Below are 72,089 nucleotides of genomic sequence, written 5' to 3'. Positions count from 1 at the left end.
ATGTTTCCCAATGAGCGCGAATCACTTGCATTTCACCTGACTCTCCAGTTATCATTATGGGTGACTTCAATCATAACAATCTGAGTGCTGAACTGCCAAAATACAAAAAATCGATCAATTGCTTTACAAGAGAAGTCAAAACCTTGGACCACTGTTATAGCACCATTAAGGATGCATACCAGATGATCGCCCGTGCCCCCTTGGAAACTCTGCCCATTCCCTCATTCACCTTATCCCCTTATACAGGCAAAAGCTTAAAACTGTTAAGGCTGAGATAAAATCAGTGAGAATATGGTCAACCGAGGCCATTGAGGAGTTGAGGGACTGCTTGGATTCCACCAATTGGAACATTTTCAAAACCACCAATGAAAATTTGGATGACTATGTTGTTGCAGTTACTTCCTACATCAGTTTTTGTGAGGAAACCTGCATACCAACAAAGACTGTTTGCAGGTACATAACAAACCTTGGTTTACCACTGCACTAGGAAAACTACATTCTGCCAAGGAAGGTTAGGTCCCCTTTTCTGACCATAAAGGCCCATGGGGTAATAATCCTATTACCCCCAAACAGATTAACCCCCAGTACTCATTTGGAAAGCAGGCTGTGGACCTGGGAGCCATTTGGAAGGAATTAGACCAAGCTACATCACTTGCCCCTCCCTGGGAGTGAACCTGGGAACTTCCAGTTAGGAGTTAGACACCCTTGCCCCCTGAGCTACCACAGCCCCACTGCCAAGCAAGAGGCCTGTAAAAGTGATGACTGGGATGTATATAAAGAGGCCAGGTATGCACTCGATAAGGCAGTCAGGGCTGCCAAATGCCAACACAGGGAAAAACTGGAACAGCAGTTCTCCTTAAACAACTGTTCATCCACATGGAAGGGTCACCATACCATTACAAACTATAAATCAAAACCTTATAATACTGAAGCAAACCCCTCACTTGCAAACCAGCTTAACATTTTTTATTCAAGATTTGAGAGTCAAAGGATTTCCACTTCACGCCCCTCCCTCCAGCCTAGCCAAAGTCAGTCTGTGACATCCTTTACACCTCCTCTCTCCTTTCACCCCCGCCAATTCACACCTTTTCATCCTGCCATTTTCTTTCAATAAAAGTTTTTAATTCTGCTTCTGATGCTAATTGAATCATTATTTTGTCCATTTATTATTCAGGTTATTTTTTAAAGGTATTAATGGATTAGCAGAACATTTGCCAGATGCTAAGTATCTACAGTATTTTCTGTCAGATTTGGCTGGTTGTCTGAGTTTAATATCAATGACTTTTTAAATCTTTAAAACCACCGTTTATCTTCTCTAAATCCAGAGGTTTAGAGCATGCCACTCAGGCTTAACTTTGCAGCCTGACTTCACACAGAGATTGTAAAACATGCATCATAATAAAACCACAAGCCAAGTGTTAGTATTCTGCTAAATTATATAAAACCTGTGTGGAATGTAGATGTTATTGTTTACAAGACTATATGCTTATTTCTCAGTGAAACAGAAGGGAGGTGAGTCCTTATTTTAAGTCTTGAAACTAAATTAAATTAAATGTGTAGGAACACACTTAATGCCAGTGTTGTTAATCAGTTTCCATTCCTTGATCTATCAAAATATGAGTGATACATACATTGCAACAGTTGCCCAATTTGGGAGCTTAAAAATTACACATTTGATCTATTCACCTTTGCATAATTAATCAAATGCTCTACTGCATTTGTTCAGGATTCCAGACTTCACCAATTGTCCTGTGGATTAGACAGGGATTAAGAGAAATTGTTTCCTTGACTCTGGTGGCATCAGCAATCAAGCACACCTCCAAACCCCATGATCCTCTTGCAGGTCAAAAGAGAAGTGACTTTTTAAAGAAAAGTTTGTTTGTTTTACATACAGTATACAATGCTGTAGCCCTAAAGTTAAAGTATTGTCATTTCAATTACTCAAAAGCAGATGATTGAGATTCACCAGTGAATTTAATCACTTTCAAGGAAGTAGAAATGTTTCCAAACATACTTGATTTCACTATACTTGTTCTACATTTTGTAAACTGCATAAACATGTAGTCAAAAAAATTGGATCTTAAAAATTGACCCAGTTTTGCTAATTCATTATCATTTAGGATTAGATAATAATATCATCATGATGTGTATGACCATGATACATACAGGGCATGACATCCAGATATAAAAACATTAGCATCACCTTCTTGGCTAAGTAACTAGTAGCCTCAAGGAAGCACACATGGATGAACAGATTAAAATTTCTTCAAGAATCTTAGAGAATCAATCCTTTGTAATATGGTTTGGAAGTTTTTTTTTACTTATTGTACATTCACATCTCAGATATAAAGTGCAGTATATGGTGATTCTACTTGGAACCACATTCTCTAGAATGTTGAATGAGTGAAATTATTGCATAGAACTATAGATTCTTATAGTGTGCTGTTCTTAGCTGTATTTAAAAGATGGTTACTTCAGGAATAAATGGAGAAGTGATCCTTTAGTTCATTGGATAGCCCACGACGGAACTGATGGAGGAGGGCTTCCTGGTTCCAGGGCACTAGGGAAGCCAAAGATCGGAACTCAGAGGCATAATCCTGGAATGGACAGGATCCCTGAGACAGCATGGTAAATCGTGAAGAGGTGAAATGATGAGTGTGAAACTGTCCAAAAACAGACTGCATGGCAGTCTGAAAAAGATTGATATCGGTGGTCTCGGGGAGATTTTGGACGAGGAGGGTACTAGCCCACTCCAGAGCTTGTCCAGAAAGGTTTGAAACCATAAAGGCAATTTGTTCCCTGTCACTAGGGAAGCAATCAGGTCGGAGATGAAAAGCCATCCAACACTGGGTCATAAAACACTGGCATTTAGCCGGATCACCCTCAAATGTGCCTATAATTATACTAGATGCACGGGTATAATCTGGAAAAAGCATTTACAAGTTACATTTTCGTAATCCCCCATTTGTAATAATATCTATCTTACATAATTTCAATATATTAATTTACTTTCAAGAGACATTATATTCTCTGTAGAAAAAAATACATTTAGGCCTTCTAGAAAAATGTGTCAAGCCTTATAGTCTATTTCCATAGAGAATTGTAGCATTTATAGGAAAATTGTTACATAGTCTATAAAGTATTTATGTAAGGATCCATTTTCTCTGCTCCTTGTTATGTTCTTGTGAATGTTATCATTTAAATTAATAGCAGATCACAAATTCATATCACAGCAAGAAGCATTTTTTTCCTTCTTCAATAGTTCTTAACCCCTCAAAAAAACATGCTCTAGGTTTTTTTCTAGTAATATGTTCTATGTCCTATTATTGTATGGCCACATTTTAAATTGAACAAATGTCTCCACCTAGTGGGTGAATCCAAAGGTGTAAGTGATGAATCAGTGTGTGACGGAATTTAGACAATTTCGAACTGTTTTTTGAACTGTTTTCTGTTCCAATATTTGAGTCACTGTAAAATTTTAAAATGTATAAATAATCAGCATCTGGGAATTCTGACTTTATTTACTTGAATGTCACAAGAATACATTAGGTTTTTTGCTTCCACAGTAAAAAGCTAAAAGTGTGACCCAGAAGAACAATATTATGGATGCATATGTATAGGACACTTTATACTTATTAAAATATTTATAGTTATGTAAATTAACTTCCCTTGCATTTTTTCACAATTATTATGTTACAAACTTAAATAAAAATACATTTATATAAGAGTTTTTGTAACTGATCTACACACATTATTCTATAATGTTATAAGAGAGGAACAAAAGTTATAGTATGGAAATTAAAAATAAACATTATAACATTATAAGTATTGACTCCTTTTGCAATGAAACTCCAATTGTGATCAGCTCAATTGGTTGACAAGATATCAGTAAAAACATCTAGGGTGTTTAACATTCCCAGGAGAAGTCAGGTCAATTGTGGCAGGCCAGCAGTAATTAGGATAGTGGTTAATTTTATAGTGGTTAATTTTAATGGGGTTAATAAAGACTGCGTTAGGATATCAGGTGACTCACTTGGTACTGGGTTAGTTTAAAGCAGGCAAGCAGGCATTGTGAAAGCAGAATGTTTTTGTTGAATAAAGTCTCTGTGCAGTTCTTAACTGTGAAAGGCTCTGCTTGTCTCTGATACACTGTAAATTAAAGAATGGTGTGAAATGACGTTGTCTTCGGAAGACTCCCATCACAGGCCTTGGTTTGGTTTTCCTGTTTGGACCCATGCAGACCAAAGTTGCAGCTTTGAGAGTACAGTGTGAGAGCTGTGCAAGACCATTTGGAATTCAAAATGTACACTTCTCCTTACCATACATTGGGAAAATGGAACCACAGAGAGGTTTTACCAGCTTTGATGAACATACTGGGGACACTAGAGCCTTATCTAAAACATGGCAGGATAGTCTTATCCTCTAAATACAGCATTATGGACTTAAAGACTAAGTGACCTCCCAGCTATCCAAAGAGGACTGATCATGTATCAGCCCTGAAGTATTACTTATAACTAGTATTAATTTCATGCTCCACAATGTGCTCACTGACCTGAACCTATAGAAGTCCCTAATCCAGCATGAGATGGAGCTGCCACATGAGTTCGTAGCTTCACCCTTGTCTCCACACAGTCTGTGGCCTATTTACTCTATTACATAGAAGGCTCTGATATGAACAAAGAAGAAGGTGGAGTCAGTTTTCATAAGAGTTCCATTACTAATGACAAATCAGACCCATTTACATTTCAGAGTGGAAGGAGATGGCCCACTGAGAAATGCAGGAGGACCTCACGAAGAGCACAAAATCAGGGATTAGAATACTCCATTTTGCTGACTGGGGTGGTCTGCCTTCCTTCAAAAGATTAGAATATATTTTCACACAAGTGGGCATGAGTATCAATGGACAACTCACTGGTCCCACTGTCTTGACATTTTATCAGGCATCAATCATTGGCTAGCTTGTTTCTTTACCAGTCCTAACTGCATCACTTTGCTCTTTAGACCTGTTTAGCACGGTATAGTTCTTGGAAGTTAGAGAAAGACATACAAAGAAACTTATCAGCACTTTTTTAAGCTGTGTGTAAGTCTTGCATCTCCATCTTGTAGTACTATGTGCATAGCTGGTAAACTCTGATGGTGAGACTGGTGAAGAGGATAGAACACAAACATATTTAAAAATTGTATTATACTTTTCATTCCTAAGAATGGATGTGTTGATGCCACTTTTTAGTCTCAGGTGAAGCTCTAATTAGTTTCGTTTTCTAGGTATAGGTGCTTGCCTCTCTGATGGTTTAGTCAAGTGGTTATTTAATAAAACTATTCAGAAGCCACAGAGGTGGAATGGAGATGTCTGCAAAATGTTTTACTACTCATATTCAACTTGTTGTTATATTATGTGGAGGATTAAGAAGATTCATGTTGCTGGAAAGGCAGAAAAATATATCTTACATATATTACCTTGTAAATCCAAATGATACTATCCAGAAAATTCTAATTAACAATTACTTCATTGTTCTCTCTTGGTTATTTACAAGACTCCATACCACTAGGTGATGGTTATTTCTCCAAGACACACACTACCACTGATGGAATTAGCAACAGAATATGTCAATTACAGTATACACCTTTGTGATATGCAGAACACTTACAAACTGCTAATTCAGGGTCTCACCATCCAAGTCCTGGAGTTCCACACGTTTGTTGTGTTTTGTTCCAACTGAATTCTTTACATAATAGCACTAATTATATAAACTAAGTAATCACAAAAGCACACCAGCGACTCTACTTCCTTCTAGGTATGTCTCCACAAGCAAATTTCTGCAGATGTACAAAAAAAATCATTCTTCCCAGATGCATTAATGATCCATACGGCAATTGCTGAGCTCATGAGCAAATAAAACTACATAAGGTGGTGGAGACAGCCCAGGCCATTACTGGTACAGAAGTCCCCACAAGTAAGATCTACATAATTAAAGTCAAAACCAACCTGGACATGCACTTTTCTTTTTTCTTCCATCTGGCAAAAGATTTAGGAGTATAAAAGCCAGAGCCTCTGGGTTCAAAACAAGATTCTTTCTCATAGACATCAGACTTTTGAACACCTCCTAATGCTTTTACCCCAACTTTACAGCCCACTGCTTTTGAACTTTTGCACTGAACTCAACATACTTTCACTACTTGGTTTTTGCTATTTGAATGCTACTGAAGATTACAGTATATTGCTGCTAACCATAAGTCTATGAATACCACTGCTACTTGTATTTTACACTGCTGCTTTCCACTATATTGATGGCACACATGATATAGTGGAAAGCAGTTCTTTTCTCCAACTATTTTTTATTTAATTTGTCATGTCAATTGTTGTGTCATTTTTTACGTGAGGAAACATGCAAATATGAATTTCATTGTACTCAGGAACATATGACAATAAACTTGAAACTTACATTTTTTTCAATTTGAATATTGAATATTTTAAGCTTCTTATTAAACACAATAGTTTAAAAGCAAAATCCAAAATGTAAGAGCTAAGAATGGTTAAAATGTTGAAAACAATTATATTTGGTTTATTAAGGGTTGACTTATGTAACAAAGATTGGTCGTAACATAAAACAAGAGTTATAGGAGTCCCCAGGACCAGGACTGGATCACACTGGACCTCATGTACAGAAATCTGTTTTAAATAAACAGAAAAATTGGGTGTTATAGTCACAGTAAGGTGACCCCTAAAATATTTCTTGGGTTTGTTTATGACTATGCCACCTGGGTGCCAGGACCCTTTTTGTATCTGCAATGGGTTCTTTTCATCTCCCAGGACCATCAATCTAAGGCTAAAGTGCCCATTTATTTTCTAATGATTAACAACATTTCACACTGTTCACTTTACACATAGAAAACATTATAAAAAAATCAATTTTAAAAGACACACATTCTAGACTTGCCACTAGCACCCCATTGGACCCCCATTACTCAACAAATGTCCAATGTTTTAAGCTTATTTGGTCCCACAGATCTGTCCTCAGTGTAGCTCTCCAGTTTTTGGTTGAAGGGGGAGAAAGATGATGCTGGCATCTTCCTCCACTGCTCCCAGTCCTTGACGTCTGAGTCCTCTCCTGATCCAACTGCCGCAGTCTGTCTCCAAAACTTCCTTCTTTCAAAGGTCCTTGTTCTGTCTTGTCTGGGACATTTTAGTCAGCTAAAAAGACATATGGCCAGCAGCCATATCACCCTTTAGCTCACATCTGGCAACCCCTTGAAGCTAAGCAGGTGTGAGCCTGATGAGTACCTGGATGGGAGACCTCCTGGGGAAAAACTAAGGTTGCTGCTGTTGTGTTAGTGGGGCCAGTAGGGGGCACTCACCTTGCAGTCTGTGTGGCTCCTAATGCCCCAGTATAGTGACAGGGACACTATTTTTAAAAAGGCTCCATCCTTCAAATGAGATGCAAAACCGTGGTCTTGACTCTTTCTGGTCATTAAAAATCCTTGGTGGGGGTGGAGGGGAAAAGTGTGAAATTGAAATATGATATTTTATTCAAAACCTGAATTAAACCTAAATTCCAACTGAAGACTTCTAAGGGTAAGATCTGTTACATAACATGTCAGCAAAAACTAAACAGAACCCAATATTTGTTTTGGATCACTGTTGTCACGGAAGCCGGATTGGTCTCCCATGGAGGGTGATAATAATAATAATTGCTTACACTTATATAGCGCTTTTCTGGACACCCACTCAAAGTGCTTTACAGGTAATGGGGACTCCCCTCCACCACCACCAATGTGCAGCATCCACCTGGATGATGCGACGGCAGCCATAGTGTGCCAGAATACTCACCACACATCAGCTATCAGTGGGGAGGAGAGCAGAGTAATGAAGCCAATTCATAGATGGGGATTATTAGGAGGCCATGACTGGTAAGGGCCAATGGGAAATTCTGCCAGGACGCCAGTGTTACAACCCTACTCTTCGAGAAATGCCCTGGGATTTTTAATGACCACAGAGAGTCAGGACCTCTGTTTTACGTCTCATCCAAAGGATGGCACCTGTTTACAGTATAGCAGTGGTTCTCAAACTGTGGTACGCGTAATAACCCTGGAACTGTGTCGTGTGCATTGAAAAATCGGGACGGGTTTTCATATTTTGTATTTTAATACATGTCGAATACGCAGCCTACGTACTACGATAACGTGGACACAAGAGATACTCTGTAATTCTATACCACTCTATAGGAATACGTGCTACGGACGCAAGTGACCAATTGTATTTAAAAAAGCTACTGTATCTCCAGCAAATAGGGAGGAAGGAGAACTTGCGTGATTTTGGAACAACGCCAACGTTGTAAACACAGGAATGCATAGAAATATGTGCTACGAACGCTAGTAATCTTGTGAGCAGAGGAAAACTTGATAAATAACAGAAAAATATTTAAGAACTGTTCTAAGTTAATTTGAGAAAAATACACAGAGCGTCTCTGTGTTTCGCTCCCATGCGCATGAAATAAAAACGGAAATGCGGAAAAATGCAAGCTTGCTGATTGCTAAAGCACGTAAGCCACACTATTTTTGAAGAACCTTATTTACTGTTGGCAAAAGAGCTGACACGTATTATGTGTGGAGAAAAGCTGCTAAACAGCTCGACCTGCTGCCCCCCTGAAAGACACAGTAATTCATAGAATTATTGAAATGAAGGATTATATCAAAAGGACACTGATAGAGTGCGTTAAGATGAGCAGATGTTTTTCACTGCAATTAGATGAGTCTGTAGTCGATTTGGCCAATTTGCTCGTTTACGTTAGATACGAGTTTGAGGGTACATCCCATGAGGACTTTCTGTTCTGTAAACCTCTACCAACAGGAACTACAGGAGAGCACATATTTCAGCTTCTGAATGAATTTATCGAAGAGAATGGCATCGACTGGATAAAATGTGTCGGCGTTTGTACAGACGGTGCTAGAGCAATGACAAGCCGACATAATGGTGTAGTTGCATGAATTAGAGAGGTTGCTCCAGAAATTAATGGATGCATTGCAACATCCACCGCGAGATCTTTGCCGTCAAGAAAATGCCTGACGATTTAAAATCTGTTAGAGTCTGTTGTGAATTTTATCAAGGCTCGAAAAATGAATTCACATCTGCTTTGCTCGACTAAACAGGCTCACCCCTCTCACTGAAATGGTGCTTTTTTATTAGTTGTTGTTACTGTTTTTTTTTTCTGTAAAACACTTTGAGAAGCCACCTTTAAAGGTGCTAGATGAAATAAAGTTTATTATTATAATGTTTATTATATGTATGTGTGAGTGTGTGTGCATTCATGCTCATGTTGGTCATTGAGAATTTCTGGTGTTCCTATGAAATGATGACTTGTAGGTGGTACTTGGAGAACCACTGCAGTATAGTGTCCCCATCACTATACTGGGGCATTAGGACTCACATAGACTGCAGAGTGAGCACACCCTGCTCGCCCCACTAACACCTCTTCCAGCAGCAACCTTAGTTCTTCCCAGGAGGTCTCTCATCCAGGTACTGTTCAGGCTCACACCCGCTTAGCTTCAGTTGGGTGCCAGTTGTGAGTTGCAGAGTGAGATGGCTGCTGGTAAACACTGGTAAATGGTGATGTTTAAGACCCTATGTGAGGTGGAGATTCCAGAAAAAGAACCATAGATAGGGTTCAGGAAAGACACAGGATCACTGTGATCATTATTGGTGGTCACAGTGAAGTAGGGAAGTTTGTGCAGGCGTGCAGAGAAAATCCATAGGCAAACATATCCAAAGAAGCTCAAATGGAAGTCAGCAAGCAGTCCATAAGTCCATTGCAGGGAGACCCATCAGGAGACACAGATGAACAGGAACACAGACAAGACAAGACAAGAATTCAGGAAATACGGGGCTCCCTTCCAAGCCCTGGGCTCAGTGGGTCAGGGAGGGTAAAGAGGCCTATGTCCACAGGCCACGGACTTGGGGGGACCTGATACTAGGCAGACTATCGAGCTACCATGTACCAAAGCTGAGCCCCAAAGGCAGTGCGCTGACACCCGGAGGCTGTGGCAGGGATTACAGTCAATCACAGGCTACAAGGGCTGCAGCCAGGAGATTGACACGAACAACGCATCCCTGCCTGACGAGCTGAACCATTTCTATGCCCGCTTTGATGCTCTGAACACGGGCAATGCTGAGAAGACCCCAAGTGTGCAGGGCGAGTTTATTCTGAAACTCTCAGAGCAGGACGTGCAGAAGACTCTGAGCAGGGTGAAAATCCGTAAGGCTGCAGGGCCTGATGGGATACCACCTCGCGTCCCGAGGACATGTGCAGCCCAGCTGACCACAGTGTTTACGGACATCTTTAACTCCTCCCTGTCACAGTCCATGGTCCCCACCTGCTTTAAAAAAAAACACTATTGTTCCAACCCCCAAAAAGGCAAAAGTGACATGCCTGAATGATTACCGCCCAGTAGCATTAACATCTGTGGTGATGAAATGCCTGGAGAAGCTGGTGTTGTCACACATCAACTCCTCCATCACAGTCCCTGGACCCCTTGCAGTTCGCCTACCAGAACAACAGATCAGTGGATGATGCTGTCTCCCTGGCTCTGCATACAGCCTTGGAACACCTGGACACTAAGAACTCGTATGTGAGAATGCTGTTTGTGGACTACAGTTCAGCATTCAATTCCATCATACCCAGTTAACTGGTGACAAAGCTCAGGGGATTAGGTCTGTGCAACTCTGTCTGCAACTGGCTGCTGGACTTTCTTATCGAGAGACCACAGGTGGTGCGGATAGGCAATAAAACATCAACACCACTCACCCTGAGCACTGGAACCCCACAAGGCTGCTGTCTCAGTCCAAGGTTGTACTCCCTATTTACTCACGACTGCACAGCAAGACACAGCAACAAGCGCATCATTAAGTTTGCAGATGACACCACTATAATAGGACTGATCAGTGATCATGACGAGTCCACTTACAGGGATGAAGTTGTACAGCTGCTTAGGTGGTGTCATAGCAATAACCTGGACTTGAACATAAAGAAAACGAAAGAGCTAATAGTGGACTTTCGGAGACACAGGCCATACACTCACAGCCCACTCGGTATTGATGGAACGGAAGTGGAAACAGTCACCAGCTTTAGGTTTTTTGAATTCACATCTCTAAAGATCTAACCTGGACTGTGAACACTAACTCTATCATGAAGAAGGCTCAGCAGCGCCTTTATTTCTTGAGGTGCCTCAAGCGATGGGGGATGCCAATACATGTGTTGGTGAACTTCTACTGCTGCACTATCGAGAGCGTCCTCACCAACGGGATCACCGTGTGGTATGGCAACACCTCTTCGCGAGAAAGACTGGCACTGCAGAGAATGGTCAATATGGCCCAGAAGATCATCGGCTGCGGTCTCACCAAGATTAAACAGCTCTATGAGGACCGCTGCCGTGGTACAATTCTGGCCATCACAGAGGACAGTCACCACCCCGGGCATGAGCTCTTCACCCCACTGCCCTCAGGCAAGAGATATAAGAGCATACGGACACTTACCACTAGATTCTTCAATAGCTTCTATCCACAAGCAGTGAGACTGGCGAACACATTTAGCCATCCCCCTCGGACCACACCTACACCATCACCATGTCAAGGAACCAATACGTGGAATAGGAGGATCCTTATGCGTGACCGGAATCCCACAGGACACAGAGTAGCAAAGGGACAATCCAAAAGACAAAATCCAAAGGTAGGGTCGATAAGGGAGGCAAAGGGTCCGGTAACGAGAGATAGTCAAAACAATTCAAAGGCAAAATCCAGAAGGCGAGGTCAAGAGGCGGAAGCAGAAGATTCGTAACAGGAGATCAGTCAAAAGGTTAGGAAACACGCACTGGAGAATACTAAGATAGGCTTCTCAATAGTGAGCGTGGGAAGGTGTGCGAAGGGGGTTTAAATACTGAAAGGAAAGGGGTGTGATTGGATGATTGGTTAGGGAGTGAGAATTTGAGGAATCTGATGCATGTGAGAATGTGCTGGGTTCAATCAGGGATGAGATTGGGAAGCAGAGGTTCCGGGAATGTAACGTCGTTTGCGAGGGAGAGTGTGGGGCGTGACAGTACCCCCCCCTTTAGGGTCGGCTCCAAGCCCAGGGCTTGGAAGGGAGCCCCGTATTTCCTGAATTCATCATCCACTGATCTGTTGTTCTGGTAGGCGAACTGCAAGGGGTCCAGGGACTGTGATGGAGGAGTTGATGTGTGACAACACCAGCTTCTCCAGGCATTTCATCACCACAGATGTTAATGCTACTGGGCGGTAATCATTCAGGCATGTCACTTTTGCCTTTTTGGGGGTTGGAACAATAGTGTTTTTTTTAAAGCAGGTGGGGACCATGGACTGTGACAGGGAGGAGTTAAAGATGTCCGTAAACACTGTGGTCAGCTGGGCTGCACATGTCCTCAGGACGCGAGGTGGTATCCCATCAGGCCCTGCAGCCTTACGGATTTTCACCCTGCTCAGAGTCTTCTGCACGTCCTGCTCTGAGAGTTTCAGAATAAACTCGCCCTGCACAGTTGGGGTCTTCTCAGCATTGCCCGTGTTCAGAGCATCAAAGCGGGCATAGAAATGGTTCAGCTCGTCAGGCAGGGATGCGTTGTTCGTGTCAATCTCCTGGCTGCAGCCCTTGTAGCCTGTGATTGACTGTAATCCCTGCCACAGCCTCCGGGTGTCAGCGCACTGCCTTTGGGGCTCAGCTTTGGTACATGGTAGCTCGATAGTCTGCCTAGTATCAGGTCCCCCCAAGTCCGTGGCCTGTGGGCATAGGCCTCTTTACCCTCCCTGACCCACTGAGCCCAGGGCTTGGAAGGGAGCCCCGTATTTCCTGAATTCTTGTCTTGTCTTGTCTGTGTTCCTGTTCATCTGTGTCTCCTGATGGGTCTCCCTGCAATGGACTTATGGACTGCTTGCTGACTTCCCTTTGAGCTTCTTTGGATATGTTTGCCTACGGATTTTCTCTGCACGCCTGCACAAACTTCCCTACTTCACTGTGACCACCAATAATGATCACAGTGATCCTGTGTCTTTCCTGAACCCTATCTATGGTTCTTTTTCTGGAATCTCCACCTCACATAGGGTCTTAAACATCACCATTTACCAGTGTTTACCAGCAGCCATCTCACTCTGCAACTCACAACTGGCACCCAACTGAACAAAGTCATCAATGAGGCTGCGATCCAAAATATCTTTCTCCCAGACCCAGGAACGTTCCTCAGGACCATAGCCCTCCCAGTCGACTAGAAATTGTTGGCGACCTCGGAGCCAGCGGGCATCCAAGATCTTATTGACCGTGTAGGAAGGCAGACCGTCAATGAGTCGTGGTGGGGGTGGAGGTGGCCGAGGCCGGGAGAGGGGGGATCTGTGGTAGGGTTTCAGGAGAGAGACGTGGAAGGAGGGGTGCACCCTGAGAGTTGGAGGAAGAGCAAGACGATAGGTTACAGGGGTGAGCTGGGAGAGGATGCGAAAAGGTCCAATAAAACGGGGTCCCAACTTATGTGAAGGCTGTCTAAGGGGTAAGTTTTTAGTAGACAGCCAGACAAACTGTCCTCGTCGTAGTCTGGGCACAGGTCGTCGATGACGGTCAGCGGTGGTCTTCTGCCGCAAGGAGGTCTTCAGGAGGGCGGATCTGGCTTGTCTCCAAATCCTCTTGAGGAAAGTGAGGCGCGTCTGGAGGCAGGGAATATCCGAATCAGGGATAGAGTCCGGGAGAAGAGAGGGTTGGTATCCCAGAGAGCAATAGAAGGGAGACATCCCAGTGGTGGAGGAAGAGAGAGAGTTATGGGCATACTCAGCCCAGGGGAGGAGAGAGACCCAGTCATCTTGAGAAGCAGAGACGTAAGATCGAAGGTAAGTAAGAAGGTCCTGGTTGGTTCTTTCCGTCAGTCCATTGGATTCAGGATGATAGCCAGACGTGAGAGATGTGGAAGTCCCGAGAGATTTGCAAAAAGTTCTCCAGAATCTTGAAATGAATTGAGGTCCTCGATCTGATACGATATCCTCAGGAATGCCGTGAAGTCTGAAGACATGAAGAATGAAGAGGTCAGCCATGTCTTGAGCAGATGGAAGGGCAGGAAGAGGAATGAAATGAGCCGACTTCGAGAATCTATCTACCACGACCATAATGGTAGTTTTGCCTTGACTCTCAGGAAGATCTGTAAGAAAATCCACTGAGATGTGGGACCAAGGTCTTCTAGGGGTTGGGAGTGGTTGGAGTAAACCGGGCTTCTTGAGACGGGAGGATTTGGACATGGCACAGATGGGACAGGCCTGCACGAACCCAGTAACATCAGTCCTCATAGAAGGCCACCAGAAATGTCTAGAGATGAATTCCAAGGAACGTTTGACACCGGGGTGACCTGCAAAAAGTGAGTCATGACCCCAGCGAAGAACAGTGGAGCGTATGGTATCAGGAACAAAGAGTCTGTCTGGAGGACACTGGGGGGGAACGGTTTGGTTGTGAAGTGCACGTTTGATTTGGTTCTCCAGGTCCCATCTAATAGCAGCCACAATTCTCTCAGGGGGTATAATAGGTTCAGGAGGGTCCAAAAAGCCAGGAGGATCCCGGTGTATAAGTAATAAAAAAATGGAACCTAGAAAAGAAAAGTGACCAGCGGGCCTGGCGTGGATTCAAACGTTTGGCAGTTTGTAGGTAAGAGAGATTCTTATGATCCGTAAGAATAGTAAAAGGGTGTAGGGCCCCCTCCAACCAGTGTCTCCATTCCTCCAGGGCGAGCTTGATAGCCAGTAGTTCTCGGTCTCCAACATCATAATTAGTCTCGGCCCGGGACAATTTTTTGGAGAAAAAGGCGCAGGGGTGGAGGATACCCTTCTCTCCATGACGTTGAGATAATATGGCACCGACTCCGTTGGCTGAGGCATCCACCTCGAGAATGAATGGAAGGTTGGGGTCTGGTGACGGAGGAGGGGGGCTGTGGTGAACAGTCTCTTGAGATGAAGGAAAGCTTGGTCTGCCTCAGGAGTCCATTTCCCTTGATCAGGACCTTTTCGGGTCAGGGCTGTAATGGGGGAGACGACAGAGCTAAAATTCCTAATAAAACGGCGGTAAAAATTGGAAAATCCCAGGAAGCTTTGAATTTGTTTTAAATTCTGGGGGGTTGGCCAGTTTTGTATGGATTCAGTCTTGGCAGGGTCAATTTCAATGCCCAGGGGTGAGAGGATGTAGCCAAGGAAGTGGATTCTGGTAACATGGAAAGTACACTTTTCCAATTTGGCGTAGAGTTTGTTCTGAATCAAACGATGAAGAACCTCACGCACATGAGAGACATGCTCCTGGGGACTTCTGGAAAAGATTAGAATATCATCCAGGTATACCAGGACATATTTGTGCAAGATATCCCTAAAGATGTCATTCATGAACCCCTGAAAGACAGCAGGAGCATTAATCAGTCCAAACGGCATTACTTGGTATTCATAATGACCGTGGGTAGTAATGAATGCCGTCTTCCATTCGTCACCCTCCCGAATGCGGATCAAATTATACGCACCGCGGAGATCCAGTTTAGAAAAAATAGTGGAGTCCCGGAGTGATTCCAAAGCCGATGAAATCAGAGGAAGGGGATAACTGTTCTTGATAGTTATGTTATTCAGACCGCTATAATCAATGCAGGGTCTGAGAGAGCCGTCTTTCTTTTTAACAAAGAAGAAACCGGCGCAGGCAGGTGAGGAAGAGGGGCGGATGAAACCAGATTCCAAGGACTCCTGGATATAATCTTCCATAGCCTGAGTCTCTTCGTTGGAGAGTGAATAGACATGGCCCTTAGGGGGTAGAACCCCTGGAATTAGATCTATAGGACAGTCAGATGGGCGATGAGGCGGGAGGGATAGGGCCTTCTGTTTACTGAAGGCTAGGTGTAGATCCGAGTACTGGGAAGGGATATTGGGGAGGTTATCTTGAGATATGCAGGAGACGGAAACTTTCTGAGGAAGCTGACAATGCGAAAGGCAATGGGAACCCCAGGCTGTGAGTTCCCTTTGTGACCAGGAGATGTGTGGGTTGTGAATCCGTAACCAAGGGAAACCAAGAACCAATGGGTGAGAAGGGGATTGAATGAGAAAGAACCGAATGACTTCCTGGTGGGTGGCGCCGATGCGAAGAGTGAGGGGAGGGGTCTGCCACTTCACCAGACCAGGGGAGAGGGGGGAGCCATCAAGAGTGAGGAGCCGAATGGGCTGGGTGACTGGCAACCGGGGAATATTCCAGGACGAAGCGAGTCCAGAGTCTAGGAAGTTCTCTTCGGAGCCCGAATCAACAAAAGCAGAGAGAGAGGTCTGTCCAGTAGTCCATGACAGGGTGGCTAGGAGAAAGAGTCCAAATCTGGGAGAGGAAGAAGTGACACTGGCCATAACAGCAGGTGGATAGGAGTGGGGCAGGCGGCTCGGAAGTGATCAGGGGAACCGCAGTAAAGGCAACGCCCCTCACGAAGTCGGCAATCTCTTTCCTCAGAGGTCAGTCTATGGAAGGAAGGCAGTTGGGAGGGTGTGGGAGGGGTCCGATTGTCCGACCTTCGCTGTTGCAGCCTGAGCTCTAGTTCAAAAACTCGAGAAATGAAGGAGTCAAGTGATGGGAAGTCCAGGGGCAGGTGCACAACGTGATCCTTGAGTTCATCAGATAATCCAAGGCGGAAGTAGTGAATCAGGGCATTGTGATCCCAAGCGAGTTGAGCAGCCAGAAAACGGAATTCAGAAGAGTAGTCCTGAAAAGAGCGAGATCCTTGAGTAAGGGAAGTGAGGCGTGCAACAATGAGGTGGCGAGAGTGCAACTGCCCAAAGGCAGATTGTAGAGCTGTCTGAAAAAGGTGGAAGTTAGCAGTCTCAGGAGCGTTTCGAGAGAGGAGATGTCCAGCCCATTCCAGAGCTCGTCCAGAGAGGCAAGATACCATAAAAGCAATTCTTTCTCCATCGGTGGGGAAGCAGTCTGGGCGGATGTGGAAAGCCATCTGACATCGAGTCAGAAAGCCCTGACAACTGGAGGAGTCGCCATCAAATTTTTCCGGGAGGGGAGGGGGTAGAAGATTAGTTTGTGTTTGAAGCGGGGGTGCAGGGGCAGGAGCTGCAGGTGGGGGAGACGGTGGAAGTGCAAAGTGGTCAGCTAGTTGCTGGACTGCAGTAGTTAGCAGGTCCAGGTTCCGGGAGTGTTCAAGGAGAATAGAAAGTTGACTCTGGTCCGCTGGATCCATTTTAATAGGGCTCACTATTCTGTCAAGGAACCAATACGTGGAATAGGAGGATCCTTATGCGTGACCGGAATCCCACAGGACACAGAGTAGCAAAGGGACAATCCAAAAGACAAAATCCAAAGGTAGGGTCGATAAGGGAGGCAAAGGGTCCGGTAACGAGAGATAGTCAAAACAATTCAAAGGCAAAATCCAGAAGGCGAGGTCAAGAGGCGGAAGCAGAAGATTCGTAACAGGAGATCAGTCAAAAGGTTAGGAAACACGCACTGGAGAATACTAAGATAGGCTTCTCAATAGTGAGCGTGGGAAGGTGTGCGAAGGGGGTTTAAATACTGAAAGGAAAGGGGTGTGATTGGATGATTGGTTAGGGAGTGAGAATTTGAGGAATCTGATGCATGTGAGAATGTGCTGGGTTCAATCAGGGATGAGATTGGGAAGCAGAGGTTCCGGGAATGTAACATCGTTTGCGAGGGAGAGTGTGGGGCGTGACACACCATCTACCTCTTTATGATTTCTTATCTATTGCACATCTCCAGTCATTGTTTACACGTCTGTATTGTTTACATTCAAACTGTCTACATGTTTACTTGCACATTGTCTATTGTTTGTTTGTATATTGTCTTGATGCACTGTTTGCACTTTGTTTTGTTTTTTCACTTGTTTTACAATTGAGAGACTTTCTGTAAGTAAGAATTCCATTGTACCAGTACCGGCTACATATGGCAATACAGTTCAAGTTCAAGGAATTTAAATAGGAAAACTAAAACAAGGCACACCAGGAAATAATGCAGGTAATAATTAAAACACTAACATGAGGAGGTTGGAGCGCCCCCTGGAGGAGAGGATGGTGACCGTAACAACAATATATTTTTTTTCAGTTTTAGGTCTGTTTTTCTTCTTATACTAGATATTTGGATATCACATGGATGAATATTTTCTTCCATCTCAGCCACTGTATCTCTTTTAAGGCCACCACAGGCCTCACTGTGTCATTCCTCACCAATTTCCTCTTTACCCTATAGCGGCAATGCTTATTAATAAGTCAGAATAAAATGTTGCTGTGTTTTCCTAAATGAGGCCATCTCTCTTTCTCATTTTTGTGGTGCAGCCACAGAAAAGCTATTCATGCAGTTCTGATAAAAAGTTTTCTCTCAGATAAGAAGCCGCTCCCAAATGGGGATGCACCCATCCTTGATTGGCTATCATGATCAATGGCCATTCCTGGCACCTATCTGTCTGTGAGATTCTTGGGAACATCTGCGGTCCTAGATATCAGAGGTCATTGTTACTCATTGTTACTCATCTCTTACCTTGACCCACCAATCAGGAACCTGCAGGGCGTGGTAACCCCACGTGGGTCCGAAATGCCTGATAAACTTTCGACCAATCATCACCCATCACATGACGGCCAGTGTTGTCTGTATAGGGACTGCAACCTTGTTTCAGCAAAGTGTCAGCCCAGGGAATGCCCTACGTAAATCGCTAGCCAGCGCCAACAAGTATGCTTCGCTTGATCACCAGAGTATATGTTTGGACTCTTGTCAGCAACCTGAATAAGTTTTTATTCAATAATAGTGCTACACCAGAAGCAAACCAAGTTTCTTCCTCGTAAAGAGTGACTTACTCAGAACCGCGGTCACCCTCCATTCATAGTGGCTTTCTACTAATCAGCCGGATGACGCCTATTGAATGCCGCAGCGATTGAACAGACCCGCTAGCTGGTCTATATCCATATCTGGGTAAGTAAACCCAATGTTCTACATTGCATCTAAATAATTAAATTATTATTTCAACACAAGTTAATTAAAATTCAATTCATAGGAGTAATGTATTTACTTTTGAGTAGCTAATGTAGAATTTATATTAATGAGCCTGATTAAAGATAGTATAGCCGATTGGTTTACTGAAGCATATTCTTTGTTTGTATCTCTCTGTGTTTTGCGTCTCTTCGTGATTATATACCTTGCACTTTGATAACCTTCACAATAAGATCTGCCATCTGTATCCAGGCAGACTGTTATATGTTTTACATGCGCAATTTATGTATTAAGAAATGCATCTCGTGTATTGAATCAGTGTGTCTCGCTGATTGATTGATTTTTCTAATAGCCATAACGAATCACCCTATGATTACTGCTACAATTAATAAATTATAATAATAATAATAATAATTGCTTACACTTATATAGCGCTTTTCTGGACACTCCACTCAAAGCGCTTTACAGGTAATGGGGACTCCCCTCCACCACCACCAATGTGTAGCATCCACCTGGATGATGCGACGGCAGCCATAGTGCGCCAGAACGCTCACCACACATCAGCTATCAGTGGGGAGGAGAGCAGAGTAATGTAGCCAATTCATAGAGGGGGAGTATTAGGAGGCCATGATTGGTAAGGGCCAATTGGAAATTTGGCCAGGACACCGGGGTTACACCCCTACTCTTTTCGAGAAGCGCCCTGGGATTTTTAATGACCACAGAGAGTCAGGACCTCGGTTTTACGTCTCATCCGAAGGACGGCACCTGTTTACAGTATAGTGTCCCCATCACTATACTGGGGCATTAGGACCCACATGGACCACAGGGTGAGTGCCCCCTGCTGGCCCCACTAACACCTCTTCCAGCAGCAACCTAGTTTTTCCCAGGAGGTCTCCCATCCAGGTACTGATTGTCCCAGTAAATTCACAAAACCCTTACAACCCATATGTTTACTTTAGAGGAACAGTGTGATCCAGGTACTGGCTGGAAGCCTTCTACTTATTGATGATTTATTTCACCATGATCACAGATTTATAAAGTTCTTACACCCATTTCCTGATCTTGGGGTTTACACAATTTTATCCAAGTTATTGTGAAGGCTCCTTTTTTTCCATTCATGGAGTCTATACTTGAAATTCATTACCCCACGAAAGGAACATCACGTAGACTGGCATTTCTATTTTAAACTTATTAAATTAACTATTGTTACACTGACACACCCTGTTGCAAATTGGGTATCTCAGCCAGGCAATTAAGTTGTTTACCTGTCAAAAAATATTCAGTCTCTGCCAAAGACTTGTTATAACTGCAGAACAATACATAAAAACAGGGATATTAGTAATATTCTTCATCAGTCTCATCAAAATAATCAATATTCATGCACTCTAAAGTAACTATGGCTACTAAAGTGAATTAAATGGATATTACAATATTTTACAATTACTAACAAGTGTTTTTCAATATCAAGTTCACTTTTTCAAATCTTTTCACAAATTACACCAACACAAAGCTTGGCATAACTGTTCATTTCATGCCCAAAATGCACTAAAGCTATCAAAATACTGCAAACTTGTCTCAAAATAAAATAATCCTATCGAAACACAAGCACCTTTTTTCTTGCAAAAAGAATACTTTGTCCTTCATAGCACAGTGACCTGTAAAACACTAAAGACAGGTGGCATTACAGTAGATCTGTAGTTCTCAAACTATGGTACAAACTAAGTGGTACGCGGATCGCCCCCAGGCTGTACGCCAGATGAACCTGGGACGTTGTTGTGTGCACTGAAAAATTGGGACAGTTTTTATTTTTTTCTATTTTAATCAAATTAGTATGTGTCAAATACACAGCTTACGTACTACTCTACAGCGTGCACTAATACTTGAGTGAACACAAGAGCTACTATTTAATTCTATACCATTGTATAGGAATGCGTGCTATGAACGAAAGTGGCCAATTGTATTTAAAAAAAGTTATCTCCAGCAAATAGGGAGGTAGGAGAATGTGCATGGTTTTGGAACACTGGAAATCATGTGAGCGCAGGAAAGCTAAATTGATAACAGAAGAATATTTAAGGACTGTTCTAGGATAATTTAAGAAAAATACACCGAGCATCTCTGTTTCACTCCCATGTGCATGAAATAAAAACTTATTTTAACTTCTGAGACAGACTCCTGAAACGGAAACGGGAAAAAATGCAAGCTTGCGGATTACTAAAGCAGATAAGTATGGAAGCCTGTTTCCGCCAGGGAGTAAAAAAAAAAACGTGCAATGGTATCTTGCAATTGTGACTTTGTATCTCGGAATTGCAATTTTAAATCTCAGAATTACGACTTAAAACTCAAAACTGTGACTTTAAAACTCAGAATTAAGCTGGCAAGACCCTGGTTTGAGGCACGAACTAGGGTGGTAGCGGTGAGGGCACAAGCCCTTGAACCCAAATCCGTTACAATAACAAAAGCACAGACAATGAAATCTGGGTTATTTCGAAGTCGCAAATGTGAGATAAAAAGTCGCAAATGTGAGATATAAAGTCGCAATTCTGAGATATAAAGTCGGAATTCTGAGATACAAAGTCTTTGTAAAATGGATAACTTACCTGCTGGTTCGTTTGAAAGTTCTTACTATAGATGTGACAGTTGAATGATTGAGATTTGGCTGACCTCTAAGACCAGCCTCTCTGAATGACAAACCATGCTTTATGACATGGTCTGTTATGGTAGCTCTTATCTCATCAGGCATAACAGCTTATGGTCTTCCTCTGTGCCGAATGCCAACACGCATTCAAACTCCACTCCCTATTCCTCTCCATCGTCCTGCCATTTGTCTTTCACCCCCTCTTGCATTTCTTGCTAGGTCCATGTTAAGCAAAATCATTCCAAAGATTTCCTCTTTTTATAAGATGGTCATGGAATTGAAAATCTCTCCGCACCTGGGTAGGAAATGGGAATTTAGTCTATATACATAACTTCAATCAGCAGTTTGTCTCAGTAACCTTAATCAAAAACTTTGCTGTGGACTTAGAATATGTTCAAATACATTTGCGACCTAGCAAATTGCTATCCTCTTGGATTTTACTGTATATGTTAGGTTCTGAAATTTAGTGTTATCAGTTTGAGACAGAGTATGCGAGCATGTGCAAATTGGACTGTTAAAATTTTGCTGGTAGTGGAGCTTGAGTGAGAAGTGAATTGAAGAATTTTGAAAACTATGTTCACTGAATGCATTTTGTGTCTAAGCAATGAAAAAATCATTCATGGTTTGGTCCACGTAGAGGGCTGTTCTGTTAACCGTGTAAAGAGTTTTGAAAAAGTGAACTCAGTATTGAAAAACTCTTGTTAGCAACTGTGAAAAACTGTAATAGCTTGCTTGAGCGCACACCCCACCAAATACAATAAATTAACTTTTTTTGTTGTATTTTTTTTACCTGGTTGGAGAGTAGTGAACCAGCTGAACCCATTTATATCCATGTAATTAGTGCCTTTGCTATGAAGTCTGAACAAATGGACCACGTGTTTTCACAAACACTCAAAAAAACAATGGGCTCTGACAAACTGGAAGGTAATACAGTACTTTACATAAATATCTTAAACAACTGAGTCCTGTATTCTGTGAACTTTCTCAAAATTGACTGGACACATTTACAGTTTCATGGAATACATCCTCGATTATACTTTCTCCTAAAAAAAACAAAACCAGTTTGATTAAAAGATTTCTGTCTAAGTAGCATTAACTGCAGTCATAATGAAATGGTTTGAATGAATAGTTTTGTTCCATTTTCTTTAAGCAACCTGAGTACTCAAGGACCCCTAAGAGTTTGCATACAGAGTGAACTGAGGAGTTTTTGTGAAATTGTTAAATTAAGTGTGCAAGCACTTAAACTCCATCATTCTATGTGCACATGCTTTTCGCTGACTTTTTGTCAACATTTAACACTGTTCAGACAAACAGATTGGTAGGGAAGCTTAGAATATTGGAGTACATCATACATTTACATTTACTTATCTGACAAAACCATGGTGATTTTCTATTAGCTGTGGGTCTGGATGATCGATTTCAGCTACACCTGGAGAGGCACAAATTTCTGTTTGGTCAGAAGTGTGACTTTTCCCTGTCTAGCATTGTCCAGTCCTAGTCGGGGAACAGGAAGTGTTGTATAAACCCCAGCAACATTGGCAGAGACACTTATCTGTAAAAATAATGTGATTTTCTATTAGCTAGGTCTGTGCAATAGATTCCACCCACTTTTGGAGAGGCATAGATTTAAGTTTGATTGGAAATGGGACCTTTCTCCATCCAGATCTGCACCACAGTTTGGCTAGAGGTGATCTACACAGACTAACAGTATTAGTCAAGACTTAAAACTGAATGAAGAAAAGTGATTTGCTATTGGCTTAGTGTATCAATATCGTATGTTTAACCACTATGATGATGCTTAAAATATGTTTTTGTCCCCAGTTATAGTTAAAAATTTTGATTGTATTAAAATGTAAAAAATTATCTGTTTTTAATTACAATAAACAGATATTTGATACAGCTCCCTTAAAAGCTTGCACCTCAAAAAGGTTTTCATTGAATGGAAAAAAAACATATTTATAAGAAACAAAATATAGGAATGCCAATTTACAGAAATACTGTAGAATAAACGTCCTGCAAAATGAATTTTAAAAATTGTAATAAGATTAGTCAAACTTGAGGACCAGTGGAGGTGATGTACAATTAAAATGCCCTTAAAAATTTAGCAGAATGTTAAAGGAATTACAAGTAACCGGGAAGAAATAACAAAGCAGGTGTTTTTGCGGCTTGTTGCTTCGCTTAATGTTGCTATACTCTTCAAAGCCACCGCAGTGGCCGAAGGACTCAAACTTTGAATTTCGGCCGCTTGCAAACACTTCCGGGTCGTTCTCGTCGTGCCACGTCACTAGTTCACGCTACTACAGATTTGGACTTAATGTATTTTGAAAGTTTCAAACTACTTTTCCCATAACTCTCTTTTAGTGATACTTCCGCTAAGTCAATCGAAAGATACTGGAAGCGATTGACTCGTCTCTGCTGCAGTTTTATGGTAGGTTTTATTAAGATAAATACAGAAAATCACAGGAAGGTTTATTCTATGTTTTTTTGTGGTTTGTATCTGTTCGTAGCGTTCGTTACTGCTGTTATTTTAAATTTCTATCATGTTTACAAAATAAATGAAAGTAGGAAGTTAACTTCTTGTGAGGTGTCGTAGCGTGCGCGGAATTTATGCGAAGATGCTTTTATTGTGAACATACAGAGTTGCCTAAAATGTGATTGCATTTAGTGTACCAATAGTTGCAGTATTAATGTGTTCAACTAATAGAAATTCAAATTTCTATGGGTCGCAATAGTTTAAAGAATCTATAATACAGCGATTAGATTATAAATTCTATTCGCTGCAGCACTATCGCCATTTTAATGCGAGTTTGATAGATAACGCAGTGCATATACTGTGAAATGAAATACTGTTTGTGTTATCTGCCCTTCCGGGATTCAGTGAATGCATTTCAGTATTTGTAAACAAATTAACAATAAGACAGCTGCACATTCATAGAACACAAATGAACGAAACCCTGAATCAGAGATTTGCTCATTTACACATATCTGTTTAATGCCATGTGGAGGTTAATCTACTGTAGTAGTTTTTTAATTGACGTTACAGTACTCGTAACCATTTTATTCAATTGAAAAATACTATATTATGTGGAAAAATAATTTAGAATTCAGCTGGACTGAAAACCAACAGCACAGTGTAAAAAAGGGAAGCTGACAGCAGAAGACACAGTACAATAGAAAACACTACACATTGTAAACAGTACATTACAAACATAATAAATAATAACAACCAGAATAATAAATATGTGGTAGTGAAAAAAAACATGGTAGTCCATGCAAAAATGCATAGTGTAGAAGCGCATTGAGTTTTGAGACATTGCGCTTAGCTGTTTAGGATGCAGGAGGGTAGAGACTGTTCTTAAGTCTAGTAGTCCATGCTTTAATGGTGCAGTGCTGCTTGCTTGAGCGCTGGGGGGAGAACCTTTTTTGGCAGGTATGGTTGGGATCTTGGATGATGGATTGGGCTTTATTGTAACAGCAGATGGGAATGTCACTGATTGATGGTAAATCACATCCTACAGTCCCTGTGCCTTTAATACCCGTTTGTAGTGCACTTTTGTCGTGGATGGTAGTATTGCTGTACCATACAGTGACATCACGAGTGAGGACAAACCCTATGGTGCTGTGGTAAATGTTTGTGAGCAGCTGCTTCCCCATACTGCATTTCTTTAAGCGCCGCAGAAAGTGCAGGTGCTGTTGTGCCATTTTCAGGCTGGCTACAGTATTGTGAGACCAAGCCAAGTCTGTGGAGATCTACAGACCCCTCTGGGTCTCCTGAAGTCCATATTGAGTTCTTTTATTTTGTTGCCTGATCTTAGTAGTGTCTGGGTTGTGCCATGTTTTTTCCATTTTATTACAGCGGACTTCACGGTGCTCCTAGGAAGGTTCAAAGCTTTGTCAGTTTTTTTATAACCTGCTTTTTTCCTCCTAAGAACTTAATCTCGAAGTTCCAAGGGCAGCTCCTTGGTCTTCATGGATAGCAGGACTGATCTGATCTGCTGTTTTAGTTGTGAGACCTCACAAAGTCAGTGGTATTTGTTGTGCGATCAAGCAGTTGAACACAGGTGGATTTGACATGAACACAGGAGTACCTTGTTAACGTATTTAGTGGGATCTCTCAAGATAATAGAATACCTCTCCCAATTAGGTTGTTAAAACAAAGGGGGTGAATACTTATCAATTAAGTAATTTTCAGATTTTCAGAATTACTTCTACAGGAGTGGAAAAAAATCCCATTTAAACAATTTAAATATGCTTTAATTTGAGTTTGCAAGGCAGAATGAGAATAATTGAGAGGTTTTTGTAGTCTTGCTGAATTTTGGGGTGGAGCGGTGGCTCTGTGGCTAAGGATCTGTGCCTGTGGCTAGAAGGTTGCCGGTTTAAATCATTTAAATAAAAGAGCACTGTCAAGTAATTGTATTTTGTCCTCTAGAGGGTCAAAGGTAGAGAAACAAGATAAGGAGGACAGAACAGAATTTGCAAACCTTGGGTGATCAATTAATCGCCAGATGCGGAAATTTACAGAGTGTGAGGGGGAAGTGTTAGAAACAGGTAATTCCAGATGGAAAAGAATAACTAAGTAGTCAGAGAGGCCTAGATCAAGGGAAGAGCAGTGGGAGACAAAAGAGTCATTGGCAATCATTAAATCTAGGGTGTGTCCTTTGTTATGTGTAGGGGTACAAACAAACTGAGTAAGATCAAAGCATCCCAGTAGAGAATGGAAGTCTTTAACCAGATTAGAAGATCTTCAGTCGATGTGTATATTAAAGTCCCGTAGAATAAGGATCCTTTTAAACTTAAGGCATAAAAATGAGAGAAAGTCAGCAAACTCACCTAAGAAGGCTTCACTGGGTTTGGGTGGTCTATAAGCTGTGGCAATGATAGTAGGTTGGGGAATAGAGACATTTAAAACAGGGCACTTAAAAGAAGAGGGTGGAGGTATAGTAATGGGACTTAAATTGTAAAAAAGGTTGTAAATTACAATGATGCCCCCGCCTCTGCCTGAGAGACGCAGAAGGTCAAAGAAACCATACCCAGGAGGGACTAGTTGGTTAAACAGCAGTCCCTCGTTTTGTCTGTGCCAGGTTTCGGTTAAGCACAGAAGGTCCAGTTTTTTTCTCTTTGATAATGTCACATAAAAGAAGAGCCTTGTTGTTTATGGAGTGGGAATTGAGTAGCACTGATCTGGCCAGTCACGGGGATGCAGGGGGAAGCGGAGTGCGCTCCAGGTGTTGTAGTAAGAGAAGATTTTTGAGGTTGGTGCCAGTACAGGTGGACTTATGGTCGTGCGCCGAAAGGCAGGGATAGAGACTCCGCTGGCAGACGAATGAAAGAAACGGCGTCTTGTGCTGTGATGGATGTAGCGACTCGGTTGTAAAATCCCAGTAATATGGCAATAAACAAATGTGTCTTTTACCATGAAGTAGTTTTGTTTTAGTTGAAGAAGTTAGGAAGGAAATCCAGAGGAAGGCAGTAGCAGGTGGAGAAAGTCTTCAGTTTTGCAATTTCACAATGCAAGTGGAAGTCGCATTTGTAAATTGCAACATGAAGCGGATAATGTGAAGTGGTTGAAAAATAAATAATTAGAAACCAGTGTTGCTGAGAAGAAAAATAAATAAGTAAATAAACAATGAAAAACTGGTGAGAGGGGCGGCAGCTAAACACGCCAGTGTTCCCTCTCAAGAAGCTGTCTGAATGACAAAAGTTTGTTAGAAATGCATCAAGCTATCGCAAGCACACAGAAAAGTTAGATGCTGTTGTAGGGACAAGTCCCATATTTGCCTTAATATTGGATGAGTCCACTGATATAATTAACAGTAAGTAGCAGTTCATTTGCAGCCTACGCATGCTGATGCAGCTACCCACCTGAATTACTTATGTAAGGTACATACATGGAAACAAAGGAAAAACAGTTTTTTAGAAACTTTGAAATGCAGATCGAAGGACAGAAACCATTGTTTAGGATATAGAGCAACAGATGAGCATAAATATAATCATTAAATTGGAAGGAAACTTTTTGCAGTATGCACAGCTGGAGCTGTTGTTATATCAGGACGAAGCCAAGGAGTTGTTCAAAAACTCTGGGAAGAACTCATTTCAGACTTGATTGCACTGCACAGCTCACTGGCGTGCCTTTTCTGCTAGTGATGCAGCCAGATCTGTGGAACAAGTGAAAAAGTTCCAGGAAGACTTAGGGGCAGTTTTTTTTTTCAGCAACTCCGCTATAAGAAGCAACAAGCTTCATGAGTTGCAGAAACAATTGGAGGAACCAACTCTGAAGTTTACTCTGCCGCGTACAGGTGGTTGTCAATTCAAAATGCAGTGTCAGTTGTATGATGAGAGATGAGCTAGAACACATGGCTTTCTCTGGCACTCAGGACTCTGATAAAGCCAAAGGTCTTTTTATTGATGTCAGACAATTCAATTTTGTGGCCCTCTGTCACTTAATGAAAGATGTACTGGTGCATGTAGTCCTTCTCTCAAAGCATTTTCAAGGAAAGACTTCTCCACAATCCAACCTATGGTTCAGAGTACTAAAGAGGCACTGAGAGAGATATTAGTCCATCCTGGTCCTTCAGGGCAGGACTTTTTCAGTTCCTTTAAAGAGAATTTTATTGTCATACAAAGACCTGTGTTTGACAAAATGAAAAGCAGATACATGGGTTGTTTCATTGACAAAATTAATAGATGATTCCCTGCTGAAACTATGGATCTTCTGTCCTTGCTTACTGTTTTGGAACCAAATAAAGCCTTAGCTGCCAAACAGTCTACTGGAAATTTAAGACTTAAAGAGAAACATGAACACCTGCTGAAACACTTTTAGTTTATTGTAAGTACAGAGGAAGCTAGGTCAGAATTCACGATGCTGAAGCAAGTTATGGTCTCCAGTGATTCATATGCTTCATTATTGTTTTAACAGTTTACAGAGACCGTGTTGAGTGTGAATAGTGGTGTGTTCACTGAAATGGAGAAGCTACTTCAAATAGACATGGTCATATCAGATGCAAGTGTGTCATGTGATTCAGTGCACAAAATAGACTTAAAAACAAAGTTCAGAAATTCACTGAACAATACAAATGTCACAAATTTAATGCTTATTTCAGAGCTTGGGCCTCTGTGAGGACAGTTTAATTTCAACAGTGCAGGTATAAAGTGGAAAGAAATGAAGAGGAGGAGAGAGGATAGAGAAAAACTGAGAGAGACTGAGGAGAAGAACAATAAAGTATTTAGTTTAGACAGAGAACACCTGATTGAGAAGATGGAAGAGAAAGGCAGATGGAGAAGAGAAAGTATCAATGAGAAAGAGAAAAACTGAGGAGAAGGACAATAATATATATAGTTTAAAAAGAGAACACCTGAGGCAGATGGAGAGGAGTAAGCATTAGTGAGGAAGAGAAAACAGGAGAAGATCAATAGTTTTAGTTCTTGTACCTTCAGTGGTGAGGAGGTTGGCAACGAAACACGGGTCAGCAATAATGTAGGACTGTTTTTGCAGTGAAGTTATGAAGCTGAGGTTGTGTATTAATTGTTTTGATACAGTTGTTTCATTAGTCTACTATTGGTCCCCCAAAGATGCTGGAATCCCTCACATGAGCTTCATTTAAAGGGGGGTAATTCCCTCTTATTTTTAAAAATGAATTTCATGCCCTGCTGTTATATTTTTAGATCAGTCCACCCATTTTCTAACCACTTTATCCAATAAAATGTTGTAGGACAGCCAGAGCCTATCTTTGCAAGCAATGGGTGCAAAGCAGGATAAACCCTGGACAGGATGCCAGTCCATTGCACACAGACACACACTATCACCAGGGCCAATTTTCCCAGAAGCCATTTAACCTGCTAAAATGTTTTTGGGCTGTGGGAGGAAAATGGAGCACCTGGAGTAAACCTATGCAAACACATGGAAAACATACAAACTCTATAGTAGTAGCCTGGGAATTCAAATCAGGGCATCAGAGCAGAAAAATAAGACTGCGTAGTAGTTAATGCTCAAGTGCAGTGTTTGTTTCACTTTAGAGGCGCAAAAAAAACTCAGCCTTTTTTAAAGTATATGGACTATCTTTACTGCTAGCATTTGTACTGACATAGTACTTTCCATCTCCAACAAACTTTACTGTTTTGATAGTCTGCTCAGGGTTAATTGAAACTTAATTATTGATGGAAGTTTTAAGACTTTCTTATAAATTGGTTCATGTAAGATATATGGTGTAAATTGTTATCAGTGCAGCTGTGTAGATGTCTATAACATGAAGTATTAGATGCAGGATTCGCTTTACCCAGTTTGTGCTCAATTCTAAGAGACTGTAATTTCTTTCATGTCTTTCCAATTTCTGTGTGTTCTCTCTGAAATGTTTGTTTTGCCCTTCAGGTAAGATGAATGGGCAGCCGGATATTGAAACCGACTATAAGAAAAAGTACAAGAACCTGAAAAGGAAGTTGAAGTTCTTGGTTTATGTGAGTAAGCATTTTATAGTAAAAGTGAAGAAATAGAGATGACTTCAGAGTATGTTTCAATTATAAAACATATACTCTTGATTATGAGCTGCCTTTACTTTAACAATGCAGGGAAAAATAATTAACTTAACATGGTCTGTACTTTTAACTTGTCCTTTGGCATCATAGAGTGCTTCAAAACATGAGGAAATTGAATCAGTGAGATGCAGTATAACAGCCTTATTCAGATTTAGCCAATCACAAACAAGATTTTGCTGTATCTCTTGCACATTATTCAACACATGTCAACATTTTTGCAGTTTTCAAACATTCTATTTGTGCATGTATTCAATAGCCATCATGACAGGTTGACTGATGCCCAGGGAACATACAGGGAGTGGACAAAATAACAGAAAAAAACTAACAATATATTAATATTAAGGACCTAATAAGGAGTAGGGCCACCCTTTGCCTTCAGAACAGCTTCAGTCCTTCTTGGAATGCTGCGATATAAGTCCTGAACTGTGAGTGGTCTTATATTGCACCATTCTTCAAGAAGAAAAGCCTGTTCTTTGAGGGATGAAGGAGGTGGAAATCTTCATTGCACTCTGTGCTCCAGTACTTCCCATAAAGGTTCAATAATTTTTAGATCTAGTGATTGGGGAGGCCATGGAAGGCGTTTGACTTCATCCTGGTGTTCGTGAAACCACTTTTGAATTTGTTTAGCAGTGTGTATGGGGCATTATCATCCTGGAATATGGGAAAATCATGAGGGAACAGTGTTTGCACCATAGGGTGCACCTGGTCCTGTAAAATGGCCTCATATTCCTTGGTTGTTATACAACCATGCAGAGCAATCATCAAACCTAATGACTCCCACAAGATAGCTGCCCATACCATTATGGATCCCCCACCATGTTTAACAGTTGGCAACAGACATTGTGGGTTGAAGGCATCCTTTGGCTTTCTCCTAACATAAACCTGTCTGGATGTAGGAAATAGGGTGAAAGATGACTTATCAGACCATATTACTTTTTTCCATTTCTCAGGGGTCCAGGTTTTGTGCTCCTTACACCAGGTTATGCGTCTTTGTGCGTTGGCCTGGGATACAGACGGTTTCCGAATGCCAGCCCTGCCATAAATTGCAGCTTTGTGAAGCTCACAACGTACAGTTTTTGTTGAGACTGGGTCACAGAGGTGCTGATTCAATTCTGTGGTAGTTTTTGAGGCTGTACTTTTGTGGCATTTAGCCACTATCCTGTGAAGTGTCCATCTCTTCCTGTCGTTGAGCTTTGACTTGCGACCACTGTTCCTCTTTGCCGATGCAGTTTGTCCATGTTTGGCATGTGCTGTCATTACTTTTGAGACTATTCCCCTTGACACATTAAATAATTTTGACACATTAAAGTTTTTGTGACCGATGCACCTGCAATTCGAGCAACGACTATTTGGCCTCTTTGGAGCACTGTTAGTTTCCTCATATTGCTTTGAAAACTCACATATCAAAGTGCTAATTGTCAGACCTCATTTATAGCTGACACAAACTGCTAATTGGCAATCAGCCTAATATGACTCATCTTTGGAGCTGCATTTGTAATTGTGATTTAGTTACTTCAAATTTAAACCTTTTCATGTGGTGTTTCCGTTATTTTGTCCAACCCCTGTATATCTTATTTTCGCTTTTCTACCTGAAAAGCTTAAATTATTCTGCGGGTATAGAATGACTAGTGGCACTGTCTTCCACACCAAAAAACAATCAGCTAGTGTCGCTCTCTGCCTTCATGTACAACATTCCTTTCAAAACCTCTCTGTTCCAGTTACACCAGCTCTTTATTAATGAAATGTTTTGATCATAATTGATCCTTTAATATTATATTTTCAATATTATAATTTTTTGATCTTTCAGTAAACTGTGAAACAATGGACACTGAAAGCTCTTGACTTTACAGCAGTAGGTACATGCCTGCATTTGTTCTCCCCTTATCTGTATATTATTTCTAGGTAATATAAGGGGGTATGATGTAGGTAAAGCTAAAAAGTTTCACTCCTTCAACCCCAAATCTGAAAAAACTAATTTGCTCAATGCTCCTCATACTGACTTACTGACACAACTCGCCATCTTCTTTCAACTCCAAACTCCAGTCCCAATTTAACACTCTTGTACATGCTTTTAAACCTATAAAATCAAACTGAGACCAATGGCGCAAAAGAAGGCTCTGTAATGTGGATTGTAAATGCAAACAATTTCTAAAAATAGACACAGAAAAGTAAAACAGACAACACAAGGCTAGTTACTTTTAATTTTTGGTTGTGTAATAAGTGTATTAAATGCTCAGTGTAGGCGTCAGTTAATTAGATGGATACCGACGTTCTCCTTTTTCCTCCTTAGTGGTTACTTGATCAGGTGAGTAAGGCTTTTATTTTTGTTTGTTTGAATACATGTGTTGTATCTATGCAGCAAGATTTCTTAATGTCATGGAACATTATATTAAATTCCCCTGTCTCTTAATACCTTACTTGAACATTTGGTTGGAACATGCACATTTTTTGCAAACCAAAACTTCACATATGCATGCAGCACAAAATAACTGTTAACTGATGCTCCTTTAATGTCAAGATTATAGTTAAAAGACAGTGATAACATGGTCCCATATATAATGTCAGAAAAATACTGCATTACAAATGAAATACATAAAATCTGATTTTTATTTTCAGGAGCAAGAATGTTTCCAGGAGGAATTACGTAGAGCACAGAGGAAACTGCTGAAAGTTTGTCGTGATAAGAGGTAATGAACACTTTGTTCCAACTTTCCTTAACAGGTTGTTAAGTGTCTAGGACTCATTCTTCTGATTCATTAGGGGTTCACCTGAAAAGCTGAAGTTATTCTGCGGGTATAGAATGACTAGTGGCACTGTCTTCAACTCCACAATACAGTTAGCTAGTGTCACTCACAGCCTTCTAGTACAACTTTCCTTTAAAAAACTCCCTGTTCCAGCTACACCAGCTCTTTCTTAGACATTTGTTAATAATTGATCTTCCAATATTAGGTTTTCAATATTATAATTTATTGTTCTAAAAACATCTGTAGCATGGCAATATAAGGAAGGATTACACAATTGGCTGTCAGTGTTTTGAGATTGTTTTTGACAAAGCTTCATAGAATTAAAAGATCTTCATTCTATCCGCATATAATTTTATGTTTGGCTTGGAGATATTGCATAGCATAAAAAGATTTCATTGCTGTGACATGCAATTCCTAAAAGCACCATCGGAGCACAAAGTTACCCGAGGGGGGTTTTAAGTGAGCCATTTCCTATTCTTACAGCACATCTTTTTTCACCCAAATTCCAATGACAGTGTTGGCAGAAGCAGTTATTGTAGTGTATTTTACAGTTTTATATTAACAGAGTTTGTGTATGTTATTTTTCTGCAGGAGTGTTTCTGAGCAGAAACGAATGATATTGTCAGAACTGCCATTGTAACTTTGTTTTTTTTTCCCACAGTTTTTTACTTGACAGACTTCTGCAGTATGAACATGTGGATGATGACTCTTCAGGTAGTTTATCTCCCAGTCATTCTAGCTCATTGTATGTATCTGTCTCACTTTGGTTTTATTGGCTACAGTCTAGATTAAGTCTGGATTAGCTAGACTTTTCTAAATTAACATAAACTCTTATTTCGTAGAAAAATTACATGACTGATAATTGCCACTCTTAAATTTCATTCCAATACTTGTGAAGCACTAAGTTAACATAAACCATAATAAGCATGTAATGTCCAGCCATTCAGAATGTGCACGGGATAATGCAGTACTTTGGTGTGCACGTGCTGCATTTTACCACACCTTTTAAAAATACTCAGTTGTGGGACTGCACTACTTTGTAAAAATAGCAGTGAAAGCTAAATGTGGCATGTAGAAGCATGGGCTGTCACTAGAAAACACCTGGTTTTGAATACTGGTCAATACTGAGCGACAACCTTTTTCCAATTATAGAATTTAAGTTGTATACTGACTTTTATTCATTTTTTTTAACTGTATACTACAGTATTTTAAATATTGAATTAATTAAAAAAGAGTAACATTACTCTTTAACAAAACAAACAAAACAACATTACTCAGTTCAATATAGGAAAATAGTTCATTATTCTAGTGTGTCTTCTTGTGAAACAATGTGCTTCTCTCAGGCTTACATCCGCATTGAGATAATCTATAATTTGCCATAATGTCAATTTCAGCAATGAGTAATCAGGATAATTTAACTTTAAATTTCGATTATGAAAAATGTATTTCACACTTACTGTACTGTAGTGGCTTCAAAACCCTAAGATATCATACTGTATATACAGTATATTTACACGTTATATAATCACATTGCAGTTCATTGCCGTGTATGCTACTGTTTCAGTGTATCTATGGATCATGGGATTCGCATGTGTGGAACATCGGGAGATTAGACCCTGCAGGTCTTGATGACACTACGAATGAGTCCCTGAGGCATACTGTCCAAGTTTCAAAATTATAAAAAAAATATAAAACTTTGTTGAGCACTTTCCCCTAGTGCAAGTTGATCATATGCTAGCTGGCTCCCTTCTTCCCGTGCTCTGTCCGAGCATCCTGGAGATGGCCTGGATATTACGTTATTATTAATATTAATACTTGATATGTACAATTATCAGAAAGGTAAATATAGTTTGCATAGTATTTTATTGTGAGAGAATCGCAAATATGTTAGTCATTGTATTAACAGTTACAGCAGATATTCACACCTGAAAACACTAGATTTTTTATTATACTTGGAGTGTGAAGATTGAGTGAGCACAGTGTACAGTGCATAGTGAGATTAACACAGTGAGATTACTGAGATAGTTAATTTTAGTAAATATGTTGACAAATGTCTGGATTTTTAGTTTCAGCAGGCAAAATAAAATTGTATCCAGCTCTGAATTAGCTACATGGCGTTGCCCCCGTGAAGTTTTCGGGAAAGGGGGTTAGTGCACAGCGTTTCTCACAGAGTAGTGCCTGTAGTGTTTGTTTTAATATAACATTTTTTTAACATTTGTAATCTCTATTTTTGCAAATACATTTTGTATAGTTATTTAGTTTGTGTCTGCTTGTTAGCTGGTGGGCAAAAGTTCGAGGTGAAAATTCTTCCACAGGGAGGGTATCTTTAAAGTGGAGAAGATAGTACCAAAATTCTTTCGGCTCTGTATGTCGCCTAAGCCATTCCTCTTTGGCATTTTGGCTGTCTGACTTGTCCCCATTTTTAACCATTCTGAATTGCAGCAGGTGAGAGATATTACGGAGAGAGAAAAAAGTGAATCCTAGCTACAATACATTTATATATTTTTGTGGTAAGAGGAAGCAATACATCAGGATTTACTGCGAGAAATTAGTGTAAAATTTATAGATTAAATCTGAGCCTAAATATAGACTTAAAATCTCGACAAACAGAGGAATGTTGAAAATGTGTATTTTTTCTGGAGCAGAAATACAAATAGACAATAAATGCTTTTTGACATCTCAAATCAGTTTTGATTAAGGTCACCAAAATTAACAAGAAAAACTTTCAGAGAGCAACTGCTTTTTGTTTACATAGAATAAGTAATTAAGAATTTGAGCTATCTAATTTCTTATGTGTTAAAACAGTAACATTTCACCTGCAGAAGATTGCACCAGAGTCAGCACTAGCTCTGCTTGCCATAGATGTTCAGTTGCTGAATTAAGGGTGAATTAAGCCATATCAAGTGCAATTCAGTGATCAGTAATAACAGCTTAAAATGTGCATAGGTTATTGTAAAAATTCTGGAAATTTCACATTTAAAGAGCTTTGAAGGACAAGTAACAAAAGAGAGAGAAAACTTAAGCTTTTCAAGTTTTAGAAATGGAGTAGGTGTTAATTTAAAATGAGCAGGTAGGAAAAAAAGGAAATCATGGTCAGACAGTGCAAAAGAGGAATGCAGGAACACTTGCAAAAGCTTAGAAATACAAAACAAATCCCAGAAAGCTGTTAAAAAAGAACATATGGACATAATAAATGTTTCCATAGATACTGAAATGAGATTAAACATATTTTAATTGTATTTTAATCGAAAAACATTAAACGTAAATTTATTTTAGATTTTGTGTAGTTGCTAGCATGGAACTGTTTGTTGGATGTACATAAATAGAAGGAATGGGCAAACATACAGTAGCTGATGTTGATCTGCGGACCCAGCATTAAAGGATGTTCATATTTAGAGGCAATTTATTTAAATGACAAACTAGCTGTGGATACTGATGTGCCCGAGAGGTGGAAAGGAGGTTTCCCTAAGCCAGCACATTAAAATTTAGCTTAAGTGAGTAACTGCTGCCATCTCATAGTGGGTTATTTTCTAATCTCTTTATCCAGTACAGGGGAGCTCCCTGGACATAACACCTGTCCATCACAGGGCAGACATGCAGACACATTCACACCAGGGCCAATTTGTCCAGAAGCCAATAAACCTACCAGTATGTTTGGACTGCGAGAGGAATTCAGATCACCTGAGAAAACCCATGTGAACCCAGAGAGAATATGCGAAGTACACAAATATAGTACCCCACAAATTGAGCCTAGGGCCCCAGCACTGTAAGATAGCAATGTTAACCTCTGTGCTACCATTAGAAATGGAAAGATAGATAGCCATCTTTGTAGTTCAAAGATTTTCATGCAAAATTTAATTTTGAAATCCACTGAGACAGCTGGTGCTACTTTTATATTTCTGAAAAAAAATATACAAAAAGCTTGCTAACCTCTGTGCCATCCTATTCTTTAGGTAATACATTTAATTTATATAAACCGGTACATTATTATCAATTGTTGATTAGTTAGTAAAGTATGTTAAATTATTTTTGACAGTCTTTTTAAATTTTATTGTTTTGTATTTTACTTATTTTCTGATTTAACAAAGCCGTTTTGAACAGTCTTGTAAATTAATATTTTTACAAGATGTGGAAGTGCAACAATTATTACACGACGGGAGACAAGATGGCACTGCTAAAGAAATTTAATATTATTGATCACTAATAGTTTATGCTAACACCTGACAATCTTATAATTATTGAACTAAGTGTGACATAACATTCAGAAATACAAAAAATAGTTTGTGGTATTTGTATAGATGTAACTTATCTAAAATTTATCAAATATTAAAAACAATTAAAATGTATAAACTTTCCACGTGTAATGTAATTAAGAAGTACAATAAACTCCTGCTTTGTTTAACGATGGTTTGAAAAATAAAATGTTTAATGATCATTAAAAGACTTGAAGTTAAAAGAAACGATTTATGTTGCTTGATTAATTTCAAAAACTAAATTTTAAAGGCATGCGCGCTTGGTGCCTTACACACTTCAGGCTTCTCTGACAGAGCTCTGTGGGAGGTGTGCTATTTTCTTAGTGACCTGGTGATCTGCTTCACACCATGGGAAGACATGAGAATGTGATTTTTTCTGTACAAAATGCGTGTTGTTTAAAACCTTTAAACAAAAAGTAAATAAAACTTGGAGTTACACAAAGATCCGTAGCTGATCACGTGGAAGAAAAATAAACCGTTTTTCTCGTATAAAAAGTGGTTTTTAATTATCTAAACCCGTTTTTGTAGCTCTTAAAGCTACGTTACGTCATTGTTTCTTATTTTTGATTTTCTTTAAAAAAATAAAAAAATCATTGTGCCGTACAGTATTATGTTACGTTTTTGAAAATATTTTTGAGAGACTTCAGAATGCTTCGACCGATGCATAAAAAATGTAGCATAATTCGTACTGTCATGAAAAAGCAATTATTCTGCTTTATATGGTCAGACATTTAGAAAACGTACATTTGTTTCCATCCATTTTCTAATCTCTGTATCTAGTACAGGGGAGCTTGAGCCTATCCCAGCAAGCAACAGGCTCAAAGCAGTTGAATAGTAATTCTTTGTAATAACTCCCTTACACCTGGGATCCACTCTATTCAAATGAAGGTTTCTAAAAATTCAACCAGGTACTAGATTTTACAAATCACAGCCTTTAAAATGCATGAGGTTTGAAGGCTCTCTGTCATTTGTTCACAAAGTTATTGACATCTGAAACATCATGTCTCATAAATAGGTGTTTTAATAAGTAAGCGAAGGTTATGAAAACTGGAGAAAACAAATGACCCTGAACAAAATACAAGAAGTTTGAAATTATTATTTATTATTAATAAATTCATATTGTTAATAATGATCAGATACTTTATTATAGTTCAGTTTCAGTGACCTTATGGTTTATGATCTCGATTATGATTATAATATATATGATTTAGTTTTAAGGCTTGTTGTAAAAGCTTGTGTTAAATTGCCCCACGGGATGAATAAATTTTGAATAAAAAAGTGCATCTTTTTACTGAAATAACGGCAGCAAGTATTCATATAAAAAGTTAAAACATTATACCTTTAAAAAGTATATCAACTTAAAAAAGGTAGAGCAAGCACGTCAAAACTTTTTCAAAATAAGTACAGTAAGTGATCGAATTAAAGACTGTGATGCATGAAATGTTTCATAAGAAGGTGGAATACTGTTGTGTCTTTTTTTTTTAATTTTAGGTACCAAACCAGCCATATAGAGTATGTATAATATATTTATATTCCTAACTTAATATTGTTTATGACCTTCAGAGACATTATGCTCCTGTTATTCAGCTACCAAACGTTCCCTTTAGTTTTAAAATTCCATATTAATATTACATATTAAGCTGATTTAAACACGCACAGTAGAGAAATTAAATGAAGCAATTCACTAACATCTAATGCACCACAAGTGCCACCTGTTGATCATCTTTGGCCAATGAATGACGTGCCGCTGTAACCTGCAGCCCCATTCACGTGTTATGGGGTTTTACCACACATTTTGAATGGCTACATCTGGTGCTGTCACATGCTACATGGTGCTGGGTCTGTGCTGAGCAGAAAATATAGAGCCATTGAAATTTAAACAGTTTAATGTGTAAACTCTTTCAATTTCTTAGAAAAAAGTCATGACTTCTAATGACCATTTTTCTCAATTAAACAAAATCAGTAGTTTTGAACCTCTTTATTTCGAAGAAGAAAAGGTTTTGGGTAATTGTCTGTCAGATGTCTCAGGTTTGTCAGGTATTTGTTTTTGTAAAGAGTTTATTTATAAAAGATTTTATACCTGTTTTGATTTAAAACCCACAACTACCCCATTGGATTTTGTGCAGATCAGCTACTGTATGTGACATTTTAATCTGCTTTTTCAGATTTCCTTAGATTTACAGATCAGCCAATCTCTGTGGAAGAAATCTATAACAGCTATGGGATAGTTGCTCTCACTTGTCTTCCAATGAAAAGTATGGAGAGAATAGCGATTTGTGTGTGTGGCACATTGGGATACAAGAAAGCACTGCTTGAGAAATTCTGATTGGGAGAAAGAAGTTTTTTTCCTCATTTTCCTCGTTCCTCAAAAATTTTTTTTCCTCATTGCAGTATTTAGTGTGATTTAACAATAGTACATTGGAACATACAAACTATCCCACAAATAAATAAAAATGCATGTTCAATTTATTGTAATCCCACAAACCACATCACACAACACACATGTATAATAATTTGCAATATTAGGCAATAAACAGTAGAACCACAATTCACCATTATTTTAACAATTACAACAGATACAAATCTTAACACGAATCTGAAACCTTTTAAAACAGAAGCTATTAACCCTACTTCACACCAGCATGTCTTGATCAAGGTGTGCCCAGCTGGTGTTTTGTTTTTGTTTGCTCCTTAATGTCTCTCATTTTGTCCATTTGCACCATGATGTAACTCTTCCTCACAGACCATCTTGCTCATCTATGGAACCTAATCACCCTCACGCTAGCAGCTACTGACTCACCCATATTCTACCAGTCTTCCCTACGATTTTGACTTTTCAATTAATATTTGCTGGCACCTCCACCATGTGCCCCCAGACTGCATCTTACACTCATAACTCACAATTACTTACAATTAATTGTAATTACAATTACTAGAAAATCACCCTCAGCATTTTTAGCCTCTGGCAGCGTTAAACACCCTAATCAGAGTATTCACTTCTTTATATACCAGAACGTCATCAGCATAAAGTGTTACCTTATGCTCCGTTCTTTTCAAAAACATCCCCTTTATGACCTGCTCCTACCTAATTGCTTGGGCAAGAGGTTCAATGTATAGAGCAAATAAAAGGGGAGATAGTGGGCATCCCTGATGTGTGCCCCATTCTAAAGCAGTGTTGCCTGTGAGGTCACCATTTACCCATACTCTAGCTATGGGGTTTGTGCAGAGTTTTAAAACATTTAACTGACTCTTCTGTGAAAACAAACCTCTATGATACCTGAAATAAGTATTTACAATTCACAGAGTTAAAAGCTTTTTCTGTAACTAAGCTCACTAGAATTGTTCCAATTTGTTCTTTTTTTGTATAGTGAAGCTTGTGAAGTGTTTATCTAATGAAATCCTAAGTTTGTCGTCCGCTGATAAATCCAGTTTAACTGATTTCTGACACAAATGTCCACAATCTTTTAGATATAATTGTGGCATATAACATATAGTCCACGTTTAAAATTGAAATTGGTCAGAACGACGAATAATTCTCTGTCTTTGTCCTCCTTGGGAATAACTGTGATTATTGTTTCTCTCCATGAGGGAGGAGTGATTCCCTTTTTTAAAGGGTCCGTTTGAAAGATGATACGAGAAGAGGGGAGATTTATTTTCTTAATGTCTTGTACCACTCTGATGGAAATCCATCACTACCTGGTGATTTATTATTTTTTAGATAACTTATTGCCTATCTAACTCATCTTGTTTAATTCTAAGCTGAGTGTGGGACAGAGTAGTAAGTGTAGCCCCTCTCTAAAGGATGAGAGTCCTGCCACACATCTATTACTCCTAAATCCTTAAATGTTTTCTTCAGCAGTCCAGTGTGTGAAGTCTGATTTCTCTTGGGGTTAGTTGAATCCAATTTATGATAATTAAGTACCATGTTGAAATCCCCACCACAAATAAGTGTTCCCTGAGTTTCAGAAGCCTGAATGTCAGAGAGTATCTTTTTGAAATCCCTATTACTTCCAGGGTGTGCATAAACATTAAGGTTATGCTCCAACCTCCCCTGAGCTAATATTTATTTTTATTCTTAATTTCTTTTAAGGGATCAAAGTTCATAGAGTTAGGTATTAAAATAGATAAGTCTCCCAGTGGATTTGCATCTTGGCTGGATATGGTGTATGGAAGCGGATGTTATTAGCTTTAAGAATCTTTTTGATCTCTTTGAGCTTTGTGATCACCTCTGTTGAGTAGTCAAGGAGTTGAGTAGTTTCTAAAAGAAACCACCTTGTTCTTAAAAGTAATTTCTTTAGCCCATGCTGTCTTCAGGATGAGTTCTTTCGTGCTGTATTGTTGAAAATGATAAGGGATCTGTGTGCTCTTTGAATCTGTAAATCAGTGCCCTCTTGCAAGGAGAGCTTCTTCTTCAGAAAGTTTTCTATGAAACTGTACATCGAGGTTCCCTTCGAGTCTTCTTTGATACAATAGATGCGAATGTTATTATGTCGAGATCTCCCCTCTAGGTCAGTCAGTTTGGCTTAGTTTTTTTTCTGTCACGCAGGGCATAGAGCATGCCGTCCTTCAGGTCAACATTCACTGTTTCAAGCTCCTGAATACATTTCAGGAGCGGTGTTCATCGTCATATGTTCTCACTTTGGGAGATTTTTGTGCTTTTTGTTTCGGTAGACCTTTCTTGGACTTTGCCCCACTTATATTTGGATTGTAAAATTGTTTACATTTTTTTAAAATAGTTGAATTTTGTGGGGTTTTACTCTCAATGACCGGGAGCTATGCCATCATCTGTATTACTGCATCACCGGACGTCCCCAGAGTATTCACTTCACATCTAAAGTTCTGTCCATTAATGATTTATCATTCCAAGCACTCTTATTACCTTGCTTGCCTGCTATCTTCAAATTGATAAAAATAAGCTTGTATGAAAAAAAACAGGCATATCATATTATATACTCTCTGTATTCATTACTTCTGTGGGTGATGTGGGATTTCAGTTTACTATAACACAAATCAGAAATTGTTACTGTAGATTGCGAGGGAATAAGTGACGACTTTTAGGAACCAATCAAACGTAACTTACAGTCTTACAAATTATAAACATACAATATACACATTATTGATATAAAACCAAAACATGCATATTAAACAACAAACATAATAGACCATCCCTGTGAAAAGGCTGGCTGTAATACGGATGGCTGATCATTTACTCACAGATTACAAATTTTAATAATTTTACAGTTAAAATACACATTGACTATAACATGTTAGCTTCAGTTTAAGCCCTAAATCAGTTGTCTACTGTCTGTATTTCCAGAGATATTACAAAATGTAGAATTTTCCTCTGGAGGCCTGTAAGAAGCAGTTTGTGCATAGTTTGTTTCACTTCCACAGCCATGCATCTTGAAAGTCCTGATTCGGTCTGCTTACAGTCACATGGGTGAAAAAGTCATATTGTCAGTTCAGTTGTAGAAATATGAGGAGCCAGTGAGTTAACCAAAAAAAAAAAGGTGGTTTACAGTTTTTAAAAGCACAACATCACAAGTTAGTGATTGGTCGAGATGCTATCAAGTATAGTTCTGTTACCCACTCTTCAGATCCCAGTTGGTGCATCTTCCTTTAGGTAATGATTAGTGACATTGGAACTGTAATTTTAGGAAAAAATGAAACTACAGACTTGATTGAGCCCATCTGTGCTATACAGTTGCAAGAAAAGGTTTGTGAACTCTTTGGAATAACCTGGATTTCTGCGTTAATTCTTATAAAAATGTGGTCTGATCTTCAACTAAGTCACAATAATAGACCAACACAGTCTGCTTAAACTAATAATGCACATACAAGTGTACTTCTTCTCAATATTGAACACATCGTTAAACATTCACAGTCTAGGTTGGAGAAAGTATGTGAACCTCTAGGCTAATGACTTCTCCAAAAGCTAATTGGAGTCAGGTGTTCCAATCAATGAGATGAGATTGGAGGTGCCCTGCCATATAAAAAAGGCACAGTTTCACCGTCGATTAATTTATTTTGTTAACGAGATTTAATAACTGAGAAATTATCATAATAAACTTTATTTTATATAGCGCCTTTAAAGGTAGCTTCTCAAAGCGCTTTACAGAATGACAACAGCAACAGCAACAATTAAACAACAATTAGATGGTGGTACTCTAATTACCCCTCTGCTACAGTAGGAGCAGAGGGGTAAAGAATGGAACCAGTTAAGTAACGGCTCTTCTAAAGAAGAAGGTTCTGAGTCTGGATTCGAAGGAGTTTAGAGAAGGTGAGTCTCTGATATCCGTGGGGAGAGAGTTCCAGAGATTGGGGGCATAAAAAGTAGAAGGCCCTGTCACCCCTAAAGATGTAGATGGGTTTGGGGGACAGTTAGGAGACCAGAATTAGAGGAGTGAAGGTTGCAAGATGAGGTGTAGAGCAATAATACATCAGACAGGTACTGAGGTGCCAAGCCATGCAGAGCTTTATAGGTGAGCATGGGGATTTTGAAGTCGACATGAAACTTGACAGAAAGCCAGTGCAAGAATTCCAGGATAGGAGTAATGTGATCACTTGCACTAGACCTGGTCAGGATTCTGGCTGCCGAATTGTGGACATACTGGACATACTGGAGTTTGTTCAATACCCCAACGAGTAGAGCATTACAGTAGTCAATTCAGGAGAAGACAAAAGGGTCAATTTCAGCCACAGGTAAAGATGACATAGGGCATAGTATAGCCATGTGTGTTAGGTGAAAGAAAGATGTTTTAACAATATGCTGCACATGTGGGTCGGATGTTAAGCCTGAATCAAATATCACCCCAAGGTTTTTCAATTTAGACTAAAGCTCAAATACAGAACCATCCAAAGACAGGGTTACAGTACTGGCTTTACGAAGTTGATGGGGGGTGCCAATAAGCAAATACTTCAGTCTTGTCGCAGTTACGATGAAGGAAATTTTGAGTCATCCAAGTTTTTATGTCAGAGATGCAATTAGAATAGAGACAGCCACGTCGGTGTCAGGTTTCAGGTGTCAAGAAAGACAAAGTGAAAGCGATAATTAAATCAAATCAAATGCACAGCAATACAGCATGCAGCAGTAGTTGTTGGCAATGAAATGTCTTTTCTGCGAGCTCACAAAAGTCCCATCACAATAATCACAAAAGTAAGGTTACGAAAACAATGTTACATTATAATAGATAATAATGTAATAGAAATTGAATAACACTCAATATGAATAGAGCAGCTACATATGCAGCCATTCAAGGTGCGCGGCACAGACACGTACCGCGGGTAATTGACTACGTCCTTGCGCATCGTGACACGCAATGTCGCAGTACGTTATTGGTTGACCGACAGGGGGACTCGTGGTGCGTTGGTCTGTCGTAGAAAGATTTAAATGTCTTTACTGTGCCCGTTTTAGTATTGAATATTTATATGGAAATTTTCTGAAGGGTAAAGTAGTAGTAGCTGAGCATAAAAAGAATAGGAGCATAACGAGTGTGAAGGCCATAAACTATATTAATTTTGGAACATAAACATACAGTATTACAGTATATGGCTGGTCTCGGTACTTTATAAAGAAAAAATACACACCAGTATTCCATTTCTCCCTAATCATTTTAAGCATCGAAGTCTTAAACATGTGAAATAGCGTGTATAAAAAGAAATTAATAACGATATAATTAGATTCATATACTGCAACACAGTAGTACACGCTGTACAATGTCTGTTGATTCTGTATGTGTAGGGCTGTTTCACCTCTCCTTATGTGACCTTGCGGGTGGTACTGTGGTCTAAGTTCCCGACTTCTGAACCACAGGTTGGGTGTTCAAATCCAGCCGGCGTCACGACTTTTCTTTTAACAAACATTTCTTTAAAAAATAAAATAGCAATATTATGGACAACTAACTGACTTTTTATATTTCTAAATATCACAACATGTTCGAATTTAAGTCATTTTTAAAAACAATTAATAGTCACCTTCTTTCCTTCTGACAACGGTCCCTGCTTCTGCTTCCTGCTTCTATCGTGTGTGTGTGTCTGGGGGGGGATCCCTTTAGATCTCCCTTCAGATTTAAAAGGTTATTAATCATATCATCGTTGTCGCATCTTTTGCTGCCTGGGTAAACTATCACAAAGCTTTAGAGAACTTAACATTTCTATTATCAACAAATTGTAAATACTACGTTTACATTAGCATTATTAATTTTTCACTTGAGTGTATGGAGGATTGTCAGCTGTCGCTGAGAGCAGACCCCCCCTCTTAGGCTGCACAAACGGTCATTTTTTATAGAGAAATGGAGGCTGTACAGTATGCGTTACAGTATAAACATTTACATTGATTTAAATCGCAAATGCATGTTTAATTATATGTATTTTTTGATTCACAATCAGACAAATGCAACATAAATCGTTATCTTTGTCTTATAAGTATCTTAAACTTTCAGCATAGCTTTCTCCCCATTTAGATTTATTTTTCTTGGGATTTTGGGTTCAAATGTGGAGAGATTAGATTGTAATCGTTTTTATTTTTTAAATACATTTTAGAAAAGTGTAATCTATACTAAAAAGCTGTATTTATTTAATACCACTTGATACTTTTATTTTAAATTATATTACAGCATTGTACACATGCTTAAAAGAGAAGAGAGAAAATGCAAGCCTTCTTCAGGTGTGAGGGTTTCTGCTCAGAATGAAACGCTAAAGATTTCAGTGCTTTGTGTATATTCTAATGGCAGTGGGGGCAGGGTGTGTGGGAACAGGTTTGGTTGAAATTGCATTGGATATCTATGTTCTTCACACCTGAAACATTTTCTCTGAAAGCATTTTCTTCCCAGTTTAGCCAATCTTGTTACAGCATGTTACAGTTTACCATTGTTAACCATATTAATTTTAAGTGCTTAATGCCATTTTTTGACCACGCACGAATATTCTTATGTCCATATCTTCGCAAGGGAATCAGTGCGAGTTGTAATACTAATTAAATGACCGCGGTCACTTTGCACCCCCTCTGACAGCAGGATCTCCTATTCTTAGCTCAGCAGCTCATTGCAACATAGGGTGTTTTTTTACACAGTGACACAGTGTCGCGTTGTGAATCTGTTTTTCTTTGTTTACAAAGAAAGTGGAATACAGTGATACTACCTCCTATATCGTTACATATGTTTAGATATTTAGACCCGGTGCAGCACCGAGAGATGGAGGAAGCGCGGAACTCAGCAGTACAGAACGAACGTTCTGCTGCCTTGAGCGCTTAATGGCACCAATCGCGTCTACATTTATAACTTAGTTTTTAAAATTAATCAAGCAATATATGCATCTCTTTTTACTTTTAAGTCCCTTAATTATCATTAAGCACAGCTTTCTCACCACGTAGACTACTTTTTGATACCATCCTTAGACAAAGCAGAAACTTGTTGTACTTTCTAATGACATTACAAGTGGAAAGATTACAGATTTTAATCGTCTTTCATTTTATTACGTTATACATTTTAGAAACGTTTCATCTATACAAACACCACAAAACTATTCTTGATTGTATTTCTGAGTGTTATGTTACACTTAGTTCACTGTTTTAAATACATCTAATTAAGAAAGTTAGGTGTTAGCATAAACTATTAGTAATCAATAATATTAAATTTAGCACTGTAATGGGTTGTTCCACTTTCCCCCGCATCTTGTAAAAATATATTTTCATTGTTCAAATATACATTAAATCTGACTATCATATAATAAGTTAAATACAAAACTAAAGAAAAAATAGGGTAAAATGTAATTCAAAATATTTTGCTAACAATCTTAACTGTTTATAAATAATAAAATGTATTAACTAAGGAGTAGGATGGCACAGTTGTTAGTATGCTTTTTGTTTTGTTTCTTTTTCATAAATATAACAGTAGTACCTGATGTCTCAGTGGCTTATGCGTGCTAACCTGTGAACTAGAAAGATAACCATCCATTTCTAATGGTGGCGAAGTGGTTAGCATTGCTATCTTGCAGCACTGGGGTCATAGGTTCAATTCCTGCCGGCCTGTGTGTGTGGAGTTTGCATGTTCTCTCTGGGTTACATGGTTTTTCTCCATACTGTATGTGTGATATGACTCCCTCTCACACTCCAAAACATACTGGTAAGTTAATTGGTTTATGGGAAAACTGGCCCTGGTGTGTTGTTTGTGTCTCTCTGTCCTGTGATGGACTGGCGCTATGGGATAGGCTCCAAATCCTCTGTACTGCATAAAGAGATTAGAAAATGGATGGAAGTAAAGGCACTGTGTGGATGGAACTATACACAGTGTTAAAAACCCACTATGAAATGGCAGCATCTCACTGAGAATAAAATATGTTATAGTGCTGGCTTAAGGAAACAGCCTTTCCACCTCTCTTGCACATCAGTATCCTTACCTATTTATTTAAACAAATTGCCTCTAGTTATAAACATCTTAATATGCTGGCTCTGTGGATCAGCATCAGCTATGTTTGCCCATTCCTTCAATTCATGTGCATCCAACACACAGTTCAATGCTAGAAACTACACAAAATCTAAAATACAATCCTCATTTCAGTATCTATGTAAACATACAGTCTGTTAACTTCATCATCTTCATCAAAAGTATGCCTAACCCCATTAGGAAGTGTTCTTGTTATCAGTGTATTCCTCAACTTTCCTCAAAATTATCTTTTTCTTACCAACATCTCTAGTCTTTTATCCTGCAATAACTCCGCCAACACTTAAATGCCCAAAAGCTGCTTGTGTTAATTTCTTAAAATCACAAATATCATATTTAAATACTGGCCATGTAATATGCATTGTGGAATAATAGTTTATTTTAAAGGGAACTAGAGAAACTAGGAACTAGAGAAATCAAGAAAGGCTTTTTTTCTAGAATTAATAAATGCTCATCCTGTTCACTGGGGAAATTAAATTCACACTGAGCAATCTTCAATATGTTCAGAATATGACAGCGAGAATCCTAACAGGGATGCATTACACTTGTCTTCAAGTCCTTGCACTGGCTTCCTATCAGGTTTCGAGTCAACTTCAAAATCCTCATCCTCATTCAGTACCTACTGTATATGGCTTATTATCTGTCTACTCCCCGTCTACTTGTCCATCTGAGTCTGGTCTTCTAGCTGTCCTCAAGAACATCTACATTCTGTGGGTGACAGGACCTTCTCTAACTGCACCCCAGAGCTCTCGATTTGTATCCCCAGTGATATCAGTCACGTACCCTGAGTGCATTAAAATCTAACCTCAAAACCTTTATTTTCAGAAGACTTAGTGTCTGTATCTGCTTCATTTTCTAATTTTGGTAGCACCCCTAACTGCTTGTCTTTCTTATATGTATTTACTTTGTAATCTGTGGTCCTTTTAACTGTTTTTACATCTACTGTATTGCTTTGAGATGCCACTTTTAAAGGTGATATATAAAATAAAGTTTTGTATTATTGTTATAGAGAAATATGATCAGATTTTCCCTGGTTCAGAAAAAAAGATCTAAAGTATAATAGTTTGTCACTCTTCTCATTCCCTCTTTGCTAAATGGCTTTTCATACTACTCTGATCAGTCTAACTGCCTATTTTCTGTGCTTTATCCTGCTAGATTTGCAGTTATTCTGGAAATTTTCTTTTTGAAATAACTCATTTCTATATACTTTTTTTACTGTTAACATCTTGCAGCAACTCTGCGACAAAATATACATTTAGCTCAATCTGACAGTTCATCCTGCTACCAACATTGAATAAAAAAATATTAAGATTTCTATATTTATGTCTTTATTTAGTGGTTTCATTAGTGACAAAGGCTAAACTTTCTTGGAAAAATGTATTTTATGTGTTGAGGAAAAACTGACTTGCTTTAACAAAATATATTTACAAATCCTTTTACCTGGCAATCTACCTGAATGCCCAACTATCTGAGAAACCCTCCATGACACCATGTTTGCTATTAATTCATTTAGGGCTCACTGACAGGATTGCTGTTTTTTATACATGCCAAAACATTTCGGTGCCATCATCTCCACTTTAAAGGTACCCCCGTGCTGGAAGAATTTGACCTCGGAACGTTTGCCCAGCGTACTAATATAGGCACATCCCGGAATTTTGACTTCACTGTGTAATGAAGAAATTGTAAAGACTACTTCTTAGCGTAGAAAAAAAAGCTTGGATTCCCATGGACAGTATCTTATACACATATCTCTTGATGATCCGTGTGATATTTTGAGCTCTCGTTGAATGATAAAAGTGTCACACTTTAAATTCATTGTTAGAAATTATGAAACGCTCTGTTAAAAGCAAGGGAGTTTTTATATCTGTTATAGTAAAAGAAAATGCCTGATGAACTAGGGATTGAACAGTTTTTCAGTGCTTGTACAATCGATGGAAATGTTCAAATAAATGTGCTAAAGAAATAAACAAAAAAGTAAGTTATTCCTTAATCATATTGGCTAGCTAATGTCCCATCCTTGTTAGTTAGATCAACGAAATGCTGTGGTGGGTGTTACTTTTTGTCGATGAAGAAATAAAGTCTTTTCATTTAAAATGACGGTTGCAAATAGTGTGGACCAGCGTAATACTTTGAGTTTTACTGGTGGAGCTCATACAGCTGTGTCTGGATATCTTGGTCAAATATTCGGCTAGTGTGTATTGTCTGTTTAGGGTTCTGTAGCATTCCACACAGTTGGGCAGCTTGTTCCCCCCTCCCACTGAAGACTCGACCCCTTCTACTTTGAAAATACCTGTGAAACCGGTTTCATTCGTCACAGCCAACACTCCCGCAGAGAGTGATGAAAACCACATGTAAGACTTTGGTGCTTAAAATGTTTAGGGAAAAATGGAGTATTGGTGTGTATTATTTCTTTAAATCCCAATAACAGCAACATACAGTTTACATAATATGTTTATGTTAATATTGTTTATGACCTTTATGACCTTCGTTATGCTCCTCTGCGTTTTATGCTTAGCTACTAAAATTTCCCTTTAGTGGTAAAATTCCATATACTGTAAATATTCAATACTAAGTGGATTAAAATGTGATCAGTAAAGAGATTAAATGATTAAATCTTTTCACTAACGACCAATACACCACATTATCTTCCGTGTAGCATTAACATTGGAATGTTTTTTTTACAAGTGTAAATACATTTTAGCAAGTCATGTACCATAAAAGTATGGTAATTAAAAACCATTCATACTTTCGCTGGAGTTTAAATAAAGTCGATGTTTTCTCTTTTGGCTAGACTTGACTATTTAGCCATGAGATAAACAATAGATTGTCATTAGACAACCTTATGTTTAATAATCTTCCTTGTTATGCACAGTGAGAATAATAATGTAATGAGAATTAATTGAATCACAGAGTGCTCATACATTTTTGCTAGGAAGAAAACAGATAGGTGTTCTGAAAGGTCACATATAAACAGGTTTTCAATGGACAGAGTGATAGTATAATGATTTCAGGTTTGGATAGGACAGACCAAAAAACTCAGACTTGCGGAGTTAAAAGCTGCCTTTATTTTCTTCTCCGTCACCACCTGCCAGCTTCACACGCGTTACAGTATGCTCCTATTCTTTTTATGCTCAGCTACTAAGATTTCCCTTCAGTGGTAAAATTCCATATAAATATTCAATACTTTAACGGGCACAGTAAATACAGTACAGTTTGCATACAGTAATATGTTTATTTTCCTAAATCAATCTCTTTTATGAGCATGTGAAAGGCATGGTGAATCGGAGATTCTCAAAAATTGCTGTACTTTGCATGATTGGAAACAAATGCGTGATTGCGATATGCTGTGGTGTTACTTTTACAAAGACGGTCAATGAAAAAAAGAACGTGGACCAGGGCAATACTTTGAGTTTACAGCTTGTCCAAGGTCATTCATTATTAATACTATTAGTAATATCTTCGGTAAAGACTTTGATGCCGACAGCTCAAACATGTGAGGTTGAGCTTTATTAGCTCCACCTTGAGGAAATTTCGGATACTATTATTTACTTGCGGTACCATGTGGTATCATGCGGCACTATAGGTATTAATACGGTAACTTGCGGTAAACTGCGTCAAGCGCACCGCAAAATAATGCGGTATCGCCCGCTTGTTTTGAATGGCTGCATCTGTGTGTGCCCATTATGTATGCAATATTATATCCAAGTAGTGCAGTATGCTGAATACAATGAAAACTTTATGTCCGTGTAGCCATTACGGGTGATTTGCTAAAGGAGCTGCAGGTTGACTGTTTAGCAGTCTTATTGCCTGGAGGTAGGATCTGTTCTGTAATCTGATGGACTTTGACCGAATGCTTCGGTACCGTTTACCAGTCAGTAGGAGAGAAAACAGTTTGTGACTGGGATGACTGTCCTTGTGAATGGACCTGGCCTTCTTAAGATATCTAGCTGAGTAGATATCCTGGATGTTTGGTAGCTCACAGCCAGTAATGAGCTGCGCTGACTTCACCACTCTCTGCAGTACTTTGCGATCCCGGGCGGAGCAGCTCCCATACCAAGCAGTGATGCAACCAGTCAGGATGCTCTCAATAGTGCACCTGTAGAAGTTGGCCTGGATATGTGACAGCATGCCAAACGTCTTTAGCCTACGGAGAAAGAATAGGCGCTGCCATGCTGTTTTGACCACGGTGTTGGTGTGGTGGGTCAAGGTTAAGTCCTCTGAGATGTTAACTCACAGGAATAGCTGACCCTCTCCACTGCAGTCCCATTGATATAGATAGGTGTGTGATCTCCTCCCTGGTATTTTCTATAGTCCACAATCATCTCTTAGTCTTACTAATGTTCAGAGAGAGGTTGTTCTCCTGGCACCATGCTGCCAGGGTTTCAACCTCCTCCCTGTACGCAGACTCTTCACCACCTGTGATCAGGTCGATGACTGTTGTATCATCCGCAAACTTAATGATGGAGTTTGAGTTATGTCTGGCGACACAGTCATGGGTAAATAAGGAGTAGAGGACAGGGCTAAGCACACAGCCTTGGGGGGCTCCAGTGTTTATAGTCAGGGTAGAGGATATGTTAGTGCCCACCCTCACCACCTGTGGACGTTCCGTTAAGACGTCCGGGATCCAATTACAGAGGGAGGTGTTCAGTCCCAGGTCCTGGAGCTTGATGACAAGCTTTGAGGGCACAATGGTGGTTTTCTTAAAGCAGGAAGGAACTATAGACTGAGCTAGAGAGAGATTGAATATGTATGAGAAGACATCTGCCAACTGGTCTGCGCATGTCATCAGAACACGGCCAGGGATAGCATCAGGGCCAGGAGCCGTAAAAACTTTACACACATCCGCTCTGGATATGATCAGTGGGTTTCTGTCTTGGATTTCTGGAATCTTCCTGGCTGGATCTGCGTTACTGACCTCAAACCAAGCATAGAATAAATTTAGTTCATCAGGAAGAGAGGCAGACTGTTGTGTGATATAGCTGGGTTGCGTTTTGTAGTCTGTAATGGTGCGTATACCACTCCACATGTTCCGTGTGTTGCAGCCGTGATAATATGAGTCTAATTTTACTCTGTAGTTGTATTTAGCTATTTTGATAGCTTTCCTGAGGTTGTATCTCGATTTTTTGTGTTTATCCCTATCGCCAAAATCAAAAGCAGCTGTCCTAGCATGAATTTTGGCACGTATCTCGCTATTTACCCACGGTTTCTGATTTGGATATGTGCGAACATATCTTCAATGCATTTACTGATGTAGCCAGTAACATAGTCTGTATACAGATTGATATTATTTCCGGCAGCTTCGCGGAAGATCTGCCAGTCAGTAGTAGCAAAACAGTGATTTAATATAAAATCCAATTTGTGGGCACAGTGGTAATGGCAGACATTTTGAGGACCATTGGCACAACATCAGTGCTCAAGGAGTCATTTATTATATTGAGAACAACGGGGCAGAGAGAAGTGAAACAGGACTGAAATAAAGTGGTGGGGATGGGATCTAATATACAGGTGGTGGATTTCATATGTGAAACCAGTTTACCGAGGGATGCAGAGTCAAGAAGAGAGAAGTTGGAGCAGCGAGGAGGTGAGGAAATGATATGCGTTGTGGAGAGAATGTGATGCTGGATATTGTCAATCTTGGAGCTAAAGAAATCTAAGAATGTGTAGCAAAGTTGTGATGAGGCAGGTAATGTGGTGGGGCAGTTTGGCTTTAGCAGTCTGTTGATGGTGGAGAAAAGGTGTCTAGGGTTGTGTTATGGTCATTTTCAATTATGTGAGAGAAGTTGGTGGATCTAGCAGATCCTATCGTATCCTTATATTCTTTCCAAGCCTGATGATGTACGTTTAAGGCCAGAAAGTCGCCACTAATGCTCAAGTGTCCAGGAGACTGCCTTCATAGATCACAGATGGTCAGTGTACCAGGGGTCAGAGTGAGAAAAAGAGATGGTGCGAGTTTTTAGAGGAGCAAAGGTGTCAAGGATAGATGAAAGAGATTATTATTAATTAATAATAAATTAATTATTTATTAATTATAATATTAACCAAATGTATTTTGTCCTCTAGAGCAGGGGTTTTCAAAGTTTTTGACATGCCCCCCCCCCCCCCCAATTTGTCTAAGTTTGAACTTGCGCCCCCCCCCCCCCCCCCCCCCAACCCAAAACCCATTGAGAAAACAATGCGAACACCCTTGTTACACTCACACAATATAGTTGACATTATGTATACATACATGCATTTCAGCACTTTCATTAATTTGGATAAACTGTTTCATGTTCGAGCTGTTGTTAACTTTAGCAGTAAGCCACTGGTCCATTTTTAAGTTTGTAATCGTGATATAATGCGATGTCTCAATTCTGCTGTAGCCTTCACCAACAGAATAGACAGCAGGTAGCCTGCTTAGCCAGGGACGTGAGCCAGATTGCAACACCGCCCTTTAGTGGATGAATATGAATTGCTATTAACGACTGAAAAAACATGTTCGCTGCAGTTGTTTCATTCTTTTTCATATTACTTGTGTGTTTGCGCCTAAATGTTTCGTAATCTCGCGCCCCCCTTGACAGGTGCTCATGTTCCCCCGCTGGGGCACACCCAACAGGTTAAAAACCCCTGCTGTAGAAGTTTAGAGTTAGAGAAACAAGATAAGGAGGATAGAACAGAATTTGTAAACCTAGGCTGATCAATTGATCGCCAGTTGCGGAAATTTACAGAGCATGAGGGGGAAGTGTTAGAAACAGGTAATTCCTGATTGAAAAGAAAAGCTAGTTCCCCTTTAATTCTAAGTGAAATAATTAGACACTTGACCCAACACTCCTAAAGAAAGTTAAAGTACATTCTTTTCATTTTGATTAGTATTTTTAAATTAATTGAATATGTTTAATATTATAATAATATATAGTACATATCAGTAATATAAATATTAAATACTAATATTGAATAATACAACTTTAATTTGTTCTTATGCTGCTCTTTTATTTCTAAATAACCAATAGAGAAATATTCAATATTGATATTTGTGCCATTAATATCTGTATATGTTAAAAACAACTTAAGATTGCCAGTGAATTCATAAATGCTTATAATTTGTTTAGATTGATAAAGGGCAAATATCCATTTTAATTATATTAAATTGAGATTTTAATTTTCCATACAGTTTAAGGTTATTTTGTTGAACTTGAAAAAAAAACCTGCAGATTATGTCTGGGTGTACATATGAATAAAGAAGCCATCGTGGTAATCTTTTGTCAATGGTAATATTGAATCCACTGAGCTTCTTTAGATTCCTACAAGACAACCTCCTGCCACTGCACACATAGAAGGTTTGTAGGATTATTGTAGGATGATAATACTGACTGGAAGACAGTTGTTTAGGTAAATATTTAAAAACAAGTGTTTTTATTGTTTAAAACAATACAAATTATTGTAGGATGATTGTGCCATATGTCAGAGAACCAGAACCACTTGTGCTAGAATGGACAGGTTGAATCCAAATGATTAATTTTTGGACACTAACATGAATGTAATTCAATGTATCTGGGAGCATCTGGATCAAGAGATTAAAAAGTCAGTTGTCTCCATGTGACAGCTACTTTAAACAAAGGACTGTGTTAGTCCAAATGTAATTTATTTGGATGTCTTCAAGAGACAAAGAACATTCTATGATATCTTAGTGCAGTGGTTCTCAAACTTTTTGGACCAAGTACCACCCCTAATCCAACCAAAGCAGCCAAGTACCACCTACAAGTCATCTTCTCATAGGAACCCCAGAAATTCTCAATGACCAACATGAGTGCGCGTCCACTCACACTCACACATACATATAATAAATATTATAATAATAAACTTTATTTGATATAGCGCCTTTAAAGGTGGCTTCTCAAAGTGTTTTACAGAAAAAAAACATTAACAACAACTAATAAAAAAGCACCATTTCAGTGAGAGAGGTGAGCCTGTTTAGTTGAGCAAAGCAGATGTGAATTAATTTTTCGAGCCTAGATACAATTCACAACAGAGTCTAACAGATATTAAATCGTCAGGCATTTTCTTGACGGCAAAGGTCAATGTTGTAATGTGTACTGTACATTAATTTCTGGAGCAACCTCTCTAATTCGTGCAACTACACCGTTATGTCGGCTTGTCATAGCTCTAGCACCGTCTGTACAAACTCAGACGCATTTTATCCAGTCGAGGCCATTCTCTTCGATAAATTCATTCAGAAGCTGAAATATGTGCTCTCCTGTAGGTAGCGGTTTACAGAACAGAAAGTCTTCATGGGACATGCCCTCAAACTCGTATCTAACGTAAACAAGCAAATGGGCCAAATCGACTACAGACTCATCTAATTGCAGTGAAAAACATCTGCTCATCTTAATGCGCTCTATCAGTGTACTTTTGATATAATCCTTCATTTCAATAATTCTATGAATGACTGTCTTTCAGGGGGAGGGGGGCAGCAGGTCGAGCTGTTTAGAAGCTTTTTCTCTACACATAATACGTGTCAGCTCTTTTGCCAACGGTAAATAAGGTTCTTCAAAAATAGTGTAGCTTACCTGCTTTAGCAATACGCAAGCTTGCATTTTTCCGCGTTTCCGTTTTTATTTCCGTATTTATTTAAAGTTTTTATTTCATGCGCATGGGAGCGAAACACAGAGACGCTCGGTGTATTTTTCTCAAATTAGAACAGTTCTTAAATATTTTTCTGTTATCACGCTTTCGTGTGCTCACAAGATGACCTGCGTTCGTAGCACGTATTTCTATGCATTCCTGTGTTTACAACGTTGGCATTGTTCCAAAATCACGCACATTCTCCTTTCTCCCTATTTGCTGGAGATACAGTAGCTTTTTTTAAATACAATTGGTCACTTGCATCCGTAGCACGCATTCCCTATAAAGTGGTATAGAATTACAGAGTATCTCTTGTGTCCACTGAAGTATTAGCGCGCACTGTATCGTAGTACGTAGGCTGCGTATTCGACACGTATTAAAATACAAAATATGAAAACCCGTCCCGATTTTTCAGCGCACACGACACAGTTCCAGGGTCATTTGGCGTACCACTTGGCGGCACTCCACGTACCACTGCCGGTACGCGTACCACAGTTTGAGAACCACTGTCTTAGTGTATAGAATCATTTTGACTTTGCTTGTATTCTTAACCGTTAAATACAAAAGTATTGGGACACAAAATTGGCATTTCCCTGTTGATTACACAAGAAATTTAAATTCACATTAAACAAATCATTCAGTTCAAAAGGTCACCTTTTATTTTTAGGACTTATTTTGCAAACACACTTAATCATTTTCATTCAAAGGATATGTTGTGTTCAGTTCCCCAAAACATAGGTGACCATAAGTATTGGGACACTTAACTAAGCAAATTCAAGAAGTGAAAAGGTCATTATTTTGTTACAAATCCCTTGCCAGACTTTATCTGCAGCCTCTTTAAAAAAAAAGGCTTTCTGTCTTTAGTCTTTGAACAAATGAAACATGTGTTCAGTTGGATTCAGATCTGTTGATTGACTAGGCCAGTTTAAAATATTATACTTTTTCTGTCTGATGAACTCCTGTGTTAAGCATGCAGTTTGTTTCGGGTCATTGTCCTGCTGCATAATGAACTACAGCCAATTAAGTTGTGCCATTTTTTCTTACATTTGAAGACACGATTTGTTTATCTCTGAGCTCATCCTAAAGTTGCCATCTTCAGTTAAGACATCAGTAAAGACCATTGAGTCTGTTCCAGAAGAAGCCAAACTCCAGGTTTGCATCCCCACACTCTTGAGATTATTTTTTATTTCACTAACAGTCATTTTGGGGGTTTATATGCCTAGACGTTCACGGCTTTTTTGTGTGTGTGAAATGTATGCAGCGTGTAACCCCTTGGAAATTAGGAACAACTGTAAACCTGTTTGTTCCAATACTTATCCTTATCTAAAATGTGGAGGGTTGAACAATACAACTGTTGTTGTATAATGGTAAAACATTAATACATAAAACTACCCATAGGTAAAAGAGGATATTCTCTGCTTTTTTCTAATATTCATCTTTTGATTTGAAATCCTAATTTCCTGAGCATAAAGCTATAATGGGCTAATTTGAACTCTTGTCCCAAAACCTTTGGAGGGCACTGTATATATCCCTCTGTATGAGCATTACCACATGTCTTTAAGAAGATGTTATTCTGATCTTTTGATGTCTGTGTTTCCAGATTCTGATGCCACAGTCTCATCAGATAACAGTGATGGAGAGGGTCGGAAAATGACTGAGAGTACAGGAGCAAAGAAGTGAGTTTGAGAGTGAGAATAGCTGTTGTCTAACCTCATGGCCACTGAGCGAGTAGCTAATTGTTCCAAGGATGTCATCTAGTTTTATTTATAAAAGCCAGGGTGTCAGCTTTGACTACATGGAGGGAGACTGGGACAAGCTACCAGTCTCCCAAAACCCTTTGTTAAATAGTGTCACCTCAGTTTTAAATGCACTTCAATATAGTTCCTATTTGTTTGCTCTGGTTTTTGTTACACTTTTGACTTGGGAAGGAAGTTATGAACATACTGGAGGTTTCAAATGAGTCAAGAGTACTAATGATTTTGTTTATTTGGTTCAATTGGTTTATTAATGCAGGGATCTCACTCATCAAGTTGTTTCTTACATCATCCCAAGAAATGGGGATGTTGTCAGTTTGATTTTCCAGTTTCTAACAATGCTTTGTTTAAAGAAGTGCATCCTGTTTTCAGAGTTATATGCACAATCTCTTAATTTACATTTGTGTATTCTGGTCTGGAATTAGTCAAAGTTCTTTGGATTGTCCTTGTGAATAACTTTTCAGGATTTTAACGAGTTGCATCGAATCACTATAGCTCTGTTGAAAGCTAATCATGAATATAACAACAATCCACAAAAAAGGGGACAGAACTCAACCAGAAAACTAGGCGAGTCAGTCTTACTTCTGTTTTTGGTAAAGTTATGAAAATGATAGAGTTACATTAAAAGAATAATTAGAAAACATATTTAGCAGACAACATACATTTAGAAGGGCAAGTAACTTTCTTCAAACAAGCAACAATGAAATTAGAAAAGCATATGACATGATATTGTAACATCAGTCAGTCCAGACAAGAACAGTTGCTGGAAGACAGTTGTTTATGTAAATATTTAAAAACAAAAGTGTAGTATTTGTGTCAAGGGAAGTTGGTTAAGATCTTCAGTGCACTAGTAAGACTTCATTTAGAAAACTGGTTATGGTGGCCAAAACTAATGCAAATCTGAACAAAGAAAATATATTATAGCCTTTGAAATAGTTCAAAGTAGAGAAACAAAAATGATTCCTAGTAGGAATTTTAGGAGTCTGGGGGTTTTCATTTGCTGTAACAATCAGAAATTGTAGCAGTAAACTGTGTGAGTACTTGGTCATTTTTGGAAACAACCAAACATAATAATTTACACAAATTATTAATATAACACATATATACACAAATGTATTTATGAAATCAAAACGTGCATAACAAACAACATGATAAAATATATATCTGTGAAACGATCTTCTGTAAACTCAAATGCTGAATGTTCACTCAGGGATTACAAAGAACAGAATTAATGCCAGTAACAATATCAATGTAACAATAATTCTCAAGAATTATGTGATTAATTAAGTTATGTGCAACAATCCATTGTCCAAACGTCCTTAATGAGTGTAAACCTTCTGCTGGTAAAAACTAGCTGGGTTTCCATAGCAGCTTCTTGTGCTGAGAGGGTCCCGACATAGGAAAGAGAGAAAAGGCTTTTCTGTTAGTGCCTAGCACTTGTATTGGCCTGTGCCAGAGTCATACCCTGCAAACTTTGGTCTTTAAAATAGTCTGCACTTTGTTTTCTTGATGTTTACAAGGTAGACAAAAGTTGAACTGAGTTAATTCTGTGCATTGGCTTTATTCAGAATATTCTGGATGTTGACAAAAAGAAAGATTTCAACTGTCTACATTTTTTGATCAGGTGAAAATTACAGTGGGTTCGCAAACACAAGATTTCTTTTATTTCAGAGAAAATATAGTTGACAGAATTCTGTACTTTACTGACTCACTCTCTCAGCCTGATTTCTTGGAGAAAACACCTGACTTGAACAATGTGGTTATAAAGTCAGTTGGCCAGTTTAGAGAGAGATCAAGCAACTGGACAAAAATGACTTGTGTTCCAGTTTATATGAGGCACCAGTTGGTGATTGGCAAAGATGCTATCAGGTTTGGTTTTGGTACCCAACCAACAGATCACTTATTGGTGGAAATTCCTTTGGGTGATAGATAGTGATCTTTGACCTGTGGTCTTTGGGAATGCATCAGCCTGGAGACTGGCTGGAGCCCATCTGCACTATATATATTTAAATGCACTGCTTGATACAGTTTCATGATGTCTCTTATGAGAGAGACTGCTTTAGCCACATTCCTTTGGACTTAGGGAGAGACACAAGGCTGTTTTGTTAAGGGACACAAAGATTATGAGAAATCCTTAATACATTTAATTCTTAAGTGAAATAAGAAGCCTTGTCCCTATACCATATACAGGCAGGTTGATCAAACTAAATATTTTCAGTCTGCGACTGAAGAGAGAATTAAGAAGAATTAAGGAGAAATAAGACAACCTAGGTTACTGTTTCAGTAGTGAAACATGGGACATGGTCATGGGATCACTGTTGGAAATTTAAGAGGCAGTCCTTTGGGAAAGAGATTAAGAAACACTAATTTAGTCAAACATCAGTAGGTATCTGGAACAGGCCAACACCCTATGCGCCTTTAAGAAATGGCTGGATGAAACTTTAGCTTGACTTAGCTACTTAATTTCCAAATGGCCCCCTTTCATTTGCAGAACATTTTAGTTTTCTTGTGATTATTGTGACCTCCCCTTCTTTTGACCACACTGATGAAAATGTTATGTTGGTATGAGAATAATGACATTAAGATTAATTTTACTCTCTGAAACTTTTCTAACAATATATTTGGTTTGACATACAGATTAATTAATCATTTGATTTCATTTGTTATTGCATTGATCCAGACGCAGAAGCAGCCCTCATCTGCCTAATGTCCCCTCACCATCCAGCAGTCTGGCTTTGCTGTCTAAAGGCTTCACAACCCTGACCAGTGGCCCAGGACCCTACCTTAGCACAGTGAGCATTTGTCTCTGTCTCACACTGTTGTCTGCATTTCTCCCTTTATCATAATCCTCATCATTTACACCATGAACCTCATAAGTCTTGCTCCTGTAGAGCCATAGGCTTTCAGGGTCTACAGTTCTCTTTTTTTCCCCAGAGATTAGTAAAGCTCTTTATGAATCTGGTTTGAAAAATTCAACTCAAGTTCACTAATTAGGGTTGATTGTAGGGTGTGTGTGACATGCATGTAAATTAAGGCCCAACCCATGTCCTTTGATTTTCATTACAATTAAAGTCTTATTTTTGATATAATTACCATATTTATCATCATTATTGCATTCATTTTGTCAGTTAAGTTTTTGAATTAATTTTTTCTCATTCATTATTCTTTTTTCTCTTTTTCCATTTTTACTTTGTTTTCCTGTCCTCGGGGTTGGTCACTGGTTAAACACTGGTTTTGTTGGCGATCGGTTGACGAATTGGCTGGCTGGCTGGCTGTTCGTAGCTGCCCTTTCCCCCTGCCTATCTAGCATCTCCAGCTGACAAAAACAGGAAGGAGAAAAAGACAAAGAGTGGCAAGCACAGGAAGCAGCCACCGGGCAAGGTACCTACTCCCTGAAAGTGAACATTTAAGCCCTTGCCATTAGGCATAGTATCTTGTCATACCAGTTGTGCTTTCCTAGGGAAATATTCAGTGTTATGGATATGCCCTCTGAGGAAGGTTAGTATATTACCAAGAACAAATCTATAAGAATCAGAAATATATAATTGTTTTGGTAGAGAACCTTATATTCATTTATTTTTGTATTTATTAATTGTTCTGCTGCCTCCCTATCATGCTCTTGTGGCCATATAGATATTGATCCTACCAGTAGACCCTAAAGACAACATAGGAATCTATAGCCAACATTACTTTTATTACTTTTGCATGTCCCTCAGAAATCCATTATAAAATCACTGTTTATAGTATATTTTACATGAATTATTTTCCCACTATATGATTCCACTCTATGGTTTAATGCACAAGCATTAATCCCAAGGTGCTTATACAGGTAGTAGACAAAACTTAATAGAGCTTTGGACCACTAAATTCACTCAGTTGTCTACTAGAGTCTACTAGTGTTTGAAGTGCTGCAGGGGGGTTATGGCCCATTTTATTATGAGTCATTTAACTCATGCCTGGTTGATGGAGATGGAAAAGTCTTGGGTTCTGATCTAATGACTATGAAATCATTAGATGAAAACTATCAGTGTCATGCTCATCTAACTATGTCATGTTCATCAGGTGCGCACATTTATTCTATGGATAGGGCCATTGTCATCCGAGATGACACTCCTTCTGGCAGGTGGTAACAACATGCAGTAAAGATGTTCAAGTAGGTGACTGTATCAACATGCGTAGGCTGCAGAGAAATAAGTAAAGGTTTATTCCATGCTGAAAAGAGAAGAAACAAAATATTTCGGCTGTATGTGGAGCCTTCTTCGGGTGTTTGGACCCAGAAAAGGCTCCACAGACGAAATGTTGTGTTTATTTTCTTCTGTTTTCAGCATGTAATAAACTTTTACTTGTTCCTATGGAGTGAGGATGATCACCATTAAATACAGATTAACATTGACTTTGCCTTGTAAGGGAATGAATGCACCCAAACCATGCCAGGAACATGTTCCCCAAAACAGAACCACCAGAATATTTCACTTTTGGAAACAAGCACTCAGGGCTATAACGTTTTTTAGGCCAGCTGCACACATGCAGTTGTCCATTTATTGAGAACATGGAGAAGGATGATTTCTCCATCAGCCTCCATACATTTTCTTCAATGCTTGGTAGTCCATTGTCTGTGCCCGTTGCATCACTGGACTAGCAATCATGCATTACCAGTTGTGAAGAGATGTTTGTGCGCTGCAACCAAACAAGAAGTATTGTGTCTTGTGAGAACCAACTGTAATTTCATTTGATCAACAAACTTATTATAGTTGGACTTCAGCTGACAAGCTTGAATATCAAATGAAATACCAATATATTTGGTAGTAGCATTATGTCTAGGAGCGAACTTAATTTCGCACTGCTTCTGTCTTGCTCGCAAAGTGGACCAAATCGGAATTTGTCCACAAACCATTGGAAAGTCACCTAAGATTGAATCCGAGTTGAATTCTTTCCATGCTAGGAAAACTGAACTGAACAGAGCCCGCTGAAGAAGACTGAACATAGGCTACAATGAACCCAACTCATTTGTTTCTCTCTACAGGATTGCTCCTGTAAGACAATTAAATAATTATTTCAATCACATGCTTGATAAAGTTTAGTTTATTAACCGTAATCAGTAATAACTGAGGAATATGTGATTTAATGTATGAGGTTGACCATAAAGAGTGTTGTAGTCAATGCATGTTAACCCTGAAGTTATTAATATATTTGTAATCCCTACGTGAGTGAACAAGCATTGGTGAAGTTAGATTGATTCATGTGATTTATTGTTTTAATAATAAAATCGTATACTTGGAAAATGTGTTGTTAGTGCCTTTAATTTTGTTTGATAAAACACTCTTGCAATTTACTGTTCCAATTTCTGTTTGTTTTGGTAAACTAAAACCATCACATAAGCTTTAATTATAGGCATCCAGGCCTGTCCACCATTTTTTTTTACATGACCCTAGGCTAGTTGGGGTGTCACTTGCATGTGCTACACCTGTGGGGAATTTCTTGCTTTTAATTTACTTGGTGTTCCACATTTATGTAGGTTTTTACATTTTTGTCCACTACCTGTACTTCCTGAAGCCCCAGCTGGTCTCCCATTTTCTGTTTTACTGTTTAAAACATCTTGGTAGGTTGTTCCAGCTGTTCTTTTTTGTATGTTTCAGGAATATTTATTGATTGAATGATCGACCAGGTTCTTCCAGGAAGAGCCAGTTTTTAAAACTTCCAGTTTTTAGTTTAAATTTCTTTAAAACGATTTCTTACTAATTCTCTATTATTCTTACCGATACATTATTTTTGTCATTGCTGTCCTTATTCCATCTTTAGGTGGCAGGGCCTGCTCCAGCACCCTCATCAGGCCCAGCCTTCCCTGTGGCTGCTCCCCCGATGCCTCCCCGCCCTTTCAGCTGGGTGCCCAGACAGATGCTCAGTGGGGATGCTCCAGAAGACGGGAGCAATGGAGAGAGTGAGAGAGAAGAGGAGAGGGGAGAGGGAGAGGAGGCCGAGCTGGTCATTGACATTCCCAATGAGTAACAAAGTACTGTCATGTTTGGGAGAAATACCTTTTTTCAAATTTTGCAATTAACAATTATAATATTTTGTAGTACTGTCCTCCTTAGCCTACTACCAATTTGGAGCTACAAAATTGAATTTAATTCACGAGTCATTGGTACACCCCTTGTACCCGTGCAAGAAAACTGTAGGTAGCACAATTGATTTGTCAGTTCACACGTTACAGTGTTTTTACAATACAAGTTCTTTAACACTGAAATAAATCTTAGACTGGTAAACCTAAGCTTATCTGAGACACCACTGTGAAATCAAAAGCAAAAAAAAAGGTTCTTAAAGGTGCTATTGTGAAACAATCAAGGGAATCTGTGGACAACTAAAAGTCCACTTAACTTTGGCGGTTCTTGGTCAGTTGAACACCTCCCCTGTTATGAAATCCCAATCGTACTGGGCTTGCCCAGAGTGGACCCAGCAATCTTAGGGGTATAGGGTCCAATCTGCACCCTAAACAAAGACTTTTACAGTCATACTGAACCAACAGTTAAAATACAACAGAAGTAGTAGTTCCTTATAGGTATAGTTGAGGACTTGGTGATAACATAAGGGTGCTTTATAAAACTAAATTTTGTATTGAACTGTGTTGTTTTTTACAGTTTAAGACAGAAGCCAACAATAAATGATCTCCTGATGCTTGTTAAAAATCTCTCTATATATTACTTCTAACATTTGTGCTGGCAGAGCTAGTCATTGACATTCCCAGTGAATAATAAAGTGATATTATTCACTTTATTAAGTGTATCAATCCAACAGTACCAATTGGTCAATAATCCGTCTTGTAAATGTTCTGTGGATATTGGTGTACTTTGGGACAAAGGATGCTAATGTAATTAAGTCATTGGTGTTAGTTATTGGTGTTATATAATACTGTGGTTTGATTGCAAGTGTAATTACTAGAATGAGGTCATGATTTATATACAGGAAGATGCTTCATGAATATTAATCTTCAGAAACATTCAGTGCAATTCACTGAAGTGGTAATGCACCTTTTTTAACAGTAGAAGGTTTGTCAATTTTAATGTTTTCAAGTTTCAAAAATGTAAGAAATGAAATAAAAAAGTCATTAAGATCGAATCTGATGCTGTGTTTTTAAGGTGATGTATGATATACAATTAAGCTGACAAAAGATTAGTAAGTAGTTCTTAGTAAATTTCTACCCTGGGTTATGCTTGGCACCACTGACATTAAGTAATTTATGTTGTATGCTTTCTTACAATATCACTTAAGGAAGCATTGCACAGATCATAAATTATATAATTATTTCAAGGATCTTTCAGCATCTCTAAAGCAGATACAATACTGTAGGGGTTTTGTGCATTTACTGGGACAATTATTAATTGTAGCACTAAGTCATAAAATGATTCTTTGATGGCGTTTAGAAAACCAACCTTGCAACTCAGCAACGCACACACGGATACTAATACGCGACAATACATTTATTAATACATAAAATGTGCATATAAACATAACAGATCATAAGTGTGAGGGTTAGCAGAATACAAAAGGTATATATTCAATAACAAAGAGTTACAAACCAAGAGAGACATACATTCAGTATGCCATTCATTTATATCATTTCGTTAATGAGCTTTGATTACAACTTCTACACTAGATGCTTGCAAGCAAGTACATCACTCATAGGAATTAAATTGATATCATCTCAGGTTGTGGTAACAATTGAATTCTCGAGCTGCAATGCAGAATGTTGAATACTTATCCAATCTGTGGATTCAGATCTCCCGCGGACACAATGGAACAGCGGCAGGCTGTTGCTGCATCCAATCGGCGTCCTCTGGCCCAGTGCCAGGCAGTGCTGGTCAGGTGTGAGGTGTGGGAGAAGGAGGGAGAGATGTCTGCTGCGGCGTGCTGGCAGTGGGCTCTCTGAAGGCCGGCTAGTCAGTCCTGGTTTAACTAGCAGAGATTGTACACATGAAAAGTGACTGCAGGTCCAAGCAAGTCACACTCTTTAGACGGGAAGAAGACCGGTTCTTTCCCGATGTAGTGCTAGTCCTGAAACCTGAGATTCGGCTGTCGACAGTTCCGACCGTAGTTCACTCGTTGATCAGGCGAGCGTTCACGGTGGGTACCGGTGGTTCACGAGGCTTCCTGCTGGGCTAACCTCAGGCAGATCCTTTGGTAACGCATGGGCGACCTCCGTTCTCGACTCTTAGAACAAAGTAAAGTACTGGCACTCGGACACACTGGCCGTCACGTGATTGTCTGAGCTGAGTCTGAGAATGTCCTTGAGGAGCTTCTTCTGGGCCCTGTGCTGCCTGTTTTATTTGGAGGAACTACGGTCGTTCGTTGGTTGAAAGTTCCGCGAGCATTCAAGACCCACGTGGGGTTACCCTGCCCTACCAGTTCCTGATTGGCTGATTGAGGTGGAGGATGAGTAACAATGCTCTCTGACCTTAGGGTTGTAAATCTTGGGATGAGACTCTCCCATGGAATCTCCCAGACAGTAAGGCGCCAGAGATGACCATTTATTAGGGTGGCTGGAGGATCTCAGCCTTGGGAGTTGTTCCTTATCAGGAAATTCTATCAGATAGAAAAACAACTTAAATCTGAACAAAATGGAATGGCCTCTGTGTCCAACACCACTAAGATGAGGGAGAGAGACTGGCAAGGGAGCAGCAAACTTAATTCCTGTATTATTAATAAGCCTTGCCGCTATAATACAAATGGTCACAAAATGGTTAAATGGTGTTTTCACAAAAAATAATTTGATGTTAATTATGTTCTACATCACAATGCAGAAAAAGGAAACATGGAAACAAATGGAAAAATATTAACTTTGTAGACTAAATTACTTTAATTGTGAGTTGATTGGGCATAGCTGATAATGGTATTTAACAAGTTCAATAACCTGCTTGACGAAAATGCAGAAACGAAAATCTTCCAGCTTATTAAGAGGACAATCTGTTTGTGTCATTGATATGTTGGAACTAAAATAAGTCAAAGCACTGTTCATCTGAAGTATTCATAGCAAGCAATTTCTATCCTGGCAGGTTTACAAACCTGGCATTACAGCCAGCAACAGTATGCCAATTGTTAGGTCACTATGTGGGAGATATATATACAAAATGTTCCAATTGAGGAGGCTATTCATCCTATCCCATTTGGTAATTAATAGTCAACTTCAGTTAATTTTAGGTAATTATTTATTACCAAATGGGTTATTAACTATTTTGCCATCAGCCATATCACCCTGCAGCTAACAACTGACAACCCACTAAAGCTAAGCAGGTGTGTGCATGGTAAGCACCTGAAAGGGAGACTTCCTGGGAAAAACTATAGTTGCTGCTGGAATTAGAGGGGCCAGACAGGAGTGCTCACCCTGTGGTCACTGTAGGTTCTAATGCCCCAGGATGGTGATGGAGACACTATACTGTAAAGAAGGGGCCATCCTTTGGTTATGATGTAAAACCGAGGTCCTAACTTTCTGTGGCCATTAAAAATCTCAGGTGTTTCTCGAAAAGGGTACAGGTGTTACCTTGGTGTCCTGGCCAAATTTCCCATTGGCCCTTACCAATCATGGCCTCCTAGTAATCCCCATCTGTGAATTGGCTTCATCACTCTGGTCTCCTCCAATCTGACAGCCAATCTGTGTCGAGTGTACTTTGAGCACTATGGCTTCCACCAGGCTGCACATTTGTGGTGGTGCAAGGTTGTTCCCATGTAAAGGGCTTTGAGTGTAGTGTCGAGAAATGTGCTATATAGTGTAAGCAAATTATTATTATTAATAATAATATTATATGATTATATAGTAGTGCTTGAAAGTTTGTGAACCCATTGCATAATTTGATTTTTTAACCACAAAATTCATATTTAATCAATGTTTGTCACTTCCAAATTTAAATAAAGTATAATTATTCACCAATTTGAGTGGTTTGAAAAAAATGTGCATGCAGCAAAATAATATACAAAATATACAGAAATTGTGAAGGTGCAAAAATAAATTAACCCTTCTGTGACTTATATCAAGGCAAAGCAGGATCTGGTGGGTCAATGACAGAGTGTTAACCAATTAACCGCGATAACTAATGAAATTGAAGATCTGAAAAGATGTGTTAGGGAGGAGCAAACATAAATAATTGCAAGAAAGCAGGTCAGTTACTATGAGTCTAGCATCATGCCTTGAACCAAGGAAACATCAACAGAACTGAGGAAAAAAGTAGTGGATGCTCATCAATCTGGACAAGGGTATAAAGCCATTTCAAAAAGATTAAGAATCCACAAATCCACTGTTAGGGAAATAGTATACAAGTTGAGGGCATTTAAAGTATTGGCAACCCTGCCAAGAAGTGGACATCCTCCTAAAAGTTCAACCAGGGCCACAAGGAGAATAATAAGAGGTAAATGGTAATCCTAAAATAACATCCAGAGACCTACAAGCCTCCGTAGCTGCCTCTGGAGTAGTGGTGCATAGCTCAAAATAAGAAGAACGCTGAACAGAAATTGATGGAAGGGTGACCAGGAAGAAACCTCTTCTGTCAAAAAAGAGCAAAGCTGCCTGTCTGAAGTTTGCCAGAGACCAACTGGACAAGCCAAAAGAGTTCTGGAGGTCTGTTCTCTGGACAGATGAGTCAAAAATTGAACTATTTGGGCACAATAAGAGGGCCCGTGTTTGGCAAAGAGCCAACACAGCCTACCAACAACAAAACCTTATCCTTACTGTCTAGCATGGTGGTGGGAGTGTCCTTGTATGGAGCTGTTTTTCTCTTGCCCTGGGCAACTTGGCATCATTGAGGGAATCATGAATTCTGAGAAATATCAAGGAATTCTTGAGAAGAATGTCAGGCCATCAGTTTAAAATCTCAAACTGGGCACAGTTATGTATACTGAAGTACAGGTGAGTAGGCTGCAAAGGAACAAGTAATATATTTATTCCATGCTGAAAAGAGAAGAAAGAAAATCCAACGTTTCTGCCGTGGAGCTTTCTTCAGGTGTGAGAAAGACAGGGCAGTAAGCAAAGGTAATATAGCGGGAGAACAAAATCTGAGAGACAGAAGGAGTGAGGGGAGTGAGCAGAGGACAAAAAGAGGCCAATCAGGTAGTGTGAAGTCAGGATAGGTGAAGAGTGGTGTGAAATGAAACCAACAATGAATAGAGAGAATTTAGAAGAAAATGAGACTGTAGTCTCATTTTAATTTTCGTTTCTGTAGTCTTTCTGATGTGGGAGTTAGGAAAACCATCTTTGAGAACACAGATGGAGAAATAAGTATGATCATGGTGTAATGAGAAACAGAAGGCTTGGAGAAATCTTTGAACTTCACAGCCGTAACATGTTCTGTGAAGCTACATTATCTTTGCTTACTGCCCTGTCTTTCTCACACCTGAAGAAAGCTCCACAGCCGAAACGTTGTGTTTTGTTTCTTCTCTTTTCAGCATGGAATAAACCTATTACTTATAATTATATATAATGTTGTTGTTGTTTATTATTATAATTGCTTCAAAAGTTCTCACTCAGCCATTTCCTGAAAGAAACCAAGGTAATGGTTACCTTATGTAATGGTAATGGTAACTACTTGGCCCAGTACTCTTGTCCACACTCCCACAAACCCTTGCATAAAGAAGGGTCTCCTGTTCTTATTTTTAAATGCACTTGCACATTGTTTCAATTCATATCCTGTAGTAAGTGTTTCAATGTTAAAACAAAAATCGGCTGAGCTGACTTTGTTTCTGCGGTGTGTTGGCTCTGTGGCTAAGGATCTGCGCCTGTGGTTGGAAGGTTGCCGGTTCATATTCTGGGGCTGGCTGAGGAATCCTACTGCGTTGGGCCCCTAAGCAAGATTCTTAACCCCAACTGCTCCAGTGATGCCATATAAATGGCTAACCCTGAGCTCTGACCCCAAGCCACGCATGTAAGAGTCTACATGTTTGCAATATACTGCTATTTTGTTAGTCAGTTCTACAGGTGAATGACATGCCAAGGACCTGACAGCAGTCCTGGAAGCCCTAGAAAAGGAGGGTTTAAAGCTAACCCTGCTAAAGTCCTGGTGGAGTGCAGGAAAGTCTTCCTTGTACTTAGGCCAAGAAATCTCCAGTGGACAACAGTCCATGACCAGTGAAAGAATACAAATATTACTTGAGATGCGTCAGACAATCACAATGGCAGGTATGCAAAGTGTTCTGGGATTGTGTAACTATTGCAGAACCTGCACTCCAGATTATTCTGAGGTTGTAGCACCTCTTCACAAGATGATTGCAGGGGGACATCCTGGGACAGCTTCTCTTAATTAGACAGAAGAAAGTTAGGAGGCTTGTAACTTTGAAGCTAGCCCTGACGTCAGCACCAGCTCTAGGTTTTCCAGATCTCTAGCAACCACTTCATCCATGGTGCTTGGAGGGAGATGTCATCTACAGTGCTGTGCTGTATCAGAGATCAGAGGGGATTGTTACAAACCAGTGGGGTATTACAGCAGCTTTGTGGAGTGGTGTGGGGAGAACCACTTGCAGTTGAATGTAACAAAGACGAAGGAACTGGTAGATTTCAGGCGGTAAAGAGTCAAACCTACTCCTGTCTACATACATGGGAGTGGTGGGGAGATGGTGGACTCATACAAGTACCTGGGAGTGCACATCGACGATAGACTTATATGGTCTAAGAACATCGAGGCCATTTACAAGAAGGGTCAGAGCCAACTTCACTTCTTGAGGAGTTTCAGGTCCTTCAATGTATGTAGTAAGATGCTACATATGTTCTATCAGTCAGTGGTGGTGTAAGAAAACCGGCTCAGGGACGCCAAATATGTAATCATAGGCATAGCAAAATTAAATGTGGCTCTCTGAAGGCACCAGTTCTGTAGGGTTTGGGCATTTACTGGGACAATTATAAATTGTAGCAGTAAATCACAAAGTTGATTCTTTTGATGGCTTTAGAATCCAACCATGCGACATAACTCAAACAACGCACACACACAGGTACTAATACACGAGGATACATTTATTAATACATAGAATATGCATATAAACCTAACATATCTTATCGAGAGGGTTATCAGAATACAAAAGGTATATATTCAATCAGTTACAAAGAGTTACATATATCAAGAGGACATACGTTCAGTATATCATTCATTAAGACCGTTTCGTAATTGAACTTGGTTACAACTTCTACATTAGATACTCAAAACAAGTACAGAACTCTTAGGAATTAAATTGATATCAGCTGGTTGGGATAACAATTGAATTCTCGAGCTGTAATGCATTGAAGTTGAATACTCATCCAATCTCTGGGGATTCAGATCTCCTGCGGGCACAAAGAAACAGTTTCAGGCTGTTGCTGTCCAATCCGCGCTCTCTGGCTCGGTGCCAGGCTGTGCTGTGCGATTTGCGATAGTGCGCTACTGATGCTCACTGACCGGCTAGTTAGTGTTGGCTTTAACTAGCAAAGTTTATGCAGAGGAGAAAAGATGACTGTGGGTCCCAGCAAGTCAGGAAGAGGACCGGTTCGTTCCTGATGAAGCGCTAGTTCTGAATAGTGATTCAGCTGTCCACAGTTCTGACCTGTTCACGAGGCTTGCTGCTGATGCTAACCTCGGGTGGATCCTCTGGTTATTCTCTGGCAACCTCCGCTCTAGACTCTTAGAACAGAGGAAAGTTCTGGCACTCGGACACACTGGTCGTTCCGTGGTTGTCCGGGCTGAGTCTCAGGATGGTCAGAAGGCGCGCTGCGAGAATGTCCTGCCCTTGGGAGCCTTCTGCTCCTGGGCCGTCCTGCCCTGGAATTCTCCTTTGAATTCCCTTTAGAAAAGTCCACAGAATTCTCCCAGGCCCTCTGTGTTGCCTGTATTTACCTGGAGGAACTTCAGCTCGTTCATTGGCTGAAAGTTCCATGGGCATCACAGTCCCACGTGGGATACTCGGCCCTACCAGTCCCTGATTGGTTGATCAAGGTGAGATATGAGTCACTTACTCCTGACACTTAGGAATGCAGTCCAGATGTCCATCTGGCACTCCCTAGACAGATAGGCGCCAATGGATGACCATTGATCATGATAGCCAGGCTTAGCTAAGTGCATCCCCCTTTGGGAGCTGTCCCTTATCAAAAGAAAACATCTTTAAATCAGCCTGCATGAATAGCTTCTCTGTGGCTGCACCACAGAGATGAACAGAGAGATG

At 39.4% G+C, this 72,089-nt stretch overlaps 1 protein-coding gene across 3 annotated transcripts; it reads left to right on the top strand.

Moving 5' to 3' along the window:
* The first annotated feature begins 23,884 nt into the window (after positions 1 to 23,884).
* Positions 23,885 to 65,039, top strand: ino80e (INO80 complex subunit E). 3 transcript variants are annotated; one of them, XM_088607385.1, is made up of 9 exons: positions 23,885 to 24,037; positions 29,975 to 30,060; positions 32,429 to 32,443; positions 32,755 to 32,825; positions 33,544 to 33,596; positions 57,773 to 57,848; positions 60,607 to 60,718; positions 61,209 to 61,307; positions 63,726 to 65,039. In XM_088607385.1, the coding sequence occupies exons 2-9, from the start codon at positions 29,980 to 29,982 to the stop codon at positions 63,930 to 63,932; spliced, it is 714 nt and encodes a 237-aa protein (XP_088463511.1). In that variant the 5' UTR covers positions 23,885 to 24,037; positions 29,975 to 29,979; the 3' UTR covers positions 63,933 to 65,039. The 3 variants fall into 3 exon arrangements, with proteins under 3 accessions (XP_088463511.1, XP_088463520.1, XP_088463529.1); XM_088607394.1 differs by lacking the exon at positions 32,429 to 32,443; XM_088607403.1 differs by lacking the exon at positions 61,209 to 61,307.
* The last annotated feature ends 7,050 nt before the right edge of the window (positions 65,040 to 72,089 follow it).

Source organism: Lepisosteus platostomus, chromosome 2 (genome assembly GCF_059453375.1).
Source record: "Lepisosteus platostomus isolate fLepPlt1 chromosome 2, fLepPlt1.hap1, whole genome shotgun sequence".
NCBI lineage: Eukaryota > Metazoa > Chordata > Actinopteri > Semionotiformes > Lepisosteidae > Lepisosteus > Lepisosteus platostomus.
The sequence above is the reverse complement of the archived record's forward strand: the minus strand, read 5'-3'. Positions and strand labels throughout refer to the sequence as shown.

Bases quoted from the DNA above. Each gene is read 5' to 3' on its own strand.
- ino80e (XM_088607385.1), top strand. From the start codon at position 29,980: ATGAATGGGCAGCCGGATATTGAAACCGACTATAAGAAAAAGTACAAG. The intron at 33,597-57,772 runs GTAGTTTATCTC...CTGTGTTTCCAG, and splicing joins TGTGGATGATGACTCTTCAG to ATTCTGATGCCACAGTCTCA. The intron at 57,849-60,606 runs GTGAGTTTGAGA...GCATTGATCCAG, and splicing joins GAGAGTACAGGAGCAAAGAA to ACGCAGAAGCAGCCCTCATC.